Source organism: Larus michahellis, chromosome 5 (genome assembly GCF_964199755.1).
Source record: "Larus michahellis chromosome 5, bLarMic1.1, whole genome shotgun sequence".
NCBI classification, from domain to species: domain Eukaryota; kingdom Metazoa; phylum Chordata; class Aves; order Charadriiformes; family Laridae; genus Larus; species Larus michahellis.
This window is the reverse complement of record NC_133900.1, coordinates 41,129,845-41,190,792: the sequence shown is the minus strand read 5'-3', so window position 1 is coordinate 41,190,792 and position 60,948 is coordinate 41,129,845. Positions and strand designations below refer to the sequence as shown.

Below are 60,948 nucleotides of genomic sequence, written 5' to 3'. Positions count from 1 at the left end.
TAACATCTTCACACAGCTTCATCTGCTCCCCTCCTCCTTTTTCCTCCCAGAACTTTGCTCTGCTAGACAAGGCGTCTTTGGTTTTCTGATGCTTAGCTCAATTTTTAATCATGCCATGCATTCTTGTATCTCTTGATTCTGTGACCTTTGCTTTTGTTCTCCTCTGAAGGTGCTCTAAGGATGTCTGGGACCTGAAATACGTGTTGTGCAATATGGATCTTACGCACTCCTTAAAAGGTAGTTCTACCCTGGAAGCAGTAGTGTGAACAGACTAGTTCATTGTCTCAGGGATGTTCTCCTCCCTGAGAGTTCTGGTTGAACATTTTCCAACCATTTTTCCAGGCTGAGGCACTCAGCATAAACTAGTGACGAATATACCTCACTGAATAGTGTAGACTGTACTTGCAGCCTTTAGCCAAATGTGGAAGTTGACCTACAGGTAGTAGTAAACTAAACAGATGATGATCCTTCCTGAGCAATTGTTCATCAAAGTGGATTGGTGCTGTAATCACGCCATCCTTATAAATATTATATTGCATTGTAATTATTTTAGCAAAATAGTGACTTACAAGACTAGTATTTTTGCCAGTAACCATGTGGAAATAAGAGATAATCTGCCACTACTCAGCAATGATGACATTATAAACTAAAGTGCACAGCACCCTTGTTCCTTCGCTCTTAAACAGATGACACAGTCAGGGTTAACGCAACTGTGAACACTGTCACAGAAATAAGAAGAACTAATGCTGACAGGGAAGGAACTGACATACTAAATCATATCTCTGAAGTAGAGAAGCCTGAAAACATCATATGTTGGTTTCACCAATTCTTTGTTTATCAGCAATTTTCTGGCATGGAGTATATTCCAGAAATACAGAAGTTCTTGTGATCTTTAAGAAAAGGGGAAACAGATCCAGCGAAATTCTAAATGTCAAATTTAATTCAATTTATTTCAGAAACACGTGAACTAATTACTTCTCCTTGTCTGAGTCAATAGAATGGCTAAGTAAGTAACAGTCAAGGATCTGCCAAGAAGAAATTGTGTCTGACCTGGATATTGAAAAGAAAACTGGCCAGCTTTCTTGCCAATATCGGGTATTACGATGGTACACATCATGTATCTTGACCTGAACAACTGTACCAGATGTTACATAAAAGCTGAGAGGATGCAGTCTAAATAAGGCTATGGTAAGACAGAGGGAAATGGTACTCAAAAGAGTAATCAATTTTGCCCTGTCAGAGTGAAAAGAAGTATTACATTGCATTCCAAAAAGTAAGTAATGGCATGTATCATGCAGCACTTTCATAAACCGTTTAGAATAATTAGAGAGTATGTTTATTAAATTTGCAGGTGACATCTGGCTGGAAAATGCTGCCAACTTGTTGGAGAATGGGGTTAACATACACAGCAAAATTAGAGAAATGCCTCAAGGGGGAAAAAACCTGTCAAACACCAACTTCTGACATTTGGGTAGGAACAAACAATACTGGATGGGAAAAACGGGGCTAAGTAACGGTTCTAAGATCAAATGTAATAAATAGTAGACAAAGAAGGGTGGAAGGGAGAAGTTCTGATTGCAATCTCAACATGTGAACAATATCAAGCCATGATGGCACAAAGTGTCATACTATGATGCGTAACCACAAACAGAGCTTGCAAAGTGGATGAAAGAAAAATGCTTACTGCTGCTCTTGGTTTTTGTAAGACTGTAATCTGACTGCCGTTATCTAGTTTTTCTAGATAGATCTAGTCCACTTAGTGAGAGCTCAGGAAAGAGCAAGAAAAGTGTGATGAGCACATGACAAACCGTGGAAGACTGCAAGACTGGGGTTATCTAATATACTGAAGAAAAGACTAAGAGGAGGTTCCGACAACGTGCTTTGCCTATAGAAAGGTCAGCTGCCATGAGAATGAAAATAAACTGTTCTCCATGTTAGTGGTGGTCATGGAACAGTGGACATAACATACCTCCTAGGGAATTCCCTTTGGATATTAGGATTTCCTAACAGGACAGGTAGTTAGAAGTGGTTAGAAGATCGTTAGTTTGCCTAAAAATGTTGTGAAACCTACTTCTTTTATTTACGTTTTTAAAGAAACGAGTAGACAACAGCTGTCACGTGATTTACAAATAGATGACCTTGCATTGGGTAGAAGAATCATTGGGTAGTTTTAGCATGATGCTTCAATGCAATAAATACTGCCATACATAATTTTTAAGATTTGAATATGCCACATAGAAAAGAAAGTAAGCATATGGAAAATGCCCAAAGTTATCTGGAAAAAAACTTTGAACCACATACTTAGCTCATATTGCAATACAGAAAAGTAATGTTTACAAACATACAAAACCCACCAAGCTTCCCCAACTATTTTCATCCTGATTTCTACATAATGTTCTTGCGACTAAACAAACAGTTTAGCAGCAAACACAAGTAATTTATTTCACAGCACTGTTTTTTTAATATCTCCTTCAAAATTCTGAAGTGATTGGAAGATAACGTTTTTATGTAAACTAATGACTTTAAAGAATAATGCTTCTCAATAAAAAAAATGCTTCACATCTTCATGTGTATCAGTTACACAAAGAATATTCCAAGATATATTTTATACTCAAGTCAGTAAGACAGCATGTTATAATAAAACAAATCAGCTCGTAAATACATACAGTATTAGAGACTAAGAATTAAAATCCCTTTATCCACCATCCCAACAGTGAACCGCAATTTATGATGACTTAAAGTTTAGTACCTGAACCAGAAAAAAAGAGTAATTAGTAACTATAAAATTATTTAGCTTTATTTAATAAAACCCTTTGATATTCTTACTGTTCCAAGAAATGCAGAAACAAACATTTCCAGATTTTCTTTCATGACAAATGGGAACATTTAGCAAAGGTTTTCTTTTTTTTTTTCCTTTTTCATTTTCCTGAAGCAAGGTAGGTACGTACATTTTGAAAATTTTTATGTATTGCAGCTAATTATATTGAACAGCAGCACCATCTACTGGTCCAGAACATCCTTTCAAACTTTAGAAAAAGCTGTGGAGAGTGATCCGGCTAAAATGATGCAAAATGCTACTGAGAGTAACACGTAGTTTTTCAGTCCCTGGATAGGCAAAGAGAGAGAAAAAGAAAAATATCATGCTGTCATAATAGATACCACTTCACAAAAAAAAGCCCCAACAACAAAAAAACGAACTAGGATTTCATTTTATGACAAAAGTAATAAATCCATTAAATGAAATGGTAAATTTTATACCACTTTATTTCATACCATGTTTGTAACATATTTGCTGTTCAAAACAGTTTAATACAAGGAATTTATGATGCCATACACTCAGTAAAATATTTACAAAATTAATTCAGCAATTTAAAAAAAAAGTATTTCTTAAGACCTTTGCCTATTTTAAGCAGTAAGCACTTATGCAGAGACTATTCCAGAATGTATGAAAAGGGAGAGAGAAAGAGAACCTCTAGTTCCTGATCCAAGGATGTCTAACGCATTTTACACAGTCACGAAAAATACTGGGAAAGATGATCCCTAATGACAGATCAGCTAAGGGAACCCGAGAATTACACTGCTAACATTCCAATGCTTCAAATTCTACCAGAAAAAATAACGTCTGCCATATATGTTAACATTCAGTAGAGTAAATTAGCCTGTTATTGGTAATCACTGCCATATCAATTTAAGATCTCTACATTGTACTGTAATTACCAAGACCAACTAACCCATCTCATTTTTTGGTCCTTTGGTGAACGTGACAAATGTTCATTCCCCTGCACCCATTGAAAAAACTGGGTCAAATAAAGACTGTTTTCAGTCTCAGGCTGTGCTTGGCACCCTGCTTCCTGGCCCTGCTGCAGTCTTCATTTACTCCCACTGTTGCTCGTATAGTTATGAAATGCAAATCTTCATTCCCAAAAAAATTGTTCACAGTTTTTCATCCTTCTTGGAAAACTTACTGTTGCATGATATGGCTTTCAGCTTCATAATATAATACTTATAAGGAGGAGAAATCAAAGAGATACAGCTGTATACCAAGTCATGCTGTTCCTTAAGCTAGTGACAAGCAAGACAGACTAGATAAGAGACCTAATAAGATTACCTTGATTTCTTTAAATACAAGGACTCCCCACATTGCAGCAACAAGGCCAGGACCCTAAGGAATAAGATTCATTTGTACGTTACAGAATTTCATTAAAATGTACTGCCTTCTCATTATTGTTCTTAGGGTGGTTGCATTTTAGCTGGATAACAATTTTAGGCCTTTCCATTCTGTATAATTACAGCACTCATGGCAAAAGCATAAACATCACTGAAATCTTTACAAAGGAAGAAACAATAAAATCTTCGAGAAGGCCTAAAGAGGCAAGAAAGTTGTTTTTTTTTTCCAGAGAAAGCACAACTTCTTTCTAAATTACACTGTGGAGTCTGCATTGGCTGTTATATGTTCTTTTATTAGGCTCCAAATAATATGCCTCACTTTAGTCCAAACTACAGTTCACAATGTTACCACACTTCAGGGGACTATTCAGGTTTATTGGCAACTACCATGGATATTCCTAACGTTGCCTTTATTAGCATGACTAACTAGCTGAACAATGTTTGATTTTATCGCTCAGTATTATATCAAGAGACTGGAACATAAATGTATTTTCTGTATAGCAGGCATCTGGACAAAGCACAAAGCCAGCCAGCCAGCCAGGTCAGGAAAACCACTGATTATCTGTGATGTTGTTGTACAGATTTCCTAGCTAACAGCAAACAGTGAAACACAACAATAATTTCCAGGCACTCCTGGTAATATAGTTTTTCCCCTGTGAGAGCAATGATCTAAATTTTCATGACTGATGAGAAAATATTATCTGAACATGGAGCGAAAACCGGCTCTGTTAATGCTTCCCATTAGAGCTGTTCTCAGAAACACTTGACAGATGTTTGGACAGTGATCTTCCTCTCCCCATCTTCAGTACAGATGATAGGACACAGATTTAGGCCAGCAGGAAACAGTGTCTCGCGCTGAATATATTTGTGGGTGCTGTTTCCTAGTGAAATTGCCAACTATTATTTGAATAATAGCTAAGGTGTACCTTTCTAGATAATGTACACTGCAAGATGAATGCATTTAAAAAATGAAACAAACTGTTAAAGGGATGCGATGAATAGCTGTCTGAAATTCTCTCTAGGATGAAGTAAAGCAGCAGTTCTGAACCTGTGGTCCAGATAGGCAGTTTCTCATCAGTGCTGTCCTTAAATTTTTCATTTTGTGATTTTATATCCTTGCCCTTTAGGCATACTGATAACTAAGTTACTAAAGCTGCTTTCCATTAATCCTTCAATTTCTAATTAGAATGATCCCAAGTCTTTTTCTTCATTGCATACTGCAGAGTTTATTCTGATTTACTGCATCTTGAGGCAAAGCTTAATCCCTATTAATGTTGTTTCATTAGTTTGCTTCCAAAATACAACTGTTCAGCAAAACTTTGGTTTTAATATTTATGAACGCTCATTTGCCAGAAGTTATCCACCTTTGCATCACCATCTAGTAGACTGGCAAGAGAGTAAAGGTAAAGTTTATTTTTACCTAGTGATGGAATTCATGCAGCTTCTGGAAATTAAAAGTGCTTTAAAGGTACAGTATCATAAACAGAAATAAACCAGACAAAATGGGCCAATCTATTTTTCCCTCATTTGCATAAGAACATTATTTTGAACAATACATAATCTGTTCTGTTTGTTCAAGAGCTGTAAAAAGAAAAAATACTTGTCTTAATCAAGCAAAATGACTGCTAGGGGATAAAAATCACAAATGAAAACATCCAGGGCAAAATGTACTTGCTGGGATGAAAACATAAAATGTTTCTTCTTTTAATCACTTCAGCTTACTATTTAATATTGATATAGTTCTGGTTAACAGAATTTTGGCTTTTATATAACCTAAAGACTCACACTTTCAATCCTTCTGTATTTTTATGATTGGCATTGACCAAGATGGTGCTTGTCACAGTCACGTATGTTCCTAAAAAACCAAAGGCTAGCACAGACAAGCAGAAGAGGCAATGTGTACTCTTGATTAAAATGCTCTAGACACATCATATTTTCAACTTAATTCCACAAATGGGAGAGAAAAAACCCAACCCTTCACTTTCAATTCTAGTCACAGATTACTTTTTTTTTAATTTATGTATACTTACTGCAGTAATTATTGGAAAGCTGACCACGGCACTGAGATAGTGATTGGCTATGAACCAGCAGCAATTGGCTATTGCCCAAAGAACACCAGAAACAAACCCTAGAAAAATAAATCCCAATCAAAAACATGCACAGCAAGGTATAGACAGCAATTTGTGGAACATATATATTTATAGCACAACACAGAAACTGTACATTTGTATTTTAGTATGTTAACTACTTCAACAAGCTGGCTCTGGTAATCTAAACCAAAGCTCGAGGGATAAATCAGCTGCTCCAGCTAAAGCAGCAAATTAATTAAAGTTCACAGTTTTCTGGGCAATGTGCTCTCCACTCTGGCACAGTTAGTTTTTGAAAATCCACCATATGAAATGTCATTTTGTTCTAGTTTCAGATTAGAAAAAAATTTATCATTGTTTCCTAACTTTAATTAATTAACCTAATAGGAGTGATCTTTCAAAAGAGAAAAAAGGTCAAACGAAGACACTTGAAAAGCAAACTACAATTCCAACACGTATCTTTGAACTGCAAAATTGTCCGAAGAAGTGACTGAAATTAACTGCTAATTTAAAAAACAGTCATACCTGGCAATATGGCTTGGGGATAAACATTAGGTTTATTTTTCCTAACTGCACAGTAGATCAAAAAGTAGATGGTACTTGTGAGAAAGATTCCACTGAAGTGTGCAAACACATAATCTAAATCTGAAAGAGAAATTACAAAGTTATATTAGTCCAAAACATCAGTTATTAATTTTAACTAAATTTATTTCACTGATAGCATTCACATAGACAAAAAACCATAAGGTTCTACTGCTAATAAATCAAATTCAATTGTGATCATACAGCTGCCAGTCTGACTGTGGATGGATTTGGTCAATAACACACATAGTAAATATGAATTAACAGCTGTGTTGACCCTAGCATTTATTACAGGCTTTTATGCACTTCTGTGAGTTCTTATTTTCAGAATTATATTAGTCAAACTACTGAACTAACTTATTAAAAACCTTAAAAAAATCCTCAGGTGAGGCTACAAAAGCAGGGTGGTGATTTTACATAACTACATCCTCTCCTGACCGTACACATTTGTATTCCTATATATAGTCTTTTTTCTTAACATTTAAAGGCAACACAACTGCACGCACTGTGTAAGCTAAACACAGCACAGTTTTTTTCCTTCTTTTATCTTGAAGAACATAACACAATTTTGATCACTACAATCATTAACCATAATAAAACCTTTGTGGACTTTGTATTTGCTGAAGAGAGTATTTCCAACATGGTAAAGCAAAAGCATGTAGCAAGGTGACGTCTATCTCCTTGGAGTTGTAAATTCTCAACAGGAAAGGCAGCTATAGTAATGACAACATCTGTTTTGTCTTGCTGGGGAATATGTAAGTCGCAGTATTCAAGAGAAATTAGATGTGACATAACAACCAATTTCTTAAGGAAAGCATTTCTGGGGAAATGTTTGAAATTGGTGATTAGGCTTATGTTAAAAGGTTTCCCTTTCAAAAACTACAAGGTTTTAATCACTTATGTTGTTATATATCTCTTCTGCTTAGTAGTTATGATCAACGTTCTCCTCTTCTTTTACTGGTGTACTAATTTGGCAATTGGTACAGCTTGTGCCCTTGTTTACCTCGTGTTCCAGGCATACGAACTTTGTATTTTGAGAGTGCTAGTATTTAATGCCTTCTGAACATAGCCATGAGTTAAGTATGGTATCCTCTGGGATGTTTCTCACTGTTCTTTTAATGGCATAATTCTCCTCGGAGACAAAGGGAGTGCTAGTATCGTGATTATGACAACATATAACATAGTGCAGAACTGACAAGTTGTCATGGTATATTTTCAGGCATATCAAGAATTTCACTCTATGCCTTTACAAAAGCAGCAGAACACAACATACTGACGAAATAAAGCAGAAGTGATCTATTAGCCTTTACCAAATTGACTTGCTCCTGTGTATATAGATTCATTTCTTCTTCCATGGTCCTTGATGTAAAGTACTGGTACAAAACTGGAACCGTAGAGTATTCCAGCTACTACGGCCAGGCTACATCCTCTTTAAAAAGAGCAAAAAATCAGAGAAAATAGCCTAGCGGTAATTAGGGAAGTAGACAATACACTTAAGACAAGTCCGGTATTGCAGTTAAAGACTGTGTATCATATGAAAATTGCTAGCAACACTATAAAAATAACAAATTTTAGCACATTTTTATTTTTAAGTGTAGAAATGGTTCAACACAGTAGCTCAGTTTTCCTATACTTTGTTGCCAAGCAACAGAGACAATTCCTGCCTCGAGAGCCTGCAGACTAGATTAATGAGAAGAGAAATCAACTAACTAGGATTTCCTAAAAGCAGAGCTAGGAAAAAACAAACAAAAATATAATTAAAATGCTCCCACCCTCAGCTTCACTGTTGCAGTCTATATTTTCTTTGTAACTATTCCCAGGTTCATTGCCTCTTTAGTCCCCTTCTCCACCTCCAGATCATTGTGTTCTTGGTTGTCTCTACTCCCCACACTGGCTCCTTGCAAGCTGCTGCTTCCACCTTGGAGCACTCCTGCTGTCTCCTTACCATACTGCCATGCCTTCTCCAGATGTATTCACTTGGAAACCATATCTGGAAGCATGTTATTAGCCTAGGCACCTTCTATGTTGGAGTGCTAATCAATCAGGTGGTAAAAAACAGCTCTGTAATTACTTAGTTGCCATTTACTTTGCCAAATGTTCTTTTGTAGTCGCAACTAATACTTCATTACTAAGGTAAAGCATACTCAACAGCGCAAAGGAAACAATCTAATTAGTTGTGCAGCTCTTTATATATAGACATGCACACTATACTACTACATTAAAAACTGTTATTTATTAGTGCATGACTGCGCTAGGAAAACCACAGGACACACATTCTGCTCTTACGCTATGTTCAACTACTTTCCCTGATTACTTGGCCTGCACCAGTAAAAGAACTGTTAATAACTTACATGAGTCTCTTTTTTGCTGGAGAAAGTCTGTTCACCCACGAGTCATCAGAGGTATCTTCAGAAACATTAACAGACTGCAAAAAACCAAGAGTTTTCATGTAAGTTTAGTTTAGTTTGATTATTTTTTTAAAAAAAAAATCAAACATTGTATTAAGCAGAAGAGTTTTGCTCTAAGAAAAGAAGATGAAAATGGAACGAGAAACAAAAAGAATTTACAGAAATACTCTGAAGAAAGTAGAATTGTATTTTTTTTTTAATAAAATAAAATAATAGTTGTATCTACCTACCTTGAAGTTTACAAGTACAAGTTTAGATATGGACTTTGGGTTTACTACATAATAGAGTGTTCACTAGCATTTTTTTAATCTGCATGCAGGTAGATCTGACTTTCAGAACTTGCACTTCCTTAAATTTGATTAATGATTTAATCTAGATTTTATTTATGATGTAGTTTTGCCTTTTCTTGATAGCTCTGGTGTTACTGTCAGAATATTAGGGACAGGAACACCCCTGTCTGCAGCATAAAGAAATCACAATGTCCTTTTATTCTAATCCTGCAATCAGATTGTCTTCTGTGATTTGGTCTGGTAGACTAGAACCTCTAGTGAGCATTGAGCACAGCTAGAAAACTCTGAGGGGCTCTCCGTTCAGGTAGCAACTGAGCACTGACCTACAAGAGTAAGGTACAATGATAGTAGTAGCTTGTTTTTCTCCAGCTTTTGTTGCATACTTTGGGCTCCCAAAGGAGCGAAAGCCAATCTGGCACCCCTCATTGGCCTCCAACATGTGCCACAGCTGATGCTGAGAATCAGCGACTCTGACAGTCTCCAGGCTCTGTAACATGGCAAAAATCTGGTGGATAAGAGTTACACACTGTTGCCTTTCATCTAAGCACCCTTCCAGTTTTATAGTTAAGTTCTAATTAAAAGTGCTTCCTCTTCTCACATAGGAAAGTAACACACTCCGTCTTTCATATAATGTCTGTCATAATGAAAAAGGACTTCTAAGCCATTTAATGCTGACCATAGAGAAAGAACACTTGGGAAAAACCTTTTCTGTTGCTCACATTCAAATGGATACAGAAGATCCACGAATTAAATACAAACAATGCACATTTATGTAGTTCTATGTAGTCTACCATAAATTCTAGCAAATCTGGTTAACATTAAGCGTATTTTTTGTTTTTAAATGGATATGTACTTTTACTGCCGTAAAATAACAACTGTAGAGTACTCACACTTTCTCTCAGTAAAGGCGTGCTTTCTAATGAAGCTGAAGAACTCTGGACTTCAGGTTTTATAAAAAGAAATATGACAGCACTCAGAAGAGAAAAATACACCAATAAATACCATGTCAGCTCATAAGGACATAACATTTAGTGTCCAGAGACAAAAGTTATATTTGGAGGCTTATTACTTTATTTTCATTATTGCCCTAGAGTCACTTCAACATATTTAAAAAATGCAATTGCTTTTAACAGTCTTAACTAACAGGTTAAGTGAGAGTAAATAAATTACTCTTTGTATCACTTTATAGGTCTCTCTTCTACGTAATGGGAGTGAAATGTCTCTTTTTTTACAGTGTGTAGTTACAACCACATGTTAACAACAGTTGCTTTAGTTATCAGTGCCCTTCTGTACTAAACCACACATACAATGTAACATCTGCAGGAAAATTCTATATGGAACAGGTTAAACCTGCACAGAATTGTCTCTGTGCTCAAGGAAAAAAGTTAACTTTTAGTCTTCCATCACATGTGCATGAGGGATTACTGCTCCTACAGGGCCTCACGCTTACGTGGAAGAAGGGGTATTGTTCAGTGGTGCTCCAGTGCACTAAGTGAATAAAATGAAGAAGAAAGGGTGACATTACTACTTGTACCCCCAGCTCCACGAAATCAGGTAAATACGTGTAAATCAGAACTGGCCAGATCTGTTTTTTATTTTTATGAAAGGTATTTTAATGATTTTGGAATTGCTTCTCATAACTGTAAACAGAATGTCTCCATTTGCAGAATGATTCATCTCCTACTGAAGAAATAGGGATAGGTATAAAAGGATGTCAGCTTCCTCCAGAGGGACTAGACAAACACATGTAGGTTCCACACAGGAGGCTAAAATGAAATACTCCGCAGAGAAACACACATGGGCTTTGTGCAGCTTGCCAGGAAAACATGTTTGGTCACAATCTTTTTCCCTGTTGATCACTCCTCCATGGTATCTCAGAAACAGGCAGGAAGCAGGTGGTGAGCTGACTGAATTAATCAGGCAGGAATAGCAGTACTCCTACTATTTTGCGAGTACTTCACAAAATCATGTGGTACATACAAAAATAATGGGTAAAAAGCTGCAGACTCTTAGGAAAGAGGAAGAGTAGAAGCAAAATTCATGAATCTAAACCAGCAGCTCTCTACTAGCAATCAAGAATGGCTTCATTATCTCCATGTTCTTAACACCCTTCTTTTCCTAAAGGCATTATGTGCATCTGCTGCTTAGCATGCTTATGGCAAGCATACTGCCCCTAAGATTTAGGGTCACTGTTATGTTCCTAGAAAGACCTTCCTGGACACCCAGCTGCAAAGTAAGAACACTGCTACATAACATCCTCTGTGACTGGACCAAAATGTGCACTCATACAAATAATGAACAGCAAAATAGGAGTCCTTCTGAAGATCCCAAAGGAAGCCATTGTTTGGGAGTTGTAGTAAATGTGGCTTACGAGTTACAAGACAGGCAGCTAATAAGGACAGAAGATAATGAAAAGCCTCTGGGCTTTGCAAAGCCTCTTTGCTTTGCAAATCTGGGAAGGGGTCCCGTGGTATATTCTACAGTCAAGAGGAAGGATTTGTACCCCTGACTGAGCAAAGTCAGATTGGAAATCTCACAGAGGTTTTCTCACCAAGATTCTTCTAGTCAGTTTCTCCTCTCACAAAATTTGGGGAAAGTGAACCAATTTAATAACCTAGCTAGGGAGACAATCAGTGCATCACTGCTTTGCCTACCAGCATAAAAATATATTTCTGTGTTTAAGAATAACCATTTCACCACTGTACTGGATATCATGTATGTTTCTAATCTGAAATACAACACTGACCAGCTAGGTATGGATAGCTCATGAATTCGTAAATCAATTTGCAAAAAAAATACTACAATACATTTGCTCTCTAGTTAAATTGTCCCTATGGTTATTAAATATATATATTTGATATTACAGAAATTTATTATAAGAATAAATTTACCTTAATAGTGAAAGTCCAGCTCCAATATAATTTAAGATTGGTCTTGCAACCTCTTCTGGGTCAATTCCAAACCAACCAAACCTGGAATACTTAACCAGTTACTTAGTTGCACTGACTGCATCCAAACAGTTAAAGAACTAGATGATCTTCCAACCTAAACCATTCTATGATCCTATAACCCAGTCTTGGAAATCTTTACTCATGTAAATAATTCTGTTTAAGTTTATATTTGCAATATTGGATTGATGCTTCAGTTGGATTGCAGAAAGCTATGTCTACCTTACAAAAATAATCTCTATACTAATTTAATTTACACTGATCTTTTTTTAACCTGGGTATTTAAAAATTGAAGTTAATTTAAATTATTTTGTCAACACATGCTGTAGAAGAAAAAAAAATACAAACAGTGTACTAGTTTTACTTTAACAAATACATTATTTATTCACTCAATTATGTTAATTAACATCACTGGGTATTCTTCTCCCTATTGAGACAGGCAAAACAAAAAAAGAGAAAATAATTAACCTGAGAACTTTCCACTGAGAGGGAAAAAGATCTTACATATATATGATAAATCCTCTTTATTTGTGATAGTGTTTTCACTACAGTTATTAATGAGTATGACTTAAGACTTCAACATACTCACCTTGAACTTGCCCAACCCGTCAGCAAATTAAAAGAAGCCCATATCAAAAGACCAAGAGCTAAGCCAATAGTTTTAACAATAGGGACAACTGTAACATTGCCTGGAATACAAAAAACAAAGTTAAAATCAGTTAAAAACTAGACTGTGATCTTGTATATTTTTGCTTTAGATTCTGTGACTGTTCAGAAGGCAAAGAATTTTAGGCAACTACAAGGCGGTAGGAAATAGTGTTTTTTAAAAATAAATACATTAAACACGGACTTTTCATCAGTACCATTTTTAAAGTTATTTTTGGTGTGAATTTGCTGCTTATAAAATAAGCATAATAATATAAGAAAATAATATTTCCCAAATAAGCAAAATAATTTCCCAAAATAATATTTCCTATAAAGGTACAGCTCCATTAATACTGAGACTTTAAAGAGCCAAATAACTACTACCTCATATATGGCCAACTTTTTATCACTTTTTTTTTTTTTTTTCATAAAGAGTTAGTATTACTTTGTGTTTCAAGAAATAGAATCTCTTTATCCTTACCTGTAGCCCAGACGAAACCCCCAACCATAGCCAGAGGCCAAAAGCGGGGACAATTCTGGATTAAATTGACCACCAAAGAAACTATCCATATGGAAGCACAGAGAATCCATTGGAAGAACATGCCTATGGAAAAATTGAATGCACACAATAGAGAACTTGTAGAATAATACATGTGTGAATCTCAACATACTATGTTTTAGATAAAATAGTACAGAAAAATTGAAAGGTGGCCACCTCCTTTGCGAATTTCAGGGAATCATGTTACAATATATTCAAAAGATGTATTTTAGGATGGGGTGTTATAATTCTGTTATGAACCTTTTCCTCACCATGTATTCTTCCTACGCAGCTACAAAAGATACTTTGCTGGACAAAGTTTACACCATCCCTGATTCTCAAAGACATGAAAATTTTGACAGGCTTCTGACAAAGAGGATATTCAGTTACTGTAAACTTCTCCCACCACCCTAGCAGCACCTAACACAGAGGACTGCAGAGGACAAAACTCCTTCAAAGCTCAGGGCTCAGGCTTTTCCACTATTCCAGGACATTGAGGATGCTAAAAACTTTGGACAGTTCTCTTCTACCTCTGTAGATTCTCTAAGGGTCAACTAGGCAGACCGGTTAACTTTATGCCAGCTGAGCTAAGACTTTTGCTTTAAAGTCTAGCCTTGTCTTGTTAGGACCATATTTGGCACAAAGAAGAGAGAGAGGTTATACCCTGCCTGTAATACAGATACTATTATCGCAGTAGTGTAATGGCAGATTTATTCATTTAGGGATCTAGTAATTGACTATGCTTCATATAAACATGCAAATAAAACATAAACCTAGTAAAGTGATAAAATTCCAAGTAGGAAATAGAAGCTATTGTTTCCTCTTGCCGAGTCACCAAATAAAAGTATTAAAATTTCAATTTGTGATTGTTTTTATGTTAGATCCACAACTGAAAGGCAATATTCCAAAGTCCATCAGCTTTTACAGTACAAAAAACACTGTATGCATTTGAGAATCCCCACAAGGGTAGAAGAAAGGGCATTTCACTTTCCATTGTGAAATGCTAATGAAATGCACACTGTCACTGTCAAAGTGCACACCACCACATATAAAGGCACTTCTAAAGATTCACCACATCCTGAACCAATACATTATTGCTTTATGCCCTAACAGTAGCAAAGAAAATGAAAACATTCTCTATGGATTAAGGCTGTGACAGTATTTATAACTCTAACTATAGAAATTATCATATTTGCTGGCAAAATATTATTTCTATTAGCAAAAATACCCAAACCAACAAAATAATATAAATAAGTTTACCATCACCAGTATCAAATTTCTTAACAGGCACAAAGTTTGTCCCAAATAGAAGGACAGCTACTGCAGAAGAGGTAAAGCCAATAGCCAGATCTGTCCCATTGCTGATGTTAAAGGTACTGTAAGCTTGCCCGAAGTTCATCTTTGCTCTGAAGGTGCCTCTTTTTGTGGAGTTGTTTTGCTGCAGATTGTGGAATTAAAAATGTGGAGTTATTAAATAATACCAACCTAGTTCAGAAATCTGAAACTTAAAGGCCCCTACTTATCAATCTCTCAAAATCTGGAAAGAACTGCAAAGTTTACTGTAGAATCCCACGAAAAGCTGCCATAAAATGTGAATGAATAACAACTTAAGAACAGATGCACAAAAAAAAATCACTATTGCATGTTTCATAATCAGCTTTGCAGAAATGCATGTCTGAAAACATACAACAATGTGAATGTAGAGATGCACTCAAAGATTATGAGGACTTGAATGTGTGAGGCCTACGGGAAGCCCTGATGGTTTAGGGAGATGCCCGATCAGAAAATTCCTTATTCCTGTAGCCAAAGTGGGGTCACACTGGGGTATGTAAGAAAGCAGTGGTTAGACAAAATCTTAATTGGCAGAAGAAGCTATAGCAATTTGCAGCTCTGCTGCCTAGAAGTCAGGAACAGGCGCAGAGATTCTATAGACGCCACAGTGGGATCAATATAGGATCGGAAGGTAACCACAGGGATTGCTCTAGCTGATACAAAACATGAATAAAGGCTCTTTTTTCTGTGGGGAACAAAGGGAGAAACTGCCTCTAAAGTTTCTTCATTCATTCTGCATAACTATAATAAGAAAGGCAAAGATTTTTTTTAATCCCATAATATCTTCTTTTTTTTTTCTTAGTGGGAGATTCATCTTGAGGTTACACTCAACAGAAGTAACACACTTTTTGATATAGATTATGACTTTGACAGTAAAGGTGGCTCTGAGAACAGCTATAATAATATCATCTTTGCATACATAATCTTAACACCACACCTGAAAGACTACATATAAGAAAAGTGTTTGGAAATCTAACTTCAAATGGCAACAGGATCCTTAATATACTGTGAGAATAAAGGTGCATATTTATACAGATAGGCATGCAATCCTGTTGTTGATGGAATGCTATTTATACTGACTCAAATGACATCCTAATGCAGTTTGACATTCTGCAGTGTAGGTGGAATAGCTACTGCCCGGAGGAAAAAATCTGAAATAGGATGGTGGAAATTTTGCCAAGTCTTGTAAGCGGTGCTGTGACTACACTCTCCGCACATAAGGAAGAGCTGAGCTGCTGCAGGTTCTTTTATGTTATTTTACCCTCCAGTCTTACCTTCTCTGGAGTCCTTAGACACTGAGAACTGTTTCTGCTGAGGTTGTGCTTTTATCTACAGCTTCATCACGGCCATCAGGGTCGGCTGAAATTAATTATTTGCATTAGCAGGTAAAAAGTTCAATCCCACAACTAATATAACCATTTAGTTTCTACAATTTTTCCCCTCAAAAGACGTCAGTATATTTTTAACTTGAGTACTTAAGAAAAACACAGATGACATTTAGAAGACACAACATGAAGGTACAACAGCATGGTATTTCCATTTATCTTACCTTTTTCTCCTTCAGTATGTTTTACTTGGGAGCTGTAGACACCAAGCAATGCAAATAATAATGCTTGGATTTCTTCAAAGGCTGACTTCACAGGCTATGAAACACTCTGACACCACAAGAATGGATTAAGAGAGATAAAGGCTTACATCAGCTGTCTTCATCCCATCAACCTTGACTCACTAAGTGGATACATTTAATTCATTTAGTGGACAAATAAGGCAGAAGAGCTGGGTTTTGCACAGGAAGAAGTTCATGATGCTAAGGACATACAAACGAAGCTTATTACACTGCACCTCTATGAATGCAGTACTCGGTACTTTAGTCTTTAAATAAATAATTCATTATGCAGGTAAACTACTAAGAATCTTCCAAATTTAAAGTGGTTCATCAGCCTTTTTGATTTTGTTAATGTACAGAGAATTGTTACTTTAAAAATGTTTTGGTTTTGTATCTACTAAAAGAAAAACTGTGTGCTGCAGGGCAATATACTTTTCTGCCTGCATTTTATCTCTATATTGTGCACATTGAAGACTGTTGCACAACTGGAGAACTAGAATCATGATACCAAAACCAGAAAGGAAACACAACTTCCAATTAACCAAAGAGAGTATGCTTCATTCAGACTGCCTAAAACTCTGTAGCTTTCCAAAATTTGGGGCACTTACCTCCAAATTTGGCTAAATTTCAGACCTGACTTTCAACTCCATTTTAAAGCCTTCAAGAGAAAGCTCAACTAGACAAGGCCCACAGCAACCTGCTCCATCTTTGATGATAATGCTGCTTTAAGCGGGGACTTGAACTAGATGACACACAGGTCCCTTCCAAGCTAAATTATTCTACAATTGTATGATCCAATGTCAAGAGTAAATAATGAACTGGCACACAGCATTAAGTTGACTATACGTTTTTGCACATGCACGTACATTGCCTGTCAGAGAGTTTCAGAGAGTTCACTAAAAGCCTCTTCACTTCTCTATAATCCTATGTCATTGCCAGAGGGACTTGCAGCATACTTGCCTCCAAAGGTTTATAGCTGCCAAATGCCAAACCAGAACCACTTGCTGGAGCTGCTAAGATACTAGAACATAGTGATTTTATCTGAAACTCAAGCCGAGACAACTGGAACTGTTGATATTATTGAAGGGTATTATTATTTTTCACTAATTAGCTCTTACTGAAGCACGTGTCAAGGTTCCCAAGCTGCAAAGGAAATATACTAGAATTTTGTTGGCACACATTGCCCTTATCCTACTAACTTCACTGGTTTAACTCACTGGAAGGTTGTGCTCTGTATTTTCACTATTTCCTCAGAAATATGCCACCATTTTCTCCCTTCACGCAGAGGCACAACAAATTATTATGCTCACTTAATGCAACAGCAACATATTGCTACCATCTCCGCAAACAGGCATGAAATCAAGAAGCCTGCCTTTGAAAGCTATCACCTCAAAGCAGAGCCAGGCTGTAGACAAAATCCCAAAGAAATCGTTCGCAATAATTGAATGGGTATTTTTTAGAGGTTGCATATCACATTGACTGTTTATTTGCACGTTTCTCCCATCATCTATTTGCTACTAAGGGTGGATACTTTCATCCTTATTTTAGGAGACTCCCATCAGTCCCGAGGCGGCTCAGCACAATGCTCTCCGCGGACACCACGAACCCTGACGAGCTGCTCAAGAAACATTTACAGCCTTCCCCAAGATGAACGTTTTTGAAAGAGGTTCTTTGGGCAGTACTTTTAGCAAGGGGCATCACGCAAGAGGAAGAACAAGCGGACGAGAGCTCTCGGCACAGGCAGACATTCTTTTTCCTGTTGACACCAACCAACACGCCCGATTCCGCAGGGCAGGCCCAGACTGCCGGCAGGGCAGGCCCAGCCCTCGGCCAAGGCGGCCGCTGAAAGAAGAGCCATCCAGCCGTGCCAGGCCGGGCCGGGTCAAGCCGGCCAACTGCTCGGCCCCGCACCCCGAGAGGAACCGCAGAGCCCGCCTCTAGCCGCACACCTTCCCTTCCCCAGCGCCCCGGCCCCCGGCTGACAGCCCCGGCCTGTTGTACGGCGCTCCGCTCCCGCGCCGGCGGGGCGGGAGGCGGCCGGGGATGAGCCCGCACCGGCCGATCCCTCGCCCGGGCCCTCCGTCTGGCGTCGGCTCCCCCTGCCCGCACCCCACCGCGCCAGCCCCGCGCCGCGCTCACGCACAGGCCGCCCCCGCCGCTCCGGCCTCCCGCCCGGGCCTGCACCGCCCCTCGCCTGGGCCCGCCTCCTCCCCATCCGCTGCCCAGGCGCGGAGCGGGTGGAAGCGAGCAGGCGGAGGGCGAGGCAGGCCTCCGCGTCCGTCTCGCATGACTTGTCGCCGCGGTGGCGCCCCCGGAACCGTCATGGCGGCGGCGGCCCGCCGGGGCTCATTCCGGGGCGCCGGCTGCCCGCCTGGCAGGGGAGAAACACCAAGAGAAACCTTACATTTCGGCACTCACGGCGTAGTAAAAGCGCCTTTGCCCCTCCCCGGTCTCAAACAGCAGCTGACGAGACAATTCATTATTTTTTAGTGGATGCGCACCTGCGTACCTCACAGGCGGCTTTGGCAGCGTGTGCCCAGGGACACAGACATGGTTCGAAGACAGGACTGCTGCCAGAGGGGAAAGGGCGGCCTCCTTGCCGCTCCTCGCTCGCCCCCGAGGCCTCGCTGCCGGCTGGATGCTGCCGGCGGGCTGGGGCGCTGCAGGCGCCGGCGGAGGGCGGGCGGCCTCTCCGGGAAGGCAGGAGCGTTGCCAGGCCGTGCCGCGGCCGCTGGCCCTGGCCCAGGGAGAGGCCCCTGCCAGGTCGGGGCACCCAGGCTGGGCAGCCGGCACACGGCGGGGTTTTTTCCTAAGCACAAAAATCACCACCTTTTGCTCGGGGAAGCCCCTGCATTGTTCACCGAGTATGAAAAAAACCAAACCAAAACAAAACAAAACCCTCTTTTGCACGATGTTGAGAAGATGTTTTTGCAGATTTCCCTGTAAGGATTTGATCCAGGCCAGCTAAAGCACAGACTGTTAGTCAGCATGTTTAGTCACGAAGCAAACATTTCTCTCTGTCCTCTTGGAGTACAGTCTCCAGATGGCAGCCCAAATTGATCTCCTTACAAACACAGCACAAGCCTTCTAAAGTAATGCTTCATATTTTGCAAATCAAATAGGCATTATCCATAATAAGGATATGCGTTTTTTCTCTGGAGAATAGGTTCTCAGTCCCATGGACTCAGTAAAGCTAGGAGTGTGCCATTTATCAATCATTTTAACATAAATGCCTGCCTGTGTGACATTTAGAGAGACGAATTGCAAAACATCTCTATGGAAACAGTTTAGCCGTAGCGCATCCAAGAGGAACAACATCCCATACCATAATCACAAATGTAGCCTGGAAAGAAAAAAGTGCTTTTTGTTCTAAAGACAATGTGAGTTTATGCATTACATTACTTTATTCAGAAAAAAAGAAAATGTTAAGAAAAACATTAATCTTTTACGTTGAACTGTCTGCACATAGAAAGCAAGAGCACACACGATGACCTGAAATGACATCCTTTCAAGTGTCCAGGGGTAAAGAGCAGTGTTGAGTTTTGGCTTCAGGTGTATCTTGCTATTGACAAAAATGTTTTCCAAAAATCCTGCTCCTGGTCTCACTTGGAAGAATGGATCTCAGAGCAGTCACCAGCAAACACAGTTACTGTCTCTATCCCACTTGAACTTATACTCGCCTGTTCCTCACAATTTCTTCAAACTGTGCCGCTTTTGGAGCTTTTTTTTTTTCTTCATTAACACAACAGTTGAAATGGCACTAATGATATGAATGAAACACCTCAAATATGGACAGATTCTGATTCATTCATTTGTGCTGTTTGGTTTTATTGAAATCATAGGCTATTGGAGATGAAAAACATATGGGAAAGGAAGTCCATGAATTCAGTGTGTTTACTAAAATGGAAAATGACAACGTTCATATTTCAGAGCCTTCTATAAGTATGATAAGTGTCCACTTAAAGACCGTCTTTTATGGCAAAATGGTCTGTAAACCAGCACAGACAATATTTTGTTCTTTGCTGAATCACAGCAACTTCTGCAGCCATAACTACAGTGGGAAGAACCAAATTGAGACATCCTGGAAAACTAAAAAAATAAGCATCTTTAAATCCCATATCTCTTAAAACTCAAATGACCAAGTAGAGCAAGAAGGAAGGCTTAAATGAAAAAGTAGGATATGTATTGCTTTAAAATACAAAACTGATACTTGTAAAAATGGACACTCTATCTGGCATTTTGGAGAGAAACATACTAGCTGTGAGGTAGCTTTTTATACTGATAATAATATTGTATTGCTGGTTTTCTCTCTTTTTGGTTGGTTTTATTTTTTTTTTTAGTTCCCCAGGTATAGTATTCACTATCCCAAATGCCTGTACTTAGTCGAGATTAAAGAAGGAAGATCACCTACAGAAGTAGTTGTAAATAAGGAGTATGAATAATAATTCAGATGAGAAGGCAGAAGCTGTAGTCGGTTGGATTAAGAAGGATGCAAAGGTGAAAGGCTGTAGGAGATTGCATAGGGGAAAATCATTTATGTGTAAACCCTGTGAAGAGGAGGTTTTGAGAACTTCCTGGTGAATTAGTGAATTTTTGTTATTTCCTAAGAAATGGCTTGCTATCGTCTTCCCATCTTCAGAGATTTGAAAATGGAGCAGATCATTTAAATAACTGGATGGTCCTCTTTGAGGTTGCCAGCACATGAGCCAAGATGCAGGAGCTTGTGAGTGGTGGTCATTGGTTCAGTCCACCCAGCTCTTGCAGGCTGGCCAGACACTGTCTCGCTAGGAAGGCTGGTGGCAGTGCTGGCCACCAGCTGCTTCAGAGTCTGTAGCTTGTCCAGCACCAGCAGCAGCACCCCGGGTGACGGTCCTTCCTGCAAATACAAGTTGATCTTCTTTCTTCTACAAACACAGGTACAGGTAGAGATGAATTTCAGAAGTTAAAAAAAAAAAAAAAAAAAAGGAAAATAATCGCAAATCTGCAATTCAACTATTTGTTTACAGTTTCAAACTATAACTAGGGATGTCAAGGATTAGAAAATACTTCTTAAATTCCCCTCTTCCATTCAACTTCCATTCATTTCTATTGTCTGTTGTCCAATACTAGTTTTGATTGTGTTCCTAAACTTAGGAAGGGGTAACACTGGCCATGAAATACAAGTATGAAAAGAAATGACATGAGAAGCTGAGTTTGATGCATGTAGATGGCAATATCACAGATATAGTTTAGAGCAAGGAATAAATACAGAATCTAACTGACATTACAGGCTAAATATAAGTAGGCAAAGCACAATAACCTAGGCCAGAATTTGGTCAGACAACTAGCGTTGTTCAGCCTGTTTCAAAAAATTGGTCTTTAATACGTTATGACAATGGAGGAAGTACCCTTTCAGTTCAGTAATGCCCTTTAATGCCCTGCTGCAGCTTTGGGTTAGCAGTGATTCCAGAAAGAATACTACCCACCTGAACAACAAATATTTTCTTCCTCTTTCCTGAAACACAAATAAACATTTGTTTTCCTAATAAGTCCATAGCCATTCCAGCCTTAATTGTTTTGTGAAATCTAGTAGGGTTCTGGAGCTGTACACTACACGAGCTGAAAAAAAGACTGTCTCTTGATATGTAACTTTTAAAGATCCAAAATTAAAGGCAAATATCTGCTAAATTAACAAGATATTGAATCTTATTTAGTTGAATTCCTACCACCATTCACTCCAAAGAATTTAACGGTGCATCATTTAAAGAATGACTTCTCCTTTCTGAACATGAAAAATAAAGGAAATATTATTGCTATCATCACAAATTATAAAGCCTCAAAAACACCTCATCAGTGAGCACTGTACATCAGTGGGTACACCTCATTCTGATTTCAAAGCTACAAATGAAATGAGTGAAGAACAATTCTCCATATCCTTTCATAATTTCCTCCAGATAATCTTTAAAGAGTTGCAGTAGGAAGATTAGGCAGATTCCAAAATTTTAATTTAAATGGAATGTCATAGCTAAGGAAAACCGTTGGTAACTGGAATGGACTGTGTTATGGCATTGCTTGATTGTAATGGACAGGTCAGGCTGCTGTCTATATGCAAGAACTGGGCATTTGAAAACAACTATTGCAGTGTAATACGTTTCCAACTCAAGCAACAACTATCTTGCCATTAGTAATATAAAGTAAAATCCCCCAAAGTAGTTCAAAGACACTTGGAAGAAATATAGCGGAGTAAAAGCTTCATGCTGAATTATTTGCTGTCAAAGTCAGCGGTAAGCGAAAACAGAATCAAGGATGTGTGATTTCCACACCACCACCACCCCCCCGCCCCTCCCCCCCCATTATTTATCCTTAAAGAGGGCAGCCTATCTTGGCCATTTCAAAAAATTTCATGTGGATGTGTAAATATGCACTATGGGTGAAATTCTGCTCTCAGGCTGCAATACCCAGTTACCCTTATTTACCTCAGTTTTAGCCATATTACTTTTCTGATATTTTGTACTCGCTTTGCACTGGTATTAAATAGGATATAGGAAGCCGTTCTTACTGTGAGCCATGTGTAGTGTCTGTTGATCAAATGGGCTGCAAAGCTGGTACCTCTCACTAATGACCCTTCATCTTTCAGTGGGACCCTCAAGCATCTAAGGCTGATCTAATAATGTCCATCTCTGGTGACTTCTTTAAAGTATAAAAAATGCTAAGCAGCAGTAGCTACATCTTTACTGACTTTATTGATACACTTGTTTGTAGCTTCTTGAATTAATCTTCTTTGTTTGGGGTATGTCCTTCAGTGAAATTTGAAGTAAAAAAAAAAAAAGAGAGAACGTCTTAAGTGGTCGGAGAGATTTCTTATAATCCCCATTCCTCCAATAACTCAGCTTTGGAAAAAGCAGGTGATATGAAGGCTCTTTTCCTGGTAATGGGTACAAATGCTGCAGTCTTAACTTGGTACTACACATTTAGATAAAAAGTGGTGTCTAGTGAAAAAATCCACTCACTAAAGTTTTATAAGTTCAGATTGGTACCATCAGAAATATAAGCCCATTCCTTAACTGTCTATTCCCCTTTGTATTAATTATGGAGAAGAGAATATATCCATTAGCTTGAATTGCAGCAAACATATACATTTTATTATGTTGTACTTAGACTAGGCAAATAGTCAGAAGTCAGAGCTTTGCCAGTGTCTCACTGCTTAACTCCGCACAAGCTCTTAACTTCTCCCTCCCTCAACTTTTCCAGCTGTACAGTGACTATGCTATGCCTCATTATGGAAAGCACAAACAGGGAACATTCCTGAACTGCCTAATAGCATGTTAACAGCATTTTAAAAGCCGCTATCTGTTTTCCATTTCTCATCACAAGAACATATGATTCCCAAAAGTTCTAAAATTCAGGGGTTAGGGGGGGTTGGTTTAAATTTTAACAAGCCCCAGACATGGAAAATGGGAATATCTTCCGTACATTTGCATGCAGTGCACTAGAGGGCCCTCAGGAGTTAGAAATGGCTGGAACGCACTTTTGGAAGGCACACGCTTCATAGGACTTTTCATTACAGAATTTAAAATAGAAGTTGCTGGGGTTTTTTTGTTGGTTGTGCGTTTGGATTTTTTTTTTTTTTTTAATAACTTGAGGTTCATGTAAGTTTATAGCAGTTGACACGCAAACCACCTCTCAGTACAGTTAGCTTCCAAACAGTATTTAGCTTGCAATGAAATACCTAAATGAACCATATTTAAAACTGAAATATGTGCTAGAATACTTTGAGAACGTCAGCTTTTACTAAGTTACTTTTAATAACCTAAGGAGTTTACCAGAACGAAGGCTGTGTCAAGCTGAATTGGTAAGAGATTTTATATTTTTATAGCAATATATACAATGTGTACTTATTCTTTTTTTCTTTGAAAGTATATATAAGCCACTATCATTTTATTTGACAAACTATAGCTAGATCCTATATATGGCTTCACAAGAGTGAAGGGAATTAAGCATCGTTGATCTTAAATGTGTGCTTATGAATTATGTGAACTATATTCTTATTCATCTAGGGAAATCTGGCACTGCTAATATATTTTTATATTAGTGAATATGTGTATATTTAACTACTACAGTTATGGGTGGTTAATACTGTATAATTTACAGCATTTTTATAACATGGGTTTCATGAAGACTTTGTCTCATAAGAAAAAGATGATAATGATCTGGGTTTGACAAGCTTTTTTTCTAATGCTGGAATACAGCTAGCTGAGACTGCAAATTGAGCCTGTATTTCATGATTTTGGTGTTTAATTTATACCGTAATGAGAAAGCGAAAGATGTATCCTGACAAATTTCTGATGCGTGCTGTCTCATCTAGAACTTCTGCCTCTTAAAAATATAGAGCTACAGATACCATATGTGAGTAATGAAATGAAATACTATTTTCTTTTTGCAGTTTGCAAAGGAGATATACTTCAGATCTTTTAGACTACAAGTCAGTAAACTTTGCTTACGCAGCTGGCTCCATTCATTCTCTCAAGCCAATCACTTCCCCTGTGGTGGCTGATAAGAATTTAACAGCTTGAGAAGGTGGAGTGTCAGCATCCTTAGTACTAAACACATTCCCAGGCATATCAGTAGCCTCTGTCCAACACTCATGCTGGAAGCTATTTGGAAAAGGAGAAATACAAATCAGGGAAGGGAAATCATGCATCATCATCCTGGCTGGAACGTACAGAAGACTTCATGCTGTTTTCATCATGTGGATTCACTAGAGAAATGACCACCTTTGATCAGCCAAGTAAAATCAAAAACTTGTTTATTTGCTGCCTGTGCCCCCAACGGGTACTGAGGCTCTGGACTTGCAGGCGCCCAAGGACAAGGAGGAATCTGCTCGTGGGCACCGCATGTGTGATCTACCTGGGATTCCTTGTCAGTCAAGTGGGTCATGTTTTACCCCAGCACAAAGGAGGACACCAAAAGATCAGTTCCAGAAGTCTCCAAGATGCAGCCCAAACTCCTTTTCTGGGCATCCCACTGGATGGCACCCTGTCACCACCCAATTTCCAGGAACCCCAGCTTGGTAACTATGGGACCTTGCTGCCACCAAATGTAGTTTATATCACCCTGCGGTCTAAGCGCAGCAAGCCTGCCAATATCAGAGGCACGGTGAAGCCGAAGCGCAGGAAGAAACATGCAACTCCTTTGTCCTACGGGCAGCACTTTCCAAAAGTCACTTTTATGGGCAGGGAAGAGGCCTTTGCCCAACAGCCAGGGAGGGCCACGCATGCTGCGGGCACAATGGGAGCAGCAATAGCTCTGGAGGCAAGAAAGCACCTGCTGGATGAGCACAGGCATAAAGGAATGGCAATCAGGGAGAGGGGTCACCGGAGACCAGGAGGGATTTCTGGAGCTATAAAGGCACAGCCCCAGCCTGAGGAAAGCAATATCAGGATTTACAGCGAGAGCTCTCCCTCTTGGCTGAGCAAAGACGACATCCTAAACATGCGCATGCTGGCAGATTCTCGGATACAGAGCATCCAAGAAGTACCTTCTCATAAAGCAGTCCTGGTAGTATTTGCAGAAGGTCCCAGCACCTCAGGAACTGCTTGTGATCAGGGATACTGTGGCATCGTCAAAAGACCCCTCGACATGAGCGAGGTGTTTGCCTTTCATTTGGATAGGATCTTGGGGCTAAACAGGAGCTTACCTTCTGTAAGCAGGAGATCGGAGTTCTTCCAAGGTAACATATTCCTATGGTTTTCAGCTTGCAGGTGGGGTGCTGAGGTTTCCTTCCCCCTCCAGCGTTAACCATGGGGCAGCAGCTACCACCTTTAACTCCTGAGAGTTCTCCTTGAGAACTAACCCCATTGTTACAGGGTGATGAAGCTGGTATCTGTGTGTAACTGCTGCAGTGCAGTTATCCTGCCCAAAGCATGCAGTACTCCAAAGTTTAGATCAAATACCATTGAGCTACTGAAAGCAGTAACAGTTTCTCTTCCGTGAGAGTCTGGAATGAGAAAAAAAAAAAAGAGAGGGAGTCATCTGTAGATCGCATGACGTTGTACAGACTGCCTGAAGTGAAACTGGTGAAAGAAATTCCAGAATACCCTGTGATTCTATGGGTATTTCTGATTATATTTTTTTTTAAGTTTTCTCATCTTTTAGAATTTACTTTAATAAAATATTGTTTAAATTGAGCACAAGAATTCCTCTCTCGAACACGTGGAAGGAGAGGGGTTTTGTATTTAGACAGATAATCCACTCAGAAAGGTAGGGGACCTTCCTGCACAAGCTTGGTGCTACTTTTGTGGTACTAATACCTCTGGGAACTGAAAAGTTTTTAAGAAGTGCTTCCCTCTCCCCTAGTAATTAAGAAACCCCCTACATTTCAGTGAATCCTGCTGTACATTTTGAGGTTCACTACACACATCTATGTATCATGCAGACAAAAATACACACAGTAAATATCTCAATAGGCCTCTTACAGGATTAGTATAAAGTTTCCAATTAAGAATTTGATTTTTAACCTTTAGTGAAATTAAAGGTAGATTCCAGACGTGTAACATGACTTAGAAGTTTACTTGTAATATTGCTGGTAGCATTTGTTAAATGTCTTCAGCCTAACTGCTTTTTTTGTACAGTCACAAATCACAATCCAGAAGGACTACGTTGTATTTTAATGAATCATTGCTAAAGTGGCTAGCTATGTTTTTGCTCTATATTTCTTGCTGCTGAAATTAGCTTCTACAAAATACTTTTATGCCAGTCTGTGTTTCTTAGAAAAAACCCAAACAAACCCCACAAAAAACTAATGCAAGAATGACTTTCTAAAGTCTGATGGTGGGAAGAGGACCGAGTGATCTCCAGTTTTTTCCTGCTTTGTAAGCCTTCCCTTTGGCAGCCTACATAACAATGTGAATGAATCTCTAGGAACAGCAGTTTGGAGGCTTTTGAATATTATTCATACTTGCAGAGCATGGAAGATACATTATGCCTAGTTTATTTTTAGGAATAAGATTTATTGCTAGAGAGTTGTCATAAGGCATTAAGGTAGTTCGGTTGGAGGAACTGTGCACAGTGTGGCTGTGGAGATGACAGACTGCAAGCCTCTGAAAACTGCTATTAGACTAATTGTGCATTGTGTTGCTCACTGTCTGTCACCTTACAGTATATTTTGGACTGCCTGGGACAGAAAGTCTCATTCTGCCCTCTTTAATTTTCTTTTCCCCATAACTGGCTACGTTCCTATAGCAAGAAGAGCGTTGCTAGGTGATGAGAAGAGAAATAACATTATTTTGGTCTCACTTCATTTTTTCCAGCTAAATGGTGAACAGAGCATTTGGAACAGTTACTGTACCTTGTCTCTCTCCATTTCTTTAGCCTGGAAATATGCTGGAACTCAGACGTCTAATATCTACTTGAGATCGTTACTATTTACATACTTGTGTTTGGCATAATCTGGAAAACATCTGTGTTGAGAAAATGAACAAAAATATATTCTTAAAAATAATATGAACAATTAGTGAGGTCATTTCTAGAACCCATATGCATTTAAGTAAAGATTAGGTGGGCACTGTAAAGTTTTTTTACAGGGAAGCTTGTATAAGTCATGGTTATTCATATGGGAAAGCAAGTAATGCAGGATTAGAGACTATGGATGTGTGTATGAATGTACATGATTTCTGGGCTGACATATCTCTCTCCATGACACATCCCTTTAACTTGCCTCAGTTGTGATGTGATCTAACAAGACATGTTTGATGTAGCATTAAAATCTTAAAAAATGGGCTTTTCAAAACTGTCATTCATTTTGTCAAAAGCAGTTTCAAAGAACCGCCTAGTAAATCCCTGTACAGGCTACGTTGCCCCCTATTCCCACAAATCCCCCATGGATTATTTTTACTATTTTTTTTTTATACAGTCTAGCAAAATACTGTATGCAAGTCCTGTTTGTTGCCCTCGCCTTCCCTAGTTAACTGTATATCCTTTTAAGACAACTGAATTTTTTTTATTGGTTTATCTTATTTTTCCATCATGGATGGAAAAATCAGGTATGATAACTCTTTCTCTCGTATGCTTGCTATGAATTAGTTGAATGTAAAACGTCTGGGGAGTACAGTTGAGTAAAGCCCTTTTGAGTTCAGTATTACGGCCTAAAAGAGCATGATTCTGGGCATACGCAAGCAGTGATTCATTACTCCCGTTGCTACCTACAAGGTGTGAAAAATGTTGAGAGCTCCAACACATCTATAAACAAAGAAGGTTACGCCTGTAAAACAACAAAGAATAATCATGAAACTGTCTATTGTGGAGAAAATGGAGGCTCGCCCCTGTGTCTATGAGTTTTGGCATGGTCACATTAATACCACAAGACTGAGAATCTTCATTATTTGATCACCCTAAAACCTGAGGAACAGAGGAGACGTAAGTGTCCTTGCTTGGTGTCACAGCCCTACCTTAATTAATTTGGACAGAAGCTAAGTAAAATGACTGAACCTGTAAGTTCAAATTTACTTGTAAGTAAAATGAATGAGCTGTAGCTTAGCAACAGCATTTGCAGGGCAGGAGGATGGCAGTGTTTGTTAGGGCTTGAGCTACAACTGAGTAACATGGGCTGGAGCGAGCTTGCTTCTGTGTTGCGTTTGCAGCTGACAGCTGTAGGGATAGGACTCTGGCTCCTTGCATTGTAGCAACAAGGCTGAGCTCTTTAGTCATCTTTTGGTACAAAATAAGCAGCTATTCCTATGCAGTTTTGTTGTGCCACTTGCTGAGGGCCTGAACTACTGCATGCTGACAACCACCTCTCTTCCCCCCGGTTTTCTGATATCATATGTTTGTCTCAACATGTTTTATCCTGTTTTTTATCCTGCATAAGCACAGTTGTACTCAAGTCAATTGGGCTTTTTTTAGCTAAAGATTGAACCCACTATTTGCCCAGAACCTCTTTTTTTCCTAAACCACGCAAGAAACTCTTCCTTTGAGTAATACCTTTCATGGTTGGTTTAGTGCAAGTAGATGAATGACATGTGATAGATGGCTCCACTGCTTGTACTTGTCATTTTGCTTTACTGGCCTCTACGTGATGATAAATGGAGCCGTAGGTTTTTCCGTGTTATACCCTGCACTATCAGCCTGCCCTTGACATCCCACTAAAAGTTATACAAAAGCAGGCAAAGATATGAATCACTAATGTCAGGACAAAGAATAAGAAAAACGTAATGCTGCCTTATGCATTCACAATGCTCCAAAATGCTCCAATTTATCTGTCCTGTTTTCTGTCTAAAAGCCCAAATTACTTGCACTATAGTGTTGTACCTCTGAGAGGGGTACCAGAGAGCATGGTTCCAATATTCTGTTGGGTAAAAGTTCACAGATAAGCAGTAATGCAGTCCATAGTCTAGAGAGCAACAAATGCACATTTCATGCATTCCTTCATTCTGACATCCATATGAGCGCAGTACAGGAACATTCATTGCAAATAAGGTGAAGGGGAAGTAAGAAAAATGAATGGCCTAATTTCTCTCTGCTTTCTGCGTCGTCCCCTTATATTTTCCAGCAGAACTTAATGTTAAACTCTAAAATTCAGCTAATGCTCTATATCAGTCCCTCTCATCTTTCCACACTGGCTTACCCTCTCCTGTTTAAATGTGGGCAAGTAAACTGTTTCTTTCAAATGCGACAGTTGTAAGCTGTGCTGCTTTACAGTGAACAATGAGGAGTTTGAGAAAGGGCTTTAACCTCTTCATGAAACGCTTGCTCTTTTTAGTGATGGGCATGTTTGTTTGAAAAATCTTTCAAGGAAAATAGAAAAAATGCTGTAGTTACAAGTTTGAGCACACGATGGAAGAGTAACATTTGCAAGATCATCTTTGTAGTTAAGAAGCATACAGACTATTTTCAAAGTGGTGTGGGGTGTGGATATCTAAGATGATGCTTATGTTGAAGAAGCCATGCAGCAATACATTACCTAACCACACATGAAGCGGTTTGAATGCCTTGAGGTAGTCTAGTCTCAGCAGCCTGAGGTTTCATCAGTTTTAGTTTATTCAGCTTGGGATATTCTGAGCCAGTAGCTCCTAAAGGCCTAAGAAATTTTTAGAAATATTTTGATGTTTAAAAATGTATTTCAATGACCAGGAAGCTGGTTCCAACATGAGTTTTGAAAAAATCTTTCCCGTATAATTTTGCAGATCATTTTTAGATGGTTAAGTAGATATATAGATCTAAAACAGCAGATGAAAACAGAATGAAGTCAATCAGCTTTGGGGCAGATTCAGTGCAATGCGCCTGCAGCAACAGAAAAGCAGTAGCCCTTTGTTTTAACATATAAAGCTGATTAGGAAAGAAGAACATGCAGAACACACTGGACTTATTTTGCAGTGTGCTCAACCTCCTCAGGTTTGGCTGTATCAAACTGGAAGCTCTGATTCTTAGCCAGGCCTTACTTTTCACCATTCAGTTAACTTCAGCACCATCCTCATGGGGCTTGAATCAGAAGAGCTCCACTGATTTCAGTGGTGTCACACCAATTCATGCAGCTATGAATCAGGCCCCTTATCTGCTTTAATTCAACATCTTCATGTTTTTCCTGCAAATGTCAAAAATTTGAGTCACTGCTCTTTACTGAAGCTGCTGTTTCATATTCCCGTAATTCAATTTGATTACAGAGCTGAAAGATTTTATTTTGGCTCATCTTTTCTGCTCCCATTTCCTCTGAAATGTGAACATTTCCTGTATTTAGCCTTGGTCTTTTAAAAATGTTTTTGTATCTTAATGGAAACTGGCAAGATACTATTCATATTTTCCAAGTATTTATATTACTATTGTTTATCATGTCCCCTTTGGGTAGGCAGGAGATGTTTGTTTTATTAGAATACTGTTTATGTATTTGGTTTGTGGAAGAATTCATGAATAGTTACATAAGCTATTATTGGCGATAGAAAAATAATAGATCAGACTTGGTCCTGAAGAAAGCTATCCTTTTTTATAACAATTCCCAACACTTATATAGACTTTCTCCAACTGGCTTGGAAAAGAAGCTTAGCTGGTAGTTGGCCTGACTTAGCTAAAGTCATCTACAATGTAGGTGACAGAGCTAGAGAGGTGTGGATATGGCTAGGATTTCCCAAATTAATTTCCTAAATACTTCAACACCTCAATAGTGGAGAAGTCTGATTTTCAGGAGTGCTCAGTGCTTTTTTTCAGCTGAGGAGAGTGTGGAGCATGGTGCTAATAAGGGTATTACTGATTCTAGTGAAAGAGTTTGACGTTCCTAATCATAGAATTGTTTAGTTGCAGAGACCTTTAAGATCATCAAGTCCAACCGTTAACCTAGCACCTTCTGTGTTCCCAAGGAAACACTGGGCAAGTGTGAGGGAAGTTAAAGAGATGGTGGAGCTGCATGTTGGGTTGACTTGAAAAGGACTACCTTATAAGTGCAAGCCACAGCAGAAAGAAGATTGAATACATTCTGGTTTTGGAGAGGAGTTTGTTCTTCTCTTGGGCTTGATTGTATGTGGTGCCTGTCATGCTCTGTTGGTGAATACGAGATGGATCTTTACATATGATTCACTGCTGGGTATGGGCAAAGATAATTTCTTACCTGTTGTTTTAGATCAGTCAGCATCCTTTGAACAAGTTGCTTTTTGATTCAGCTACATGGAGATCTGTTTTTAACAGTTCTGGCCACTCAGAGATGGAGCATTCACAGTAGCAGCTTTTACCTTGCCATTGGCACTGATACCCATTTACTATGTGCTATTCCTATTCTCTGTCTGGTTTGCCCTGGCGATGGTGCTGTGGATCTCATTACCTTCATAAGAGTTTCTGGAAGTTTCTTTTCAGAGGAATCTCTGGCTCCATGGGCATGTGGAAGGCAAAGAGACAGTTTAGACTGCATTTAACTATGTGATAACTTGTGCAATAGTATGGAGTTTAGGTTCGTTGACCTTCAAGATGAATATAAATAGATTTTAAAGCTTTACATGTGTTCCAACACTTTCTACTTAGTAAATAGCAGCTTTGCAGGTAAATGGTTTCTCCACTCTGTACCAAGACATTATATTCTTGTCTTCTGCCTGCACACAAATGATAGAAAGGATTTTTGTTTTAACGTATGTACAAGCCACAGTCAGTCCTGGGTCCTTGACAGTTTAAGGCAACACCAGCATTGCATCAGCAATGAAAAGGAAAGTTCCACTTCCTTAAGATAGATATGTCTGTTACTTGATACCAGGTGAAATGTATTTACCATTTCTTATGCTGGGAAAGCGCATTTAAAATTCTTTGCTGAACACTTGGATTCACCAAAGCTAAAAGCCCTTGACTTAGTTTCATGGAAGAGCAGAATATTCCTTACACAGAAGAACTAAAGAATTTGGCCAAAACAGCTACTACAGAAAACAGATCTCACGTTATATCTGGGTAAAAAAAACAAACTTGTCAAGGTATTTATTCATGCTAAGTTCACGCTCCCTAGTATTCTCCTATATTATTTCAGAGCTGTGAAGTCACACATTATAGGTCTAAAATACTAAAGATAAAAAAATAAATCCACTTTGAGTACAGGATTTGTAGTCTTTTGGGCCCATTATGCAGAAAAAGTACTTTAACATAAGTTTTCAACAGTTCACTGGAATCACAGGGAAGTTACATCATTGATTCACAGTGTCATTGCAGGCTTTTAATCTACCTATAAACTTTTTTAATAGTCTGGTTTAGTATAAGATTTTGTACATTAGTCTCTTGCTTCAAACAGAGAAAGCCTTCCGTACACTCAAGGCGTTTATAATGTCTATGCTTCTTCCATTCCTGCGGTAGCTGGTTTTAGAAGTGGAATAAGACCACATTAACCAAAGGATGTCAAGTTAATAGTCACTGGCCATTTTTCCTGCCAATTCTGTAAAACGGCATAATTATTGATGCTTAGGCAATGTCTAAAGAATGATCAAGTAAGACCGACACTATTGCACTATATTTATGATCTGTTTTTCCTTTTTCAGATGGTCAAGCCTGTCCTGTTATTCTCTGGGATTCCTCACTGAGTCCAACAGATAATAGTACCCATTCTTCAGTGAGATTGACCTGGGGGCAATATCAGCAGCTATTGAAGCAGAAATGCTGGCAGAATGGTAAAGTTCCCAAAGCTGAGTCGGGCTGTACTGACATCCATCATCATGAGTGGTCCAAGATGGCACTCTTTGATTTTCTTCTGCAGGTAAAATATTTACTGAATGCAACTATCTGCCTCGGAAGTTGTGTGAGCCCACATAGGACTCCTAGAAAAGTCATTTTAGTTTATTTCCTTTTTTAAATGGGGAAGAGATGTCTTTGCATAGTTTGACCTAATTTCTGATAGTTTCTTATGATAAAAATATCCAAAATGCAATTTATAATCAGGGAAAGAGATCAGGAACTTAACTGACTCATTTTCTAAAAGAGGAAGCAAATGCTTTTGTCTTGCTTTACTTCACCTTGAGGCAGGCATACTGTTTCTTCTCAACTCCTTGTTTCTCCAAACATAGTTCTTGATTATGTTCACAACTGTAAATACGTGGTGGGTTTGTTTGGTTTTTTTTTTTTTTTTAAATGTGGGGTCCTTCCTGCACCTCCCTAACCCCTAGAGAAAATTTGAGTGGTTTTGGTCAGCTGAAATCTGGATCAAGATAACAGTTGTAGTGGCTAATTTTCCTTCTTTTTGAAATCCTAGCCAAGGTAAGAGCAAGAGAAGAGCAGCAACTGATGAACGATGTGGCTACTGTTCTTCAATTAGGTATTGCACATAATCATTAGCTCTTCAAATAACACCAAACTAGGGCTCTGCCCAGTGTGGCTACAGTTGCAGCAGTTATGTAGTAGAATATTAGTATACTCTCTGTATTAATAAGGACTGAACTGAACCACCTGGTTGGAAGCTGATTTCTTGGCTTCCTGAGACATGGCACTACTTCCAACTGTCCTTACCTGCCAGACAGATCCGGGTGGCTCTGCCTCTTGCAGCACTTACTGGTTTGTTTAAAACTTCAGCGAGCACTAGTTTTATGCACTGTGTTTGGTTGTTCATATAATTCAGCTTCTTATGGAGTTACGTTTCTTGAAATATAAAAATCATAACTTGGCTTATGCATCACTTATCCCTGTTCGTCTCAGTCCTGTTCTAGGATGAATGGACGTTTCCAGTTTTTTGGGGGGTTACATTTTTGGAGTCTTGTTATGTTAAACAGAACATTCAATTCTTCTCTAAAAATACATTGTCACTTGTCTAATGACTCCGTCTTTAGCTCCACTATGAGCAAGTAATTCTTAGAAACTGGTATAAAGTCATATGGATTATTCTGATGCTAACATAGTAATGCCCCTATAGGAATAGTACAGATTGTGTCAGGGTTAATGTTTTCATGCTATTGTCTTCTTGGTGAACAGTTTAAAAATTCTTATGAGGTCTGTGTTGATTTCTAATTTTAAGGTCTTCTAAGACAAGTTTTTAATCTATATAATAGAACTCCTATTAGCCAGGAGGAGCAGTCAGTTAAAATAAGGTACAACAGCATTGAACTTTATGTGGCAAAGAAACAAATTACTCTTAAAATAGTAGCTGGTATCACAGTAATTTACACTTCCAGTTACACTATACAAGAACATGCACACCGGAAAGTGAGTGAAAGTGGGTCTTATGGTTCTTAAAGATTAAAATTTTATCTGGGTGCTTGCAGACTGAACTTTAAAGTTTATCAGCAGCAGAACATGAAGATTTTAAAACAAAAAATGCCAAGAAGGGGTTCTGAGTTTAAAAAAATAATCTGTGCTTCATGAGTCATTCAGAAATAAAGAATAACGGTGAAAAGTGTTCTCTATTAAATATACTTCCTTCAGAAGAATAGGTTTAGTGCCTGTAATAGATGTTCCTAATCTCCAGTTTCAAACACTATAAAACAGAGGAGCAGGCTGAAAAATGTTTATGGCTGACCTTCACTTGCCTTCTGCCAGAACTTGAGTAGAATAAGGACATTAAATGTAAAATGGCTTCTTTAATTTTGGGGGTTCGGACCTCTTATGTACATAAATATATGACAAAAAACAATGGTAAACTATTAAGGTTGCAGCATCAATTCCAGAGCATCCCATCATTCTGTCTTAATACTGGAATGAGTCAAGATATTATGAAGAGGCTGTCTGTAAGAACATGATCTCCTCCTCTATTTAATGCATGTAATGAAGTTTGGTACCGATGAATTAGGGCTATTCATCAAAGGATTCTGTCTAGAAGGACTCTGCTTCACTTTTTGGCAAAACCTTTGGAGGAGCTGAATGAGAGATCCCATGAGCTAGAAAACTGCAAGCAAGAGGGGCTCTGGTGCCTACAGATGCTGAGTGCTGCTCATGAAAGGAGAAAGAAGAGAAATCTGTTCCTTTCCACGGGATTTTTACATTTGAAAACAAACACTGCCACCAAGACAGGTGGCAACAGCATTACATACTTGAGAAAAAACAAAACAACTCTCAGACTTTCATTTGATGAACAAAATTGAGACATCTTTTCAACATGCAACATAGTTCTATGTCAGGAGAAGAGGCCTAACAGTTCATTTCACTGGGGTGTCACAAATAAAATATTGTAATATTAGAAGGCTTATGTGGACATTAATGCTTTTCTGCTTAGAGCAGTTTGAAGAGTTAGCAGTATACAACAAAAAAGGACAGAAAAAGTGATTTACCTTTGATAAGCTCCTCATTAAGCCTTAGGTGCACCAGACCAGACTTCTGCTCTGTAACAGCTGTCAGCAAGAGCAGGGCTGCTCCCAGGGGAGATGAGCTGGAACCAAGGGCAGCCCCACAGCACGCAGGACAGGCAGGGCGAGCAGGAAGGGTGGTGAAAGCCACAGGTCCCATCGATAGCCCATTCAGCATCAAGCACAGACAAGGCAGCTCCAAGGCCAACGAACAGGAACCTCAAGCAGCAATCCAGGAGCAACAGGTAGCAGGACAAGCAGCAGATACCCCCTCCCCAAGAAAGGCTCAGAGGGGGGCTGAGGTGCCAGGCTTGAGCTTAAATAAGGCTCCTGGGACCATGGGCAGAGGGAATGTGTGTGGAGGTCCCAGGTGAAGGTGCTTAGGGAAATTAAGGCCTCTTTGTGCACTCAGGGCCCTGGCAATGTTGTGTATTTTATCTTGTCAACAGCGGTGGAAGCACTTTCAAGGAGTGATTTATCCTTCCCGTATTAGATGGTTATCCTAAAATGGCATCCTTTGCTCTGGGGGTACCTCGTTCTTGTCGTTGTTTATGCAAGGGAACATAAACAACTAAGTCAGAACTGATGCTTAACATTTACACCACTAAAGTCAGACCAGATGTATTCCTTCCAGCTAAGTGGAATGCAATGAATAAGAGAGGGTTTGCATGGGAAAAAATAGCCTAGACCATTGTGTCATTAAAGTATATACCACAGTGCAAGTCAGGGAGGCTACCCTGCGATTATAAATGCACTCTTCATTCTTGCATTTTGTAGCTTCTGTTCGTTTGCTGTGCCACTTACCAACCTTTTCAATTATTTAGCACACTATTAGTCTAATAGGTCCCACAAAATGGAGAACCTCTGTGTGCGTCAGGCTGTGCTATTTCTATTGTTCTCCAGCAGAGAAAATACAAAAAACTACAGCCTTCTGGAAAAAATGGAATTGTATTCACCATCTTATTATTTCAGTCACACAATGGTATTGTTCCATTATTTTCAAAGAATTTCTACTGATATAACAAATCATAGCTATAAAAAGAATAAAATACACAGTTTGAGAAATTGCTTCTAACTGCACACGAAGTATGGAGACCAGGTCTTCAATGCCATTTCACTGCTGACTTTAATTATACTTGTCCTGAGCTTGCTTTTCTGGCAGCTGTGTTAGTGAGTGATGTCTTACAGTGACACTTTGCCCCAAATACTTTGATATTATTTTCACTTGGCACTCTGCTGTACTTTGTTTTAGATCTATAATCGACTAGACAGAAACTGCTGTGGATTCAAACCTCTCAAGGAGGATTCCTGCATGCAGCAAGGATTGAAGCTGAAATGTAGCGATCAGGATGCTGTTGACCTGACACACATAGTTCAGAGAAGGCATGACCAAAGGCACTTGGCCTTTATAGACAATAAGGGTTTCTTTGACAGAAACGAGGACAATCTTGACTTCAAAATACTACAAGGAATCAATGAGTAAGTTTTAAGTTATTAATTTTGTAAAAAGATTGATAATTTCTTCCCAGTTTGAGCATGAGACACTAAGTTACTGGAATAGATATCGTTGGTCCAAGACATTTACAGGATGTGTCTAAAAATGTATGAATAATCCCACTGCTGTAAGATACAATTAATATGCATATGGTTAGGCATGCATGGACTTCCTTTGCTGAGTCGCTGTCTATATTCATAGAATTGATTGCTAAACCACAACATAAATATTGCAATTCAGAGCGATGGCAAAGCTGATGAATTTCTTTGTGCTTTTCCAGATTCCCTGAATCTGCAGTTTCAGTGCTGAGGAGCCAGCGTTTACGAGAGAAGTTGCTTCAGTCTTTGTTCCTTGACAAAATATACTGGGAGAGCCAAGGAGGCAGAAAAGGCATTGAAAAGCTTATTGATGTAATAGAAAGGAGGTCCAAAATTCTTCTTACTTATATAAATGCACATGGAGCCAAAGTATTGCCCATGAATTAACGAAGCAGTCTTGTTTCTATCTGAGACATAGGCCTTAAAAAAATTGTATGAGGCAAAACCTGACAGTAAAATTGATTTAAGTCATAGGCTTATTTAATTTTTTTTTTTTCCCAGACTTTCAAGTTTATTTTTAAATACAAAGTCTTACATGGTTTAAAAGCATCATTTGAGCGTCAGCTGCAGCTCAACACAGTGCAGTCTCTTTTATGTCACCAATGAAATGAAATGAAAAATAACCACATGGTACAATAAATAATGTAGTAATATGTAGGTACCATGAACACTCCTTCTGTTAAAGTGTTTGAAAATTAGCAACAGGATTTTCAGTACATTAGGCTGGGTTAATATAACTTCCCTCATTCAAGTCAGTAAAAGTTTTATTGCAAATTTAAATGGGAACGGAGATTTGTAAGCCCTTAATAGATTGATGAAAATGGTCATTGCATCTACCTGCTGAAACATATCTAGTACACGAATCTGTCTTTTTGATTATGAATACTAAAATGCCAACATTTCCAAATGTTTGTTTTCTTTTCTTTTCTTTTATTACTCTGTTTTTAAATTTCCCTCATGTCCAGTACAAACTCCTCTGCATTTAAAGGCAGTGAATTTTAACCTCAGATTTCAAAAGATCAAAATAAAAGAAATGTCAGCACATAATTAAATTGATAAATATAGTTTTTACCTGTCCAGTATGGAGTACAATTCATCATGAGTCACTTGTTACAATGTACTATTTTCAGTACAGGTTCTTTTGATGTGTGGGTGGGTGATCTGATATTTTCTGTCTATTAATTAACTGGGTGTTACTCACAGAATCATCCTTTATTACCACGATTTTTAAGAAAGAAATTCAGCTTTATCTTTGTGTGAATGTGCTGCTAAATAAGTGTACATGTTTTATTTTTGCAACATTCTGGACAATATTTTTTTAAAATATTATCAAAAAGCAGACCTACTAAGGACGTGAGCGTTGTAAAAGTCAGCACAGAAAGTGTTTGTGCTGTGTTCTTGGCTCTAGTCAGCAATTCAGGCTCTGGTTTTCCGTTAAGATTGAAGGACTGCGGGGTGATGATTCTAGCTGACGACTCGCCCCAAGTATTACACCATAGGTACAGTCTATCATGATATATACATGATATATGTCATGATACAGTCTATCATGATATATACCTTCTACCAATCTGTTTAGAAAGACTTTTACCGTCTTTCTAGAGAAAGATCTATTATCTTCTTTCCATGAGATAATGGTAAAAGTTCAGTACTCTCATAGCTACTCTTGTCTTTGTGTATAGTAAAAAAATACAGGGTGTTTTAAAATATTTTTGAAAGTGCTTGTGTAATGGTATCATTTGTCATTATCAGAAACTAAAATGTTTTATGTCGATGTTAATGTGGAGGGGTGAATTTAATGTTTTAAATAATTGCAATTCCACTGCAGCTAAACCAGATTTTCTTTCTTAGTATCAGAACAGCTACTAACAATAATTGCATTACTAGAAGAAACAGATCTCATTATAGGCCAAGTTAAAGATACTCAGTAAAATTTTAAGAGCTTGGCCATCTAAATAATCTTTTATTTTATTCTGTCAGCGAGGCAGATAAATGTGTAAAAACTTCCTAGAACTTAAGTATTGCCTTAAGAGGACACATTTTAGAGTGCCTTGGAATTTTAATAGCACCAAAGTAGAGTTTTAGAGGATTTTCATATTATCCCTTTCTTAAAATATTTTAACTTATTAGCCAGGTAATTTCTATCACAGAAACAAAAATATTACTGTAGCTTGCACTGTGAACAGAGCCTTAGAGAAAAATAATCCTCTGGATCCATTTCACATGGAATTCCTGTTGCAGTAAATTCCACTTTTTGGTGACTGCCACGATCAGCCTGGCTCATTTTCTAGTCTATCTCCCAGTATTACACTTGCTAGATACCTGCTCAAATGGGTTAGCACACACTGCTGGGAGTGAGTGAAAGGCAGGACGCTCAGCTGCACTGAACTTAGAAGAGGGACAGGTGGAGACACAAGAGTGTACCTGATCATAAAAAAAAGTCCCATGAGAACTCCGTCTTCTAGCTTCTCCTCTCCTATCTTTAGACCGCACATCCTGATGCCAAGTCGTTGCCTCACGTTGCCCAGTTGTTGTTTTTTCCAGAACTGACTGATTGTCCGAGGAGAGAAAGAAATCAGCAGTCAGGATTTTTTTTATCCTTACAGGTTAGGTAGTTTATTTTTATGGCGATAACATGATGCATTCTTCTGCATTTCTTCTGGACATGGACTAGTGCTTCCTTGAGCATGATACACGCTTTTTTATTTGCCAGTGTATTTAAGTATTTAAGAGTGCCAGCTCTTAAAGCAGCTACATAATTGCCAACTAGTAAGCATTTGCCCTGAAGCTGACCTGGAGCCATGCCTCCCAGCAGTTCTGAGCTTAAGAGGTCCCAGTAACCATGATGTTGTGCAGTAGTTAAAAATTTGACCAAGCATGAAAAGCATAACTGTAAAGAGCAGATCTTTTGGAGACAAATCCTGCAAACGAATGTCCTTAGGAAATGAAGGGTGTTTTTTACTAAATCTTTTTGGTGGCAGAGGCAAGTAGATCAAATTGTCATTAGAGGTAATCTGCAGGACAAACCAATATTTAGATTTAAGTAGAAAGTACAAGGGGAAGGATAGGTGTATCTCCCTGTGCTGTCCAGTATGGACGAGACAGGCAGATAGAGGCAGAACTGCTGCAGGGACCAGTGAGTCCAGAGCGAAAGGCCAAGGCAGGCTGAGCTGTGCCATTGCTGCGCACATTACACTTTCCCAGGGCAAAAGAATACTTCTTTCTCTGAAATTTTGAATCTGGGTCTAGGGCTGGGCATTCTGCATCCCGTTCTTGCCTTACAAAGGTGCCTTAGCATTGCACTATGCACAGCTGGCGGCCTTGCTTTCTATGCTGCGTTAACATGCCATATTTCTTACACATAGGAACGCTCTCATAGTCTTCAGGGAAGTCAGGACAGGCTTTGTGAGACGGAGCAGTGGGACTGGACTGTAAATTGCTTGTAACTCTCTGAACATTGATAACGAACTCCGGAAAGTGCCTTTCTCCATAATGTTTATCCTGTCGCTGTAGGCTTGGTATTTGAATCTAGTATTGCTAATAATACAAAGCACGATTGCGATAGTGCTTATGAGTATGTACTAGCCAAGTTCTAGGGGTTTTTTGCAAAATTTAAGAATTCTGTACTTTTAAAGTGCATTTGCATAAATGCTCCAGTAAAAAGTACAAAAGAAGCACTTGGCAGAGCTTGTTTATTCGCTGCTACTACATTCAAGATATCTGCTCTCCCTTCAGTAACAGGAGTAAAGTTTAGTGGGAAATCAGTCCACTTCCTTTTAAACCAGCATGACATTGGAGTGACATTCCTGCACTGTAGTCTAAGTAATATTAACCGATAGGAAAGAACCCAAAGAAGCCTTACTCTACCTATGATGGTGATCGACAGAAAGCCAAGATCCAGTGTTTTAGTCATCTTTGCTGGGCTGTCTTCCATTTATGGGCATATGGGATCAGACAAAGATTCATGTTGCACATTACTCGGAAGGGTGTAACCAACGGCAACAGTCCAAAACCTGTGGGTGGGGAAAGACGATTATGTCATTCTTGAATCTGCCTGAAAGCCAGAACCACATGAAATGGAATTACTAAGAAAGTCAAGAGAGTTTGCTGATTTCATAACATTGGAAGACAGAGCTTAAAATAAGTAGCACAGGCACAGATGCCTTAAAATTCCTCAGGAGCCTGCCAGCAAGTTAGTAATCTTAAACGTTTCAGAAGCTGAGTTTCTTTCTTTTTTTGTGTGTGTGTCTCCTATAATGCACTATATTGAAAAAAGATAAATTCCACGGTTTCAAAAAACAAATACAGATTTAGGGTACATTAAGGGACAAGCTTCCAGTAGTAATTCTGGGAACACTTTCATGCATGTGTGTGTATGCAAACACAAACATATGTGTATATGTGTATATACCTTGGCTTGTTTCTATATAATGGTCAGTTTGGCTACTAAAGAGTGAGTTGTTTATACAATTTGCTGTTTACATGCAGAATTTTATTTGTGAGTGTAAGTAAGTCCAGTTTTCAATATACACAAGTTGATGTTTAAACAAAACATTATTATAGATGAAACTTTTGTTCCCAAAGGATTAACTCTCCCTTTGCCAACACATCTATATAATCTTAAAAGTTTTCTACTTACAATTGTAGAGAAAAACAGCAATATTTTTGTATCTGGGCTAAACTGTCAGAGTGATATCGACTCAGATGTTTTTATTGAGTTTTATGTTAGCTATTTAATTTCCATTTTCTTTTGGAATTTGTGCATTTAAAATGTCAACTTATTTGTCCTTTTATTAGTAACAGTAAAAGCATTATCACAAGTAATGAATTGTTTGAATCTCTGCTGCTATTGTCATATAATGTTCAGGAATATATAAAATAAAATAATATCTTCATCAGATTTTACGTTCAGATCTCTAAGTTGCAATAACAAAACTGTAATACGTATTAATGTAATATGTGGATCATTAGATACTCTTTAGAAAGAACTATGGTCTGAAACTGCTTCTTCAGAGAAACAATCCAAACCAGATTATGAAGCTCTTCCTGTGGAAATGTTTTCTAGCTGTTTACTCACGAGACTTCTAACTCTTTCTCACTAAGCTGATTCACTGTAGCTGGTTGCTGCAGCATTAGTACTTACTGCATTCTTTACCCATTCTGACAATGCCAACTTACACAAACATTGAACAGAAAAGGCCATTGCCCTTTTATGATGCCAGAACATCTGGTCAACGACTGGTAAACTTTATAATAGACCATGAGCAAGTACGGAAATAGGAGAAAGAGACTGAACTTTACATGGGGTAGAGACTCCACAGAGTTAAAGTAGCCTAAGAATTTTTGGTCTCTGAAGTTTACATCTTTTCCATGATCCAAGAGAGACTAATGGGAAACACAGAGATGTTGAAACATTTTTAAACATTCTCTTTCCCACACTAAGTAATTTGTTTTGTTTTATTTAAAACATTATTTATTTTTGCTCATTACTGCGTACTTCAGTCTAAATTCTCTCTTTGATACATTTGTGTAAATTCACTACAATTCCACTGAATTATCCCATTTCCAGATAAAACAGTTTAAGTCAGTTAGGTTAATCCGTATTCTCAGAGACTGGAGAGCTGAACGCTAAGGTCAAAAGGAGATTTTAGGAGAGTAACAAACAAATAAGAAGGAGCGAGTTGCCTGAGATACGGCATGGGTATAGAATTTGGCATGCAAGTTCTCCAAACAACTGTCTGTGGGCTCCAAGGAGAAAGTGTTACTCGGCAAATCTGGCAATACCAGAGGTGTGGAGCACCCAGTGAAACTAGTATCTCTTTTAAGCAGATAAAACAAATTTCTTCACACAGCAGATACTGAGCTTCTGGAACTTGCTGCCATGAAGAACTGTGGAAACTGCTATTATCAGAACATTCAAAGGGGATTAGACAAATGCAAGGACAGTGCATTTATATACGGACTTTATAGAAATTAGGCAAGCTTTCATCCTCTAACATTACTAATACAACAGTTCTGGATGCTGAGGAACACAGGGGAAAAGGGCCACAGATATTGACCCAGCCTCATGTGCTCACCTCATGTTGCCACAATCTAAAATATACTCCTGGGCTAGGTGGCCCACTGGTATGACCCAAAAGGGAATTCCATGTATTCTTATATTTGAAGGCTATTCAACCAGTTGCAATGTTGTAAGGTGTTCAGGCCTTTTCCCTGTTTATAAGACTATATAAAATTATCTTTATTTGCAAGGATGGAGGTGCTTGGGAGTTGTGAGTTTGCTTTGTCTTCAATGAAAGAAAAGAAAGCATGCAAATGGCAACCTTCTAATGCCTGAGGATGGTTTTCCAAAAGCAATTCCATCAATTTTGTTCTTTTGGAAGAGAAGAAATGCACACAAAATGCAGAGACATTTTTTTCCCTGCTGCGATGCGTTGTTCTGTCTGTATTTGGTACTGGATATACCAATGACATTATTTAACTGAATCAGATCTTGAAATAGGTTGGTGACTTTCTCTAAAAAATTGGTTCAGTTTCAGTAGTTATTTCCTTTTTAGCCTTCTGCAGTACATTTACCTCTTATTTAATCATTTTGTTTCAGCATTCACTGTTCAGGAACATTATCTGTATTTCCTTCAATGGAAAAGCTGGCATAGCATTCCATGGAGGTCTGTTAAGCTGCACAAGCATGCCTTATCAGAGGTATTCTTCAGCTAGCTATGTGAAACACTGAGATTGGGATGGAATTTATTAACTGTTAAGGAAAACAGCACCAGTGTGAAAGCCAGCCTTATGAAGTGTGAGAACTATGCCTGACAGATGGTAAAAGCTGGCAGTCGAGCGAGCTGCTCTGTTCTGGGATTTCTAAAACAACAGCAGGTCGTACATCTTAATTTTCAGATATACATGGATATATCACATACGTAAGACAGGGTCTTTTCTGGTCATCTGATTCTTTCCTACCTCAGGTCTCCTGAAAAAGAAATACGCAGTAACAAAAAATTTAAATGAGAAATGACTGAAGAATACTCTGAAGACAGCTGTGGCATAGTTGCATTAAACATGGGAAACTGGTGATACCCAAACAGAAGCTAGAACTAAGTTATAAAAACATCATGCTGAAGGAAGATAAAAGGATTTGTCCTGTTAAATATGACAAGATCCAGCTTTAAAAATCTCACTGTGTGAGGAAAGTGTCTGCGGAATTTAATCTTAGATAGGGTGCTTAGGCCCACATGGCTGTAACATCTCTCCCAAAACTCCCTTTCACTCATTCTGCTGCCTCTTTTCGTGATCACATGGACAATTCTGCCATCACAGCTGTCACTGGCCTATAACATGAATGTTACTGAACCTAAACAGCTCTCTAAGTTTTAATACCCAGGATCTCCTAAACCTTGCTGATTCTTTCCATGTAATAGGTTCAATGTTTCCACCCTCTGGGGCTGAGCCGTTTAAATGAAAAACTCAACAGTACTCCTGCAGCTTTTATTTTGCATCTGATCTTTACGCGGTGCAAGTTTCTTTTACAGCTGATAAGTATCCATTTGTTTTTCTCTTAGTGATCTCCAACAATGTGAAGCTTCATCACCTATCATCTCTCAGATTTCAAATACCAAAGTAACATCTTTTTTTCTTTCCAGATCTTTTTCTTCTACATAATATTCCTGTTATAGCAGATATCACTGCTACCATCCAGCATTGCAGTTGCAGTTTGGATACATAAATACCTGGAGAGAATCTCCTCATTTATTTCCTGTGTATCATCATTAGAGTTTATCTAGCTGAATTTTTGAGAAGATGGCACAGGTAAGAGATAGATTGTGATGAGAAAACCCAGAAGCCTGTCGGTTTTTTTTGAAGAGTTTGGCATGAGAGAGTGTGAGACCTGTTATCGCATAAGCAATCCAACAGTTCCTGCTGGGCCCATCTTGAGTGATCACTGTTGTGGAGGGCCTCAGCTAGCTCATTCCTTCTGCCGTGGGTTCCTTTTGTAGTCATTCAGTTCCTGTTGCACTTTTAGCTGGGAGACTTCCACTGTTGGGCTGTTAGTTGAGCAGGCTTTGTAACATAAAAGGGAAGAGGAAATAAAAAAATGCCTGTTATACATACTAAAAACACAGCGTGTTGTTTTCTTAATAAGCAGACATGAAAAAGTTATGTTATGAGATGTTATCATTCTGTTCCAGTGCTGTTCTGCCTTTTTCTGGCCTTCTGCAGAGAAGGTGCTCAGCAGACTTGGCGGTTCCCCCGACTCCTTGCACTGCCAGCTACCTGAGCAGTTGCTTTCCAAATTTGCTTTCTAACTGAGATATGAGGCTCTTTCTGTGCAGCTGCAGGAGTCACTGCACTTGGGACTGCCGCTATGGCCTGGGTTGACTCACAGTATTTATATCCCATTGGGTAGTGCTTGTAGTACTTGCTGCTAGAAAGAGTGCAAAATACCACCAGAACCTACACTTCTCGTTGCGCTTGCTTGGCTGCATCAGCATGAACTAAGCCGATAAGGCAACTCATGCGACAGAAGCGTTGATGTATTCTGAGCGCCACAATAGGTCAAAGAACAAAAGGGATTAAATCCCCATTAAAATCACAGCTTTCCACTTCATTTTGCTTTGCGTGCTCATATGTTTAAACTTGAACTTGAAACGCTAGTTTGCAAGTAGCTATAATGTGCAAACACAGCTTTTGTCAACTTGTTAGTGTTTGTGTTCTGAAGCAAGAGATCTGAAAGGCAAAGAACAACAGATTAAAGCTTCTGCAGTGTCAACACCATACTGGGAAAGAATTCTTACCGTCTATCACACTCTTATCTGAGTGATAATCTGCATGGCCATGGAGAGCTGACATGTATTTTTTGTTACACTGTTGCCTTAGTGCTAAGATTTCTTTGATTTTCTGCTGTCACCTTCACCACCCAGTGTAGATATCCTCCAGCTTTCACAATCGCTGCCTTTCCTGCTAAGAAAACAGAACTTACATGTGTTTCAGTACTTCTTGGCACCATGCCTCCAACATATAGTTCAGGGTAAAATTTTCAGCCCGTTTGCTGATTTTAAGTATAGCTAATAGTGTAATTAGCAAGGAAAAATAATTTTTCCTCTTTGGTGGGGGACAAGTCCTGCCAAAACTTGTGTAAATATGCCTGGTAAGGAGGGACTGCAAGTCATCAGAGAAAAGCATACTTCATAAGCATAGATCTGAAAATGTGATCTGATACTCATTCAGTTTGCAAAAATAACTTGTGGGGCTCAATATCATGGCTATTCTACTTTTTGAGGACTGGATGAATGTTTAAGAAAGCGAAGAGAATTTCCTTGAACAAAAGCATTTATAAGCTGCCACTCTCCCTGCCAGTATATGATGACAAAAGCCTGAAAAAGTTTTGCACTTTGGATGGCTTCCTCTGTGGGATCTGGATAAAAGGAGGCCACGCTTTCTCACGTAGCCGGCTCTAATCTCCTCTCCCCTCGACTCCATCCCTGGAGGCCACTCTAGCAGCCTCAAGTCTTGGAGCTGCAATAGGACTGTGTTGCAACCCAGTGTATGATTAGTTTTGCTTGATTTTGTCCCACTCTTGTCTATGTTTCGAGGCCATAACAAAGTCATTGGCATTAATGGAAGTAAAGGTTGTGTCCTGTAAGGCTCAAACCTGGACCTCCAGTTCCAGGGAAACTTCTGCAATTCGTAAGTTTTTTCCTAGGGATGATGAACATAGTAGAGATCAAAGCTTGATTCTTCTCTGCATTTCAGAGATCTGCTCTGACCTGAAAGGTTTTTTTAGTGAATTTTCTGAGTGCCAGTTGGAACAGGTTCCACAAAAGAAATTCAGAAATATCCATTTCAGAAAACTCTTGTAATGGTTCCTTCCCCTGTAGAGAGGTGGGTTACCTACATTCAAATATTATTTGACTGCAAAGGATTTCAGTCCAGGCACTTTTCAATTCACAAGTGTGCTCTAACCATTAGGATCTTTTGGAAAAGGGCTACTTTGGCCAAGTTCGCAGGTGTTAATTCCCAATGGAAATAGGTGATTTCTTCCAGCCTGTGTGTAGTCATCCAGCTTTCCTCATTTCCTTCTGGCTAAGTCAGGAGATGGCCCAGTGAGTGTGCTGTGTTTTGCAGCACGTCTCTCACATCATGGATCACGGGCAAAGAAGGGGCTAGCAATATAATTTGGAAAGATAGCTAATGGAAGATTAGGTAATATGAGGTTGTATTTAGGTTGTCTCTCAATTTACCCAGCTCCTCCCTAAATACTAACAGCATTTAAATACACCCCTGGGCTTGATTTCACAAAAATGGAAACTTTGAATTATCTACATTAGCTCTTTAAGTGTTCCTAATGGGGTTCTGATTCTCATTTATACTGGTGTTTTTTTAATAGATAATTCTTTACAGTAACTTTAGTGTAAGGCTCTTCAGCATGTTTTATAATCCCAAAATACATTCTATACTTGCTAAAATAAGTAATAACTTTTCAGAAGCACAGTAGACAACACTGAATTGCTAGATTGGACATGGTATGACACGTCTTTCCATTAACTTCAGATAGATACAAAATTTACCTTCAGACACATGCTGTGAATAGTCTCTGAGGGTCTTGCAAGAACACAAGCAAACAAATACTTTATATGTTTATCCATACATGAAGTTTTCACCTGTAGTTCAAGTTATATTAGCCATACTTGTCATTTAACAAACAATCCAAGTATTATTCCACACATTTTGCACATACAATTCAGAGTTGTTTTTCATTTAAACCAATTCAACAGCCTGCTGTGTAGAAAGATAAGATAGATTAGAAATTGCTCATGTGGTTCATGAGGAAGGACATTAGTGCTTTCTGGCAAATCATTCGCCTTCGAATTAATACAAATGTGTAATATAATGAATTTTTGTCTGAGGAAAGTTCTCCTTGTTCAGGTTTCATAATCAGTTTGAAAGCTGGTAAACTGTACATGTAGCACATTTTGCTGCAGTTTTGAAGTACAAAGTGATATGGATCAAGTATAGCAGAATATTTGTCTGAAAAAAAGATCCTAAAATAATTTTAGTTCAGACTACATTTCCAGCTAAAACAGGATGTCTGAACTGTTTATATGCTGCCATTTTATCTAGAGGTCATTCCTTATGTAAAATCTGGTAGGACATTCCCTGAAGACTTGATGGCAGCCGTCCCAGGGAACATGGTAAGCGTTGGCTCAGTTGTGGTACGGCTGATACATGCTCACTCGAGAGTTAGGCTGATCTGTGCTTCTCAGCATGGTGTGTTAGATCTCTGATTTCCAGATGTAGCACAGGGTGGAAGTGAGCATTGACTCTGATGTTGCCTCCCTATAATACCTTTTTCTGGGCTCATGCGTATAGTTTACTTGATCTCTCTATCATTGAAGACATAGTCTAAGTTGTCACATCAAATCAAGTTACAAAATTATGCAGTCAAACAGTTCTTAAAACAGACACTCATTACTTACCATTTCAGATATATTTTAGTGAAGTATACGGCACAGTGAAACAGTTGAACTTCTCACTTTGCGAGATATATTTTTTTAAACTCCAATTAGAAAATTTTGCACAAACCTAAAGTTATTATATGAAAGATATTTCCTAAAATTCTATGAGTTATGGCTGACTTTGTATTTGATAACAGCTTTGAAAGCCAATCAATTGGGTGATGACAGTAGCCCTGTGTATGACAATACAGCTTCAAATCAGTCTTAAAACTATCATCAGAGGATGCCCAGGTGAATACCTGCAATTCCTGAAGCTGTGATCTAATTAGAAAGCTTTAATTTACTTGTAAAAGTATGAAAAGATTTCAATTAATTCTCTGAGAGACGTGAAGCAGTTACTAATTTTCATCAAAGAGCTTTAATCTTTAATTAGGCTATCCTGATTCAGAGCCAAGTTCTGGAAGAGGTGACACTTGCCAGCTTGTTGTCGTGGGCAGGGGGGGTTGGATTGTGAAGCAAAGCCCCCAGGGGACCAGAGGGTTGTTAATGAAGCCATGTGCACTTCCACTGGCTCTCATTAACACACTTTTCCCTTTCACCTCCTAGTTTTCTGTGGGTTTCTTCTCCTGTATCTCTGCAGGCAGCTGCTTTCTTGTAGTGATTATTTTTTATTGTAGCTCTGAGAGCAGACAAAAGTGTGTTTCAAGAGTTCGCAATACCAGTGTTAAGGCCCAGCATCCGAATTGTAGGCATTTTGTCTGTCAGGTGGTTTATCTGCAGCTACACAGGAGTATCTCCATTTAAATAGGTCTGTTTCCTGGAGCTTCAATATAGTTCAGACCTTCAAACATATAACATTTCTCATACATCCAAAACATTTCAGCTACATAAAAGAACATTTAGGAAGTGTGAAGGACTGAAAAGCCAGAGCAATCTACAAATTATACATAATTAGATGGTTTTTATTTGAGTTTTGGAAACACTCCTTAACTTGTAAGCATTCAAATTAGGATAGTTAAGTTTCTACAAAACATTAACAGAATGACCTGATGATGTTGCGGGATTGTGGGAATGGGTCTTCAGTTCATGTACAAGGGCTCAGGTCTCTCTTCCACCTCAGGTAACCTGCATGTCTCTATGCAAATAGCTAGAACACAAATTTGTAAGTGTAGTTAAGTGTTTATTTCTTATGAATATAATTTGAATAGCAATACCTTTATTTATTTTCATCTGTACTTTGATTCACAGCTGGTAAAACGGTGACTCTTGCCTGATGTACTGACCTGTGATAAGAATGACTACATTAAAAATTGTAACAAGGGTACTATTGAATTTTGATTGATTAGGGTTCTGCACCTGAAAACTTGCCTATTTTTTCCAAGTGCATCAAATAATTTCTCAAAAGCTATCACCTATTTATTTAAATTGCTTTGCTCAAAAATCAAGATGCTTAGTACATCAAAGGGAGCCATACATCACATATATAGACTTCTTTGTGCATTCTCATTCAATGTTTCCTTAGCCTCTTCTTCTCTATTCCTAATCCTTACTTGATCACATTTTCAATGAATAAAGAGAGAGCTGGTAGGGGTTTGAGATACACATAATTTTGAGGATAAATATTTGATAGACATACTTCAAAATCAATTTCTTAAGAGAGAGAGGTAAAATCCAAAATAGAGTAATACTTTGAAGATAGGCTTTAGAAAAGAAAAGAAAAGAAAAGAAAAGAAAAGAAAAGAAAAGAAAAGAAAAGAAAAGAAAAGAAAAGAAAAGAAAAGAAAAGAAAAGAAATCCAAAAAGGACAGATAGATAACTACAGTAGTTAGTTAGTTTATTATAGTTAGTTTTGTTTATTTCTCTATAATTCAGCCCTGCAGAACTCACTGTTTGAGCTTTCCAAGATAGCTTTATAAACACTTTCAAGTTGATCTTGGTAAAAACAAAAAAATGGATGAAAACATTAAAGGAAAATTAATTAAATCATTAAATCAAATGCCTTTTGTCTACTGAACACAGGGAGATTGTTTCTACAAGTAATTCTTGGTGTAGAATAAAGCTCTCATGCAGTTTGAACACCTCTGTTTGGGGCACACAGCAGCCTTGGTTCTGTTTCAGCATTTGCAGAAGTAATGCGATGCTGCTGCGAACCTGGCCTGGCATCCCAGAAAACCACGTAAATAGTTGTTTTTAGTAGTTCTCCAGCATGAAACTGGAGAATATTAGGAAATCCTGTGTCTGTTTTGCATGGTATTGTGCAATTTTTGCACATAGAATACTTTCAGAGCACTCCCCTGGAATCAGAATGGGTGACAGCCACGCAATGGATGGAAAGTAATAGCGTATTTGAGATCTCCTCTACTTTCCCAAATACTTTTCAACGAAGTTTTTGTGATGAACTTTGAGAGCATAAAATAATTAGGTTTTGTAACAAAATGAGCTTTTTTATGTTTCCTCCAGATCAGGTCAGGGAAAGCTCAATTGCTTCTATTTTCAGGAGAATACAGGCAATTTTTATAGACAGGGACAAAACGTCACCAGAATCTATTAAAGAAAAAAGGCTGCTTTGTGCAAGCCCAGCTGCTTGGAACTGTGCCAGCACATATCCTATAGGAATTAATCTTGGTTTTGGGGGAGGATGGTGTCTAAATTACTGTAAAACACAATTTTCCATTTATGAGGCTTGCTTAGTGCACAAGGCTGTCTTAATGGAGCACGGCGAGTCAAGTCAGCCACTGGAAAATGAATATCATAAAGCATCTCCTTGAAAACTTTTGCTCACTTTGGCAGAAGGGATCAGTAAAGCATCTCCCGAGCCTCTTGCTCTTCTGGAAAGTGATGGAGACACTGAATGCAAGACTTCGTAAATCCGCTGAACAATTTAGTGTAAATGAAGGAGACATGTGACAGGGACATGTGACATGGGACAGTAAGCATTCAGTTGTGAGACAAACAATACCAGATCCAAAATCTTCATGCAGAAGCATGTTCACACCATCTGTGTAACCATCCAACCGCACAGGAAATGGGAAACAATTGTCTTTTTTAGGGTGAGGATGATGTATGGGATAGTTTGTCACAGAGTTAGCTGCTTGAGATAGAGTTAGCTCAGAAATGGAATCAAGCAGAAAAGATAAGAGCAAGATTACAAATATCTCAACATAACTCAGCTGAATGCATTGCGTTGAAAGGCAGGTCCCCAGTACTAGCCATAAGGAAAGAATCGCTTTCCTAAGAATAGGGAAAGCCATGAGGAGGAACACTGGAAGACTAGATTGTCTCCAGCCATTTATCTCAGGGCCCTGCGGGAGTGGAGACTGGCCCCAGGGGCAAGAGTGCTGCCCCCCATTCCTGGTCAGGAGGTACAGAGTGGGTATAGTGAAACTAAGGTCAGCCTACAGCATGGTGACCACCAGGCAAGCCCACGTGGTCACAAGGCAGGTGCAAGGCCAGGCACAGCATATGTATGATATAGCTCAGGCAAGGTCAAATTTTCTCCAGTGGGAAGTAGTTTAGGGAAGGAGTACATGAAAATACGTAAGTTTCTGCTGGGAGATGACAGTGAAATGGTGGGGTGCTAAGGTTTGTTGTGGAGGAGTGGAGGGGAGGCTCAAGGGTGTGTGCATCAGGGCAAGAGGGCGTACAGCAGCCTGTGTTTGGCAGTTATGGCTGCCTATGGGCTTGGAGGTGCAATTACTTTGAAACAACTTTTTTTTTTAAGGCAAAAGAATTTAAGAGACAAAGCTTCATTTTCCCTCCTTGCCTTTCATTTGAGCCTTATTGTCTCCATCTCCACTTCCTCTCCAGCTGCCCTGTATAAAGCAGTTTTCTCCCACACCCTGGGACTCAGGGCTGGGATGTGGGACTGAGGTAAAGTTAAGCCGGGAAAAGCCAGGAAAAGCCCGAAAAATACTGGAAGAAGCTGTAATTAAAAGGCTTCTAAGGTGAAGTCATGCTCTCGCTATAGAAGGATTTTCAGTCATGACAGTGAGTAAATAGTAAAAAGCATAATGATTTAAATACACTAAATGTCTGAAGGAATTAAACAACAGGCTAAGGAAAATCATAATATATATTTAATAATCATAATATATGTTTAGTATAATCCTTATAGAGATTGGTCATTCTTGATTAGAAGTTTGCACCAAATATATATTAATTCAGTAGCCTCTTATGCTCTTTGAAAATGCAGAAATGTATGATTTTTTCACTTTTGCATGCCACTTTTCACACCAAAATAGTATTCTTCTGGGAAAAATTCAAGACAAACTATAAAAAGAATCTGAAAGTTCAGCATTGTTTCAAACGGTTCCTCATTGTCTGTATTTTTTAAACTGGCTTGAAACATCAAGCCTCCGGTTTGTTTTGACTGGCCTCTGCCTGATACCATCTCATGGGTTTCTTGCCAGCAGCTAAAGTTTAATGAAGATTTTAATCTTTTCCCTCAAATCCTCACAAACAGCTCCTCTGTCACTGTGGACAACATCAATAGCTGGCTTGTCACTCAGGCCTGCAACTTCGCTGTCAAATTCTGCTTGGCAATTCTTCTGTGCGGCTTCTGTAGGATACAGCCTTCTCTCTCCCACCCACCGCTAAGTTTTGTACAAGCTCTCATATCATGCCTAGAGTCCTGAAACGCCCTTTCCTCTGGGGTGTGCTTGCTAATTGCAATGCTGCCCTGTATGCAGCCATTCGTAATACCACTAGCAAATGGTATGACCATAGCACCTCTCCTTTGGCTTTCACTAGTAACCTTCAATTCCCTAACACATCGAAGTCAAACATTGTCTCCCCTTTCAAGAGCTTTTATGGCATATTCCTATGACAAATTCTACCATGTGTTAGTGCCAAAATCAACAGACGCTGACCGGCCCGTCGTGCCAGGCCAGTTGCCAGACTAGAAATGTCACTAGCATTTTGCTATTGTTTTCACAGAGGGTAGCCTCTTATACAGGTCCATAGATAGCTCAAATTTTATACTGTACAAAAAGGCAAAATATATTTGACGCTTAGCAGGCGGTACAGAAAGAACAAGGCCCAGTGTTGCATTAAAAAGGTTGGATCAATGGATTCAGTAGTCTAGTGGTTGGAAGGGTTTGCACACCCAGCAGTAAATCTTCACAGGATAAAACAGAATGACAGTGATTTTTTGCGGCAAGGCTAATTTAGAAAAGCTCTTCCAGTGACAGTGGAAATGAATTTAAGTTTCTGGGTAATATGTAATTTCTTTAGTATTACTACAGCGTTATGAAGGATTGATTGTACAACTTTGTTTTGTTTTTTAACTCTACCTGGACAAATGGAATGAGTTAAAATAGAAAAAACCCACAAAGTAGGTGGAATCCACTCCATAATATGCATTAAAACCTGGATGGAATGCAAAAAGAGAAATTAATCCATTTTTGTGATTAATGAATACTAATTATAACTTGCTAGAATATTCCCACAGTTCATGCTAAATGTATAGCTCTATCTTTAAGATATGGCTATCAGTCTTTTGCTCTGTACTCAATGTGAGACAACTACTGGCAGAATTTGCTTCTTATGTTTTATAAAATAGCCCCCAGACACCAGATTTCTGAGACAGAAAACATATTAAGCATTGAGTTTGCAAGCTTAATTGCTTGATTTTGCAAACAAACTGAAAAAGTTAAGATCTCCATGGTACTACAGTGATAAGTTAGAACTAAAGATCATTATATCCCAAGAGGAATTTTGCAAATAAGACAATAGCAGCATTGTTTCAAACAAAGGGAAAAAGTGATTGAGATTTATAAAGTTAACTTGTTCTTGTGATGCCTTGGTACTTTGCTGCATGTGTAGGAGGATTTGCAAATTCAGTCAACAACAGCCCGTATGGCAGAGCCTTGACCAGAGCTGAATGAACTATTGAGAACGTTCCTTTGAATAATAGCTTTCTAATACATCATGAAATTCAGTAAACATATTATTTGCTGAATGCATTTGACAGACTATTTCATTCTAGAGGGAGTGAAATCTGAAACACAGCTACAATGCAACCAGTAATTTTAAAAAAATGTGCCAGAAAGGTTATTCTATGCATATTAATCAACAAGCTCTCAGCCTGATGTCAGATGGTGGCTGAGTGCTTTGGCAAGCGCCAATGGAGCATTATTTTCTGTGGGAAAAAACGCGTAATCTTTACACACTGCAGGTACTGCTTCACATCCTCCTGCTCGCCAGGTCAGCTTCTTCCCAGCTTCTTCATGTCCTTGTGCATGTCAGTGTTTGAATTTGCCCATATGCGTCTAATCTTTTTCTTGATGTGTTTTAAGCTTGGTAGAGTCTAATGGCAATGAATTTCACGGGCTATCAGTTCACGGAAATTTCTGAGTGTGCAGACTTTTAAAGAACATTGTTTCCTCAGTCTGCTGTGAGTTCTGAGCAGGAATTTGTACCTGACAGTCACCACTCATTGCATTTGTCTTTGCAATGTGTCTTTCTCCCCTTAGAATAAGCAATTCTGATCTTCTTGCTGCCATTTCTTAATGTCTTGGGTTTGGACATGGTAAGGTCAGAGCGGCTATGCTGCTCCTGTCAAGTGAGCATGAAGGCTGGGAGCACGGTGGTGGAAATGTGTCAGCTTTAAGGGTGCAGAGAGACTGCAAGGAACATTTGCTATTTCAGTAATGCCAGACTCAGGTGCCTAAAAACCATGACATCATCTGTGGAAAAGAGTTCAGATGAAAAATAGTGAATTAAAAAATATGACAAATAAAGATAAGTTTCTTTCCTTCAGCCTCCTGTTTTTCGTGCCCCAACAACCCTCAACAAGCCTTTTTTTTTTTTCCTTCTTTTTTTCTCCCCCTTATCCAAAAGATCTAGAAATATGCTTTAAAAAGAGAAAAAAAAAAAGTCTCCCTTCCCTGAGATTCTGTTGTTGGTCAGCAAGTTGGGAAATCCCAACCAAAAGGGCAAAACTAATACTAAAACTGTAAGCTCTGGCTACATTGTTGCTGCCTATGACTCGCAAATTTACATTTTCTTCTGAAATGTAATGTATTGAGATGTCAGTGTTCTCATGGCACTTGTTGAGGGGCCAGAGAGGAAGCACTGACCCAGGGATTTTAATGTCAGTATTGAGATGGTCAGTGCAGCTGTTGTACAGCACAGCAAGGAGAAACATTTCCATCAAATTTCTGCTGTCTGGGGTGCGAGTGGGAACATTCAAACCTTGTGTTTAGCTCCCAGATGCACAAACCACATGTCTGAGCTGACACACAGGGAAGTATTGTTCATCAGTTAAAAATTGGCATCAATTGCTTCCTCCCTTTGGGCCAAATGGGGAACCATATTGTGACTCCTTAGCTGCTGTGGCAACAAAATGACATACTGCCCTGCACTGAAGAATTATTAGTCCAAAGGGAAGAACTATGCAGTACAACAGAAATCTGGAGTATGATATGCAATTGGATGAGACAGGTGACAGGAGGTATACATACCCATATGACTTCAAACTCTGTCGTATTAAGGGAATAAGTGCATGTGCCACTGCCGTACACGTTTGTCTCACCTTTTATTCCCTCCTGATCTTTAATAGATACTGGAAAAAACACAGAAGAAAATGAAAAACTTGAAGCAGTGAAGGTAACTGTTGGTGTTTACAAGTCCCCAGCTGGACTGTGGTCAGAGCATTCACTTTGCCTTTGCTGATGTTATTTCCCAGGCTAAGTCCCCCATGTAAACTACAGCTGTGAGCAGGTGGCAGCGCATGTTCATGTGTGCTCCATGAAGGGGAACAGCCTCTCTTTGTATCTTGTGCATTTTTTCATGTTCGGCTGAAAACATAATTTGCAATGGCAGGCAGATGTAAACAAGAATTTCACAAGATAAAAGCAAAATACTTAGTCCAAAACTCCTAGTGCTTTGGTTTCCTTTCATGGTTATACTTGATATTTAAATATACTTTACAATGGAATACATCTTTAGAGAAGAGGTCAGACAGGGTGAATACATAAGCTGATTTCTTCTTCTTCAGATGAAAATGGATTTTCCTTTTTTTTTCTTTTTTTCTTTTTTTTTTTTTAATTGGAAAAAGACCAAGCCTCTCCCCTGTTGCTACATTTTTTTTTCCATGGAGAATTTACTTGATTGTTCTCCAAACATTGTTTCCTGTTCTTCACAGAGAGGAAATGTTTGTTCCTTGTTCCTAGTAATCAGACATACTGTAATGACTTGCTCATGGAGAAGAAAAAAATACAGGAAAGTTAAGACTGATGATTAACATTTTCTTTATGCTGCAATTTTAAAAGCAGTAGAGCAGTGGCTGGTCTAGTGAAATATGTATAATACATTGAAAAGCCTGGGTAAGGTGAAGGAGGTATATTAAATGTATAGCAACAGTGCACAGAGGCATTTATTTGCCAGAGAAAATGGAGAGAAAGGATTTTTTTTTTGTCACTGCTCATCCAAGCAGGCACAAATCTTTTGGGGTCTGTAAGAAGGGTTCAACTGCAAAATCGGAAGGCCATCACACCAATGCTATTCACTTAACTACTTTACTTGGCTTTGATTGGAATGACCACAATGCGTCATTCAAGTGGTAATTTAGTATGTCCCAGTAGATAGTTTAAAATGCTGTTCAGGCAAGATTTGTTGGGGTGACTGTTTCAGGATGTTGCTGAAACTGTAGCTATTCCCCCGCATCACATCTAGGAAAACCAAGGTTTTGCCTGCAAAGAAGAGTTTGTCAGTTATACTAGCATAATTACCACTGGAGCCAAGGTGCACAGCTGTGCATACTAAAACCCCACTTAAAATGACATAGGGTAAGCCAAAACAAAACACAGCAGTTAAAGCCACAAGCCACATGGTTTTCCTGCCTTAATTTTTGACATAAAGTAATATCATAACTTATACTGAAAAAACTTTCCCACACAGGAAAGACCAAATGTTATATTCTAACTTTTCCACCTCTATGGATAGATTTAAGGCATGAAAAAAATCTGCTGGGATAACCGGCTTACTCGTTGTTTTCTAATTAAAATGAATGTGTCAACACTTATTAACACCTTCAGTGACCTACAGCTCACTTCAGCATAGATTAATTTTTATAGTGTAAATGGTGGGGTGGTGAGTTGGTGGGATATCTCTGCATCAGTTCCCCATCTTTAAGTGTCCTTTTGAGCCATGGGAAACAGTAACTATCTATGAATCTCCACTAGTCTTATTCTACTCAAGTCCTTATTTCCTACTGCCAATACTTCCATGGAGCAGAGCTGCTCCCAAGGGAAAAGTGCCTCTTTTTCTGAATCTCATTCCCCTTCTAGCTGCTCACCTGGAACGTTCACCTCCATTTTCTGCTACAGCTCATTAGTTACTATAAGGGCATAGGAAAAGACTGATAATTGTATTGTTTAATACTTTGGGATTTTTTTTTCATGAATTTCAGGTATCTCAAGAACAAATCCAGAGATAATACATTTAAAGTGATGTGTATTCCTGTTCTTAAAAGTCCTTGTTTTAAGAATTCCTTCCTCCGTTTTTCCCTTTTGAAACTGTAAGGCAAATGAGCAGATAATTTATATGTGCTTTATATTCTTCCCAGATGTTTCTATTCAGTAATTTAATGTTAATTCTCAAATGTAATGGATTTTCTAATGGTTGATCTGAATTAAGATATAAAATAAAACTAATTAATTAAAATGTAAATGATTATTGAAAGCAATGAAAACAGCAATGAAGAGAAGGAAAATGCACAAAGAATTTAAGATTAACAAGCATCAACAGAAAATAATGCTACTATGTGGAAAAGAAGTAGGCTGATATATTTATAAAAGTTATGAATTTTTTAAGTCCAATCTCCAGAAGAAAGAGGAATTTTGTAAGGATTTTATCTATATATGTATTACAAGAAAAGAATTATGTTAATAAGAAGTGAATAAAAAAGCCTAAATCTGAGGGAGAACACCAAAGTCAAACTGAGTTTGCAGAACAGAACACTATGCTGCTACAAAAGGTAGTTGCAAATCTTTTCTGATGTGCTTATATCAGAATTCCAGCTGATAAAACAAGAAGGGGTCTGTATTTCTCCATGTTAATCTAATTCCACCAAATTTAAAGAATTTAGTGCCCTACGCTAAACAGTGATAAGCTGGAAGGATTTCAGTAAAAAGCAGCAGAAGTGAGTGAAGGGGTAAGGTCTGAAGTAAGAGAAAGAAAAACCAAAAAAAAGCCCAGAGCAGCATTCCTTAGCTGCTGAGGTTTAGCACACTGAGGACAGGGTAAGTGGCCACAGCCTATGAACTCTGGGGAATGGTGAACTTTTATGTTCGCAAGAATGTTACTAGGAAGAATACGATGGCCTCAGCGGTGGTTGTGGAATAAATAATAAAAAAATACCCCACAGTGAAAGTCAGTGCTTCTCATGTCACGCCACACCTACCACATTAGCTTGGTATGTGAGAGAAACCAGTCCCAAGTCCCAGCTTCTGCCACTGCCCAACCAGAGCTAAGGCAGGAGCCAGCACTGGCCTCCAACAAGTGCCAAGGCTGTGCCTGGGAACTATTTCACGTTATTTCCAGGCTCCGTCACAGCGGAGAGCTGGGACCTGCTCTCGGGTCCCATGACATGTTTGTCCAGGTGGAGGCAGGTGGCACCCATGTGGCACACATGTCCAATGCCACCCCTCTGCCTTCTTCCAGCACAGGATCCTCAGGCAGGAAACTTAGAGCAAGAATTTGCATAGAGAAGGACAGGGGGCAGCAATTCCATTCGGTCGATGTTTAGTACATATTGCAGTATTAGATCTTATCTCTCAATTGTACAGTAGAGGATGGAAAAACAGAATTAAGATCATGATCAGACACAGAGTCAGGAGGGACTATAGAAGCTGGTGAAGCTGTGGGCACCACTTCTGCAACTGCTGCGGATTATGTGACCACAGTAAACCCTAAATTCTCATAAAGCGTATCTAAATCTGTCACAGACACAATGGGTGAACTATGTATATATTTCATCCCTTACTGCTCTGATTGTACAATAAGAACATAGAGGATTTTACCGCTATGGTGAATTATTTCATATTCTAGGATTACTTCAAGATATGTGAACATCTAAAAGAAAAACTAGTTGTAATCAGGGACATCCCATAGATATACTGACCATAGAGTTGGACGTGTTTTGAGTCTAAGGGAAAACAGCAACGTAAGTTATAAAAAGAGTGATTAGGATGAGGAGGACAGGAACACACAAGAGTTAGGTGAATTGCAAATATGTGACCAGTCTTTAAACAGCAACATTTCAGCCTGAGCTGAAATAATCATGTGAAATTTTAGCACTGTGTTTTCTCATACTAAAAAAGGTGATGCCTTGTGTAAGCAGCTGTGAATGTCTGAAATCCCTGCTAAGCCATGAGAAATAATTAGATCAGTTGACTCATATACAACAGTGCTATTATTCACTGACTGGGCTTACTTGTGACACTGGAAAGGTCTAAATTTTTACAGGTTTATGGGGCTGAAAATGAGACTGTCTTACAAGATACCACAGCCCTAAAAATGACCAGCAATGGGTCAGAATCTGGTGATAAAACATAACGTGAAGATGTGATGATTAACTAGCACCCGCATCCTATTC

General features: G+C 38.8%; 2 protein-coding genes across 28 annotated transcripts; one reads left to right on the top strand and one right to left on the bottom strand.

Annotated features, from left to right (window-relative positions):
- Positions 1–2,571: 2,571 nt before the first annotated feature.
- On the bottom strand, positions 2,572–26,579 carry TMEM144 (transmembrane protein 144). Of its 27 annotated transcripts, none has more exons than XM_074589775.1 (14): positions 26,280–26,579; positions 21,015–21,507; positions 16,272–16,356; positions 14,926–15,103; positions 13,609–13,731; positions 13,072–13,171; positions 12,426–12,506; positions 10,425–10,506; positions 9,188–9,261; positions 8,147–8,265; positions 6,780–6,899; positions 6,198–6,295; positions 4,109–4,162; positions 2,572–3,105 (listed from the first exon to the last, which is right to left on the bottom strand). In XM_074589775.1, the coding sequence occupies exons 4-14, from the start codon at positions 15,062–15,064 to the stop codon at positions 3,022–3,024; spliced, it is 1,074 nt and encodes a 357-aa protein (XP_074445876.1). In that variant the 5' UTR covers positions 15,065–15,103; positions 16,272–16,356; positions 21,015–21,507; positions 26,280–26,579; the 3' UTR covers positions 2,572–3,021. The 27 variants fall into 27 exon arrangements, with proteins under 27 accessions (XP_074445876.1, XP_074445871.1, XP_074445868.1 ...); XM_074589770.1 differs by lacking the exons at positions 21,015–21,507; positions 26,280–26,579 and adding exons at positions 16,547–16,725; positions 18,747–19,010; XM_074589767.1 differs by lacking the exons at positions 21,015–21,507; positions 26,280–26,579 and adding exons at positions 16,547–16,652; positions 18,747–19,010.
- On the top strand, positions 24,064–42,791 carry GASK1B (golgi associated kinase 1B). Its single transcript, XM_074589765.1, has 5 exons — positions 24,064–24,434; positions 25,026–26,312; positions 33,574–33,788; positions 37,553–37,779; positions 38,076–42,791. The coding sequence occupies exons 2-5, from the start codon at positions 25,316–25,318 to the stop codon at positions 38,278–38,280; spliced, it is 1,644 nt and encodes a 547-aa protein (XP_074445866.1). The 5' UTR covers positions 24,064–24,434; positions 25,026–25,315; the 3' UTR covers positions 38,281–42,791.
- Positions 42,792–60,948: the final 18,157 nt, after the last annotated feature.

Excerpts from the sequence above, each read along its gene's own strand:
- TMEM144 (XM_074589775.1), bottom strand. The coding sequence starts at position 15,064 with ATGAACTTCGGGCAAGCTTACAGTACCTTTAACATCAGCAATGGGACA. Across the intron at positions 9,262-10,424 it reads CGCCTTTACTGAGAGAAAGT|TCTGTTAATGTTTCTGAAGA; the intron begins GTGAGTACTCTA and ends GGTTTTTTGCAG. Across the intron at positions 6,900-8,146 it reads CACAGGAGCAAGTCAATTTG|ATTTAGATTATGTGTTTGCA; the intron begins GTAAAGGCTAAT and ends TTTCTCTTTCAG.
- GASK1B (XM_074589765.1), top strand. The coding sequence starts at position 25,316 with ATGCTGTTTTCATCATGTGGATTCACTAGAGAAATGACCACCTTTGAT. Across the intron at positions 26,313-33,573 it reads GAGATCGGAGTTCTTCCAAG|ATGGTCAAGCCTGTCCTGTT; the intron begins GTAACATATTCC and ends TTCCTTTTTCAG. Across the intron at positions 33,789-37,552 it reads TCTTTGATTTTCTTCTGCAG|ATCTATAATCGACTAGACAG; the intron begins GTAAAATATTTA and ends ACTTTGTTTTAG.